The 50,514-nt window shown below is 43.8% G+C and overlaps 3 protein-coding genes across 6 annotated transcripts in view; 1 reads left to right on the top strand and 2 right to left on the bottom strand.

Annotated features, from left to right (window-relative positions):
* Positions 1 to 3,302: 3,302 nt before the first annotated feature.
* On the bottom strand, positions 3,303 to 7,376 carry LOC136460145 (uncharacterized). Its single transcript, XM_066459965.1, has 3 exons — positions 7,227 to 7,376; positions 5,977 to 6,533; positions 3,303 to 3,402 (listed from the first exon to the last, which is right to left on the bottom strand). The coding sequence occupies exons 1-3, from the start codon at positions 7,374 to 7,376 to the stop codon at positions 3,303 to 3,305; spliced, it is 807 nt and encodes a 268-aa protein (XP_066316062.1).
* Positions 7,377 to 12,316: 4,940 nt separating this feature from the next.
* Positions 12,317 to 19,234, bottom strand: LOC136457499 (secretory carrier-associated membrane protein 4-like). Of its 2 annotated transcripts, XM_066457532.1 has the most exons (12): positions 19,025 to 19,234; positions 15,225 to 15,314; positions 14,643 to 14,705; positions 14,481 to 14,514; positions 14,273 to 14,395; positions 14,105 to 14,167; positions 13,905 to 13,998; positions 13,755 to 13,800; positions 13,592 to 13,659; positions 13,278 to 13,326; positions 12,757 to 12,822; positions 12,317 to 12,652 (listed from the first exon to the last, which is right to left on the bottom strand). In XM_066457532.1, exons 1-12 carry the CDS (start codon positions 19,094 to 19,096, stop codon positions 12,572 to 12,574), a joined length of 849 nt encoding a protein of 282 aa, XP_066313629.1. In that variant the 5' UTR covers positions 19,097 to 19,234; the 3' UTR covers positions 12,317 to 12,571. The 2 variants fall into 2 exon arrangements, with proteins under 2 accessions (XP_066313629.1, XP_066313630.1); XM_066457533.1 differs by lacking the exon at positions 15,225 to 15,314.
* A 20,394-nt stretch (positions 19,235 to 39,628) lies between these two features.
* LOC136461568 (uncharacterized) overlaps positions 39,629 to 50,514 on the top strand; it is a 14,912-nt gene continuing 4,026 nt past the window's right edge. For 2 of the 3 annotated variants that reach the window (XM_066460852.1, XM_066460850.1), the window contains exons 1-7: positions 39,629 to 39,855; positions 44,390 to 44,450; positions 45,018 to 45,182; positions 45,271 to 45,376; positions 45,850 to 46,032; positions 46,724 to 46,886; positions 47,578 to 47,873. In XM_066460852.1, the coding sequence (XP_066316949.1) occupies positions 44,436 to 44,450; positions 45,018 to 45,182; positions 45,271 to 45,376; positions 45,850 to 46,032; positions 46,724 to 46,886; positions 47,578 to 47,873 (928 nt within the window). In that variant the 5' untranslated portion in view covers positions 39,629 to 39,855; positions 44,390 to 44,435. Of the gene's footprint in view, positions 39,856 to 39,898; positions 40,255 to 44,389; positions 44,451 to 45,017; positions 45,183 to 45,270; positions 45,377 to 45,849; positions 46,033 to 46,723; positions 46,887 to 47,577; positions 47,874 to 50,514 lie in introns of those variants that run through there. The other variant, XM_066460851.1, reaches the window with a different exon arrangement.

Below are 50,514 nucleotides of genomic sequence, written 5' to 3'. Positions count from 1 at the left end.
GCTGTGATAAACCTTGAGAATATGTTGGAGTTTGTATGTCCAAACAAGCATGAAGTAAGTGCAAAGTGTATGTGTTAAAATCTTGAGCTATATGTGTTTATGTACTAATGTCTCATTATTTAGGTGTATTCAATAGCGAAGTGTCGTTTTAAGGAGTGGTTGTATGGTCCTAAGAACCAATGGACGGAAGAACCACGGAGGGTTAAGGAAAAGAAGAAAGAACGTGTAATCTACAAAGCACCTCCTGTCATGTGCGAATGTGGTGTAAAATCCAACTATGGCCTAGTCCCTTCGGAGCTTAGAATAGGTCATTATTGCGGCCATATGATTGAGTATGATGAGGTTTGTTATAATTCTGGTAAACATGAAATCGTATTTTGTTTGTTTTCCTAATACATATATGATATAATATTTGTTTTGAACAGAGTACTAGGAAATACAGTTGGGAATGTTATGATGGTCAAGCTAAGTTCTTGGATGAACTGAAGAAGAGGCAAGTAATTGCACGGAAGAGGGGATATGGACCTGACTACGTCAACCTATTCGTTAAACATCACGAAGAAAAGATGTGTGAGTTTGCTAGACAGCGTGGTATTTGTAACCCAATCGATGTTGGGCTTAACAAATGGGGATTGGAGAGGCGAACAACGTTAGAGGAGGAGAGGGCAAGGAATGAGGCAAGGAAGGAGACAAGAGTACAGATGCAGGTCTTGGACGAGCATGTTGCTACATTATGTGCCAGTGAGTGCTTGAAAACCTTTTTTCGTTGCCTGGTTTTAAATGTAATATTATCGAGTTGCTAACTGATTGCATTTTATACATCAAGAGATTGGTTGCAGCGGAGAACATGCTACAGAGGTGGCTCATGCAAGATATGAGGAGAAGAAGTTAGATGCCCATAGATCACGAGCTGGTCGCACCGTTCAATCATCGATTGTGCTGTGTGATGATGGAGACGAGGATGAGGACGACACTGGCAGACTGAGTGAGCTCATTGCTTTAGCAGAGGCGGGCATATAGGCGCAGGAGGCTGACGACGACACAGGCAGACTGAGCGAGCTCATCTCTCTAGCAGAGGCGGGTATTCAGGCGCAGGAGGCTGACGACGACACTGGCAGACTGAGCGAGATCATCGCCCTAGCAGAGGCAGGCTTACAGGCAGAGGAGGATGACGACGCGTTCTTCACTCAGGCCGTAGCGACCGCAGACGAAGAGGAGGCCGCTTACTACAAGCGACAGGCAGGTGAGAGCAACGTAGTTGAGCCTAGCCGCAGCAACAGGGTTGTAGTAGAGGACTGGTACTCGGATGATAAGTTGCTTACTCAGTACGTTTCAGATTGAGGATTTGGAAATGCATTTGCCCCTTTGTCTACTGTCGGCACTTAGTTATACTATTAATATATTGTGTAATATGATATAGTATCTAACTTTTCATTATGTGGTTGTTTTCATTATCAATGGTCTTAATATTCCGCTTAATGATACAGACTTATTTCTATTTGAACACGTGCTGCAAAAAACAGTTAACGACATACGATATTATAGAAATCAACACACGAAACACATTAAATGGCATGTGACTACAGGTACTGAACCTGGGTACATAGTTTTCTTTGACTAAACCTAACATACCTTAAGTAATTAAACCATGCCTTCGGTAATTAAACCTAACATGCCTTAGATAATTAAACCTGGAATTCTCCATAAGAAAAACATAAACTCATCCTAGTAGTGTGGCCACATAGCAAATTGTGTTGCACCTTCTCTATAGTAGCCTCCCGTTGTTGGTGGTGGTGGTGGCGGGGGTGATGGGAGAGACCCCTTTTTCTTGTGGTTAGGGTAGGTGCAATATGGATCATTGCAGAGTGCCTCCTGTGAATCGGCACCATTGTTGTTGTCGTCCTGTTCGTCGTTCTTGTAACCGCTGCTAACTTCCCTTTCTAGATCGAAGATACGGTCTTGTAGGTAGTAGATGTACTCCGCATGCGGATAAATAGGTCGAAGATCGACCCACCTACTGAACCCACAGTTTTCTTCTGTCAAGGAAGACTACAAAAAGTATGTCGTGTAAGTGATATATAAGACAAACATATTGAAGAAACAAATAGTAAAAGAAATTACCCATGCTCGCGGGCATTTGAAGAAACGACGACCTCCATCTATTCCCTCGGTGAACATCTGCACTAGGCAGTCCTCACCATGCATGCATTTTGGCCACTCTTCTTTCCTTTCATCGTATCCTGTCAGTGGTGCCTCTTTGGTGAAATCACTTTTGCTCTCAACTGGGAACCTCTCATAAAGAGCTTCCTCAAAGAAATCAGGACCAAGAGGACCCTCCCACCCCCAGGTAGTTTTCTTCCCCTTTTCTCTCCCTCTGGACGACCCTCCAGACATTGGTACTACAACGAACGCAAATGCTGAGGAGTGTTCTTCTTCCTTATTATTTGTGTGAATGAGAAGGAGTGAGTGGTTATTTATAGGTCAAGAGGAGGAATGGAGGCCTGTCAATGTGCTATGTCAGCGATCCGTGTGTCGCTTTACCTCAGCCCTTGGATCAAACAGTCATAAGATGGATGGTGGAGATAGAGTTTAGTTGTGCTTCCTTGTATGTTGTCCTTGCAGCTGAGAGGTCTATATCAGTGATGTGATAATTCGATGATGTCCGTGTATCTAAAAAGTCTATATTTATTCTCTGAAAAGCATAGATTCTCTGAAATGCATAGATTCTTGTACACAGCGTATGTACAAAACATTCCTGGATTATAAACGTAATAAATTTATAGTTAATCTGTGTACTACATTTGTGTCTTTGTACAAGTATAGTATGATTAAAGATTCACGCAAAAAATTCGCAAGATACGGTCTTGTATTAGAAGCATCCACAGTTACAAACAGAGACATCAATATATATTCTAAACATTTACTCATCCAACAAGCATAATGCAACCACAACGAATATCACAACTAACATAATATGTCATGCAAAGTACAAATAGTCCACAATATTCATACGGTCCCGAATAATTAAAGATAAGTAAATACAATAGTTCATAGTAACATCTATCACGTCCCTCACTGTCTCCTACTCTTGCCCCTACCCTTGTGACCCAGAGCGCTGGTGCCTGGAGTGTAAGGGTCACGGGGACAGCATCGCCTAGTGCCTAGAGGCGGTGTAGGATAAGTCGATGGAGCGTCATGGAGCTGAGAGGGCCCAAGCTCATCGTGCCTCTTGTCCATGTCATCGTCGGCGGCGGCCTCCTCCTCCTCCTCCTCGTCCCCTGTAGCTGCTTGACTAGAGGAACCTAAGGCTCCTCTTCCTGTGGAAGGATCATACACGTCATGCGTCGTGTTTGTCCTGCAACCACAACGACCAGCCGCACGGCGTAGACGACGTGACAGCCTCTGTTGTACAAAACAATGTTAAGTGAAAGAATATAACGTATCTCTCCATCACTACTCAACTGCAATGCATGGGCGTGTCTATCGTTGAACCAGGCAACAAGCTTATAGAAGGTGAATTGAACAATTGCATTCACGGGCATACCACGTATCCCTAATAGTAATTTATTGAATGACTTTGCCATGTTGCTGCATTGAAACTCGTACCTCCAGCCACCATCGTCATGAGCTCTCGTCCATTTCTCCAAATCCCTCATCAAACCCGTGAGCCATTGTCTACCTTCTGCATTTGATGCGGTTCTGACCTGCTTCAACTTTTCCCTAAAGTACTTGTCCTCAAGCTGTCGAGCAGCCTCCTACAACAGATCAAAGTTTTTCTTGACACTGTCCTTCCGTAGGAGATTCTCGGCAAGGTGTCGAGTACACCAACGATGGTGCAAAGGTGCATACCCCTCTAACTGCTCTCGCACAACATTAAGTATGCCCTGATGCCTATCAGATATGACGCCAACCTACCTACCAGGGCCAACCACATGTATCTGGACTAGCCTCAAGAACCATCCCCAACTGTCATTGTTCTCCTTCTCAACCAAAGCAAATGCCAAAGGAACCAACTTGTTGTTCGCGTCACAGGATATGGCTATAAGAAGTGTGTCCTGGTATTTGCCAATCAAGAACGTACCATCAATGGAGAAGACGGGACGACAATGCCTAAAGGCCTTGACACACTGAGGAAAGCACCAGAAGGCACAGAAAAATATCTGCCTCCCATCCTTCCATGCATTAGGTTTTGGGATGTACTCATAATGCATGCCTGGATTCACCACTTTGATTACATTGAAAAGAACTGGCAGCTGCTCATACCCATCCTCCCAGTCCCCATATATCATGTTCCACGCTCGTTGCTTAGCCCTCCATGCTTTACCATAAGTTATCACATATCCTCCATACAACGCCTCAACGATCCTGATAATTGTTCTCACCTTCATATTGGGTTCTCCCTGCAAAATTCCCATCAACCGCTTGGCAATTAGGGTAGATGTCAACTGCCGATGCCTCAGTGTCAGCTCATGGTCAGCACAATTGTGTGGCCTAACTACTTTTGTGATCTTCCATTTTTCGGTCACCTGTTGTTTCCTTGCACAAACCCTCCATGGGCAGCGTTCTTTGTCACACACAACTGTGTAACGGCGCTCCACATATGAATGCAATACCCTGTAAGGCCTCTTTTGTATCACTGTAAAAGCCTGCAACCACCTCTTTAAAGCAGGGAGGTCATTGAACACCCTCCCCTCCTCAATTACCATGTTAGGACCGGCCTCAGGAGCTTCTAGGAGCTCATCATCACATCCTTCTGCAAACGCCAGATCAGAATAAGCAAGATCACTAAACTCATGAACTCTAGGATCACGGCGGTCGGGAAAGATACGTCTCATCATCTCAACATCACTCTCCGTCAGCTCTCCAACAGGACGATCATCATCAGAATCAAGAGCCCTAGCCATCTCATATGGCTCCGAATCATTCATAATTTCAATATTATTGGAGCCACGAAATCCATCTGAAAAGTGCACTTGCGCAGCAACATGGGGCACATTGATATTCTCAGGAATGTCTCCTGCAACGTCATTACAGAAATGAGGAAAGAATAAAAAAAAATACCATGATTCTGATGAGCTCCCAAAAACCATGCGGTTAAGACACTTACTCGGATGATTCTGTGTCAAAGGGATCTCATAAGGAGAATCTGCCACGAAAACATGAGTATGACAACCATCTCCAAATAACGCATTGGGGGCAGATTGAGCATCAGGAACCGTAGGCGCAATCTGCACATGCAGGTAAGGTTCCGGAACGGGAGGGTCGATGTGTGCCGGATGATCCATTGCTGGGGTAAACCCATGAGGGATTGGATCAACTAACACCCGATGAACAACCACGTCCAAACATTGCAGCTGGCTCTTCATAGCCGATCTCACATAATTGTCCCACTGATCCGCACAACCAATTGAGATCATTCGCCTAAAGATGTTCGGAGGACAACCTAGGTGCAGTACACCATCAACTGCAATGTCATCATCTCCAAAGCAATGCAGCTCCTCCCGAGCCCTTGCAACCATATCACTAAATGAAGGTCTATCATTGAATAGCACAGGCACGCTTTGCATATCAAGAAACTCAACATATCCATAACGATCGCTTTCAACCGTGCCTCCATAATATATGGTCACTAGGTTGTCCATCTATTTAAAAAACGTAACGAAACACATGTCCTTTAGTCCAAATTATACGATAGATAGTACCTAACAAGTACTTTCTAACTACAAACTAAGTAATCATGATAATAACTACGTATATATTTATAGTGTACTCACTAAATAGCAAGATCATATGTAGGTAACTACAAATATAACTACATATCTAAGTAGCTATCTAACTATATCTATTTATCAATGTATCTATGTTTCTATCTATCTACATATATATATAACCATATCACTAACAAAGTTATCACAATATAACTAGTCAATAACATACACCAACTAAATAAGTACATTGCATATTCATATTTTATACCTTTCCGGATCGACGGACGATGGGCGTAGGTCAAGGCGAATATCCAGGACTGTGGTGGCGCGGCCAACGACAGAGGTGGCACGCGGCGGTCGCGGGGTGGCCGGCGCTCCGCGCTGCGAGACCGGCTCGACGGCCGCAGGAGGCGGGGGCGAGGCGAGGACAGCGGTGGACGTCGGCAAGGCAGGGGCGAGGCCGAGGCCGGCGGTGGAGACAAAGGCTACGACGATGGTGGAGGGCGTGGCGGCTCGGCGCTTCAGCCAACCAATGGCCAACAGCGCGAGGGCACGGCGGCACGGTGCGGGCTCGGGCGAGGGGGCGGAGGCAGCGGCGCGGGCTCGGCCGCTGGAGCAGCAGCGGCTCGGACGGGCTCGGCGCGGCGCGGGCTCGGCGTAGGCGGGCGCGGGCAGGCGCGCGGCGCGGTGGGCGCGGCACGCGGCGTGGGCAGGCGCGCGCGGCGCGGGGGGCGCGGGCCGCGGCGGGCGCGCGGCGCGGCGCGGCGGGCGCGCGGCGCGGCTGGCGCGGGCGGGCGTGGGTGCGGCGGCGGTGGCGGGGGCTGGCTAGGGCAACGAGATGGGGAAGAAGGCCGGGTAGATATTTAGGCCGAGCTCGGCGCCAAGATCTACGGCGCCGAGCTCGGCGCCATCCGCTCTGGCGCCGAGCCCCTTGCAGGCCGTTTGCCCGTGGCCAGGAGCTCGGCGCCAGTCACCGTGGCGCCGAGCTCGGCGCCACTCACTCTGGCGCCGAGCCAAGGGTCCATTTCTGGAATTCTTTCCGCTAGGGGTCTATTTGAGAGAAACTTTCGAAAAAAGGGAAAAAAATAAAAAATTCGGCTTGCTAGTACGTGAACAAACAAATGTCAGGGCCGGCGGGCATATCGTGTCGCCGCACGGACATCACCGGCCGGCCAGGGAGTGTGAACGGACGGTGCGGCGGCTTGCCGGTCGGCGGCCGCAGGGATAGATATGATATCGATGCCATGCATGCCCATGCCGATCGAGCATGCTGCATGCGTCAGAGCAGGGCCCAGGACCTCTGCGTGCCGGGGCCACCACATGCCTGCCCACGGCCTGGCACGCGCGCACGCATGGCCCGGCCGGTATCCATCCTGCTGCCGCTTCTCCCTCTCTGGCTCTCTCTCTCTCTCTCTAGTGGGCAGTGGCAGTCGCCACGGCACGCCCGACCGAGCGCGCGGCAACGAGAATATCTGGAGCCGCCGCCGGGGGATCGGATCGGAGGGAACGAAAACGAACGAGCCCTGTCCGCGTCACCGTCGCTCTAGCCACGATGGCCCCTGGAGGAGGCGTAAGGGCCAGTTGGCCCCACCGTCCCTGTCCCACCCCCACGGGTAGATCGCCTGGCCTCTCCGGGCGGCCTCGTTGCTCCCGGGCGGCGCGGGCCATGCCGGAATCGGAAATCATGCATGGCATGGCATGCCGTGCCATGCCGTGCTACCGCATGCTACCCTTGCCGGTGACGCCGGTTGACTTTAGAGGGCGCCCTGCCTCTGCGTCCGTCATCCCATTCCCATCCGTGCTGGAGAGATCGAGCTAGCCCTGCTGATGAAAACGCATTGGATACAGACATATCACCGATATTACATTTGTTTTCATATTTCTGTTCGGATTCGGATTCGAATACGGATAGTATCAACTATGTCGGATAGGATACGATTGGATATCGACATCATAAATATACGATTTGAGTATTCGGATATGGTATCGAATGTTGGATATCCGGACTCGGATACGGACAGATCTCAACCCCTCTAAACGGATTCGGTTTTGAATACGGTCGAAAAATATCCATACCGTTTTCATCTGATCCGGCAATGTCCATTGCCGTGCCGCCCAAATGGCAGCATATCCGATCCTGACCTGCGTTGGCCGTTGCTAATTTCTTGGTGCACCTTCTCGGTTGTCTCGTGGTTATGCGGATCGTCAACAAGGGGTCATGGTAAACTTCGCAGAACACGTCGTGCTAATTAATGACGCGGCGACCGGCCTCTAGGAGTAAGGCACTCGAAGGGGGAAAAAAGATGCAATCACAAAACAGGGAACGGGGATGGAGTTTCAAATTACCTCTTATAACCAAGGGTTCTCAGATTCAAATGACAACATTTCTAACCTAACCGAAGCAGGTGAATCTCATAAATTTTGATACGTTTGAACCGAGATTCACTTGTTTTGACCTGTCAAAGTGTTCAAGTTCAGCTAATATATATATTTGGCTGAATTTTAGCCAAAATTTGATCATGAGCCGTCCATCCTGAAAGCATCTAGACCCCTAATTCATTTTTGACGATTAATGACAACACAATCATTATGACTAATGTGTGTTTTGCAGAGGCATTATATGTTAGGTCACAATGATGATTGATTAATGGGTAATCAATGATTTCCATAACCCCATCGATGGATTTCGTTTTGGTTTTCAATGGATAAGCGACAAGGTTAAGGACAAACTAGTTCTAAGTGTCATTTGACGTTGAGAGACATTTAGAGTAGTTTAGAACTTTTTTTTTGCCTTTGGTCATACTATAAAGGAGTGTATGAATAAGTAGCTTGACCTAGGTGAGTTGAGTCGAATTGGTATAGTGTACACTTATCAAACTTAGCACTAGCTAGCTTAGAGGAAGCCCCAAGATCAATAGGAAGTTAGCCTATTCTTAAAGTTGTTTGAATTGGATGAGAATGAGGTGTTTTGCATGCACCAAATTTATCCGGTGCTCGGGTCAGAGGGGTACCAAAGAAAGAGGTATATATATGTAGTTGATTTTTTGTTCAGTGAACAGTGCCACATATTCTTCCAGCGTCGCTGGAGAAGATAGCACCGGAGCAAAGGCGACAACGTAACACCATTGCGCAGAAAGGTTACAGACTCACTGGATTAATTTGGTGGAGGGTCACCGGTGTATCGGGTGCTCTCTAGAGGCTAAACGGTAGGTGACCAACTGTTTACCATTTAGCGTTTAGGAAAACACTGTCTCTAGTAAGGTTCTAGAGAGGGGTTTTGCTCACTGGATTAGTCCGGTGGCTACCACCAGAGGATATGCTACTGATGTCGTACAATAACGACTAGCTTGGAAATAGCCATTGGAATGGCACCAGATTACTCTGGTGCTCAGTTGAAACGATCACCGGTCTTTTTTGGTGTCATTTTTGCTGAGTGGAGTTCAAAAAGCTAGTTTTACGAGTAAAGGCTACATAAACCCCTATATCTCATGCAAGAGAGTCATCTTGGCATTCAGAACAGTTGCATACACTCTTTGGTGTCCAAGGAAGAGCTCAAGGCTAGTGGAGTGATTTGGATTTAATAATTCAAAGATTAATGACTCCATTAGTGCTTAGGGAGTAGCAAGCTAGTGTATATCCACTCTTCTCATTAATTAGGCTTTGGTTAGGTCAATGAGAGTTTGTGCTTATTACTCTTAGTGATTGCCATCACCTAGATGGCTTGGTGGTGATTCGGAGCTTGGTGATCTCTCAATGGAGATTGTGAGAGGCCTAACTCATGGTGTAAATGGTTGTGGGTGACTCACTGCGTCGGAGGCGAAGTATCAACCCATAGAGATGAGCACTTGGTCCTTGAGCAGATCAAGGGGGAGCAATACTTTACGAGGTACTCCAATGAGGACTAGTGGAGAGTGCCGACTCTCATATACCTCAGAAAAAACATCGTCATGTTCCTAACTCTTCTCCTTTACATTTGAGTATTTCCTTTGCATGTATTTACATTACTAGAATTGTCATGCTTGACTAGGATTGGAACTAGGGTGCAAATTTTTGTGCGGTAAAAAATTTGTCATAGCTCTCCTCCCACCGCTCCCCTCCCACCACACCCTGCCTCCCACCTCACTCCTCACCGGCAATGGAACCTTCTGATCCTCGTCGTTCTCCATGGCTAGGCTTTTGGATCTATGCTTTGATCTAGGGGCTGACTTTTGTAGGCTGATCTCCTAGCGTTTCAACCTGTCCAATGAGTCCAGCCCCCTCCTCAACTGCGCCGGCGTTTCTCTTGGTTGTGAGTTTTGGGCGCTCTACCATCCGCCTCAATGAGGACTCCGTTGGACTTCTCTTGCAAGCATCCATTGGTGGGTATGCCAAAGATTTCAATGTTGTTCATCTTTCTGGGTGGATGTTTTGTTTCTCTAGTTTATTGCAATGAAGTTGGTTTCATGATCTACAAACTTAAAAGTTTTGTTTGCAAGCAATTTGCCATACATTTCTTCCTTTGGGGAGGGGGTGGCCCCAATTGGCACCGAGATCATGCTCTGTGGTGCTTAGAACAGGAGGCTGAATGGACTACATTTGGCTCCAAATCCAAATTCAAAAAGAGTTTTATGGATGTTTTTCATTCTCCTCGGTTTGTTAAGAGTAATACTCAATCTTTAGCCAATCGGAAACCAGTTTTCCTTCGGCTCAAATATCCAAATGAATATAAAAAAATTGCTGAGACTACTCGCTTATCTTTCAATCGATCTCGATCTCCATTTGGATCAGGCATTAGCGACATTCCAAAATCCAATTTTGAGCCACCTCCCGAGCGAGTTCTTCATTGGATCTGCAAAAACTCCGGCTTTAAAACCAGCTGTAATTCAAGCGAAGTTAGCGCCTAATCCTTCTTCTCTGTCCAATTCAAATCTTGGGACTAGGCCATCCAATGTGCAAACTCATCAGAGCCTGGCTCAAGACCCTTTAGTGGAAGTCAAGAAGTGCTCCAAGTGTTTGGGCCCAGGCCACTCCAGGAAGGATTACACCAATTTGGTAAAGTGTAGAACATGCTTCAATTATGGGCACGTATCCTCCGTCCTGCCTATCCAAGGCCTGCCATCAGCGCCGCTATCGGCCTGCCATCAAGCGAAGTTAAAACGACTGCACGTGTAGAAGCAACGAGCCGCTGTGTCCGGATGTCTCGATTGAAACACGTCGGCCAGGACGACCACAGTCACAATTAGGGACAGGGAGTTTAGGAGGGACGGGGAGCATCTTTGCTAGACTCGTCGGGGGTACATTTCTCTAGGACGACCCCGTTTTCGCCATAACTGTTCCCGAAACATGTCTTCCATCTAATAAAACGGTTCAAATTAAACACCAATCAAAACAACGCAAATTAATGTAAAATGTAATCATTTGCAATGCAACTAAAATATTATAAACAACAATTATAGCAACAGAAATATACATGGCAAACATACTTCTAACTAAATAATTAACCTTAACATTGATAAAATCATACTAATATATTCACCATAGTTCCCAAACATAATTTTCCTACTAACCTTAACTCCCATTCATAATATCCTATCCACCATTCAAACGAAAATAAAATATGCGTTGTTACCTTAAACTAGGACGAGGAGGGAGGGAGGCGGCCGGGGAATGGAAGGGAAGGGAGGGAGGCGGCAATGGAGGGCCGGGCTACCGCCGTTCGTGGCGCGGCGGCCGACGTGCTTGGCGACGGGTGGGAGCAGGGAGCGACGCCTAGGCCGCGGAGGAGGTTATACCCGGCTCTGCCACGCCATGGATCAGGGACGCGGACACTGCCGTGCGCTAAGATCGGTGGCGCGACAGAGCCCTGCCATGTCAGCGGCCAGCGCTTCTGGTCGCCGCCACGTCAGCCCTCTGTCCACGCCACCATGCATGGCGCGGCACAGGCATTTGGCCGCGCCAGAGCAATAGGACGCGGCCAAAAGTGTTAGTTAAAAAAAACGAGTGTTAGATTTAAAATTAAGTTCGAAAAAATGTTAAAATTAAAAAAAAATCCCTCCCGCAGGCCTTCGGTGTAACCGTCTCGACGTACAGGAGTAGGCGGTGTCCCGACTGTACGGAGTAGGCGGTGTTAAACTTTAGTCGGTAGTTTGATTCTCCTCCTAAACTTTAGTCGCTATCTCATCAGATATTTAACACATATATGGAGTATTAAATATAAACTAATTACATAGCTTACGACTAATTTGCGAGACGGATCTTTTAAGCCTAATTAATTCATAATTTGACAACATAGTGCTACAGTACATATACTAATGATGGATTAATTAAGCTTAATAAATTCGTAGGAATATTGACGGATTCTATAATTTATTTTTTTATTAGTATCCAAACACCCTATACTGACACCCCCACCGGATCCGAACACCGACACCCCTGAACCTTTCGGCTCACACATGAGACATGACACATTTGCAATGTGTAAAAGTAAAACTCGCCAGATGACAGAGAAAAATGCTATGTGAGTTCATATAATCACAAAAGAATATATAAAAATGAGCACAAGCAAGCAGTATGCTATCGTGCTTTGCCGAAAGGGCAAAAGTCCAGCATCCGGGGGCCACATGCAGGGCTGTCTTTCCATTTTCTCTGTTTCTCCTTTCGGGGGATTTCAGTTTCGTTTCAGATAAGAAAGGAACCCCACAAGGCAAAAACGGCAGCTACAGCTGCGCGCCTGGCGCTGCTGCAATTGACAAGTAGCGCGTGCACCCCGAAACTTGCTTCCTCCAACAACTGAAAATCAGCGTTCACTCGGTCACACCAAACTTAATTCACATATATGTTCATTCCTCTTCTCTCCCTCGTTCGGAACTACAGGGGAGAAGGCATCAGAACGGTGGCGCACGAGACCTGGCGTCAGGCCTCATCTGCGCCTCACTACCTTTCCCGCGGAAGAACCAGTACACTTTCTGCAAACCACAAAAACAAACATTTGCAGAACAGAACACATCAATTTCACTTGTCGGAGGAATGTTTTCAAGTAGGAGTATACATGTATGCTGTATATCCCTACCTGGAAAACCCAGATGCTCAGCAGTGCCTCCAGCACAAACATCGCGAAGCCCATGAAGTACATTATCTGAAAGCAAAAGTACTTGTGAGCAACGAAAGGTATCAGTGGTATTTAAGACTCGATGGAAATGGTTGCCGCAAAAGTTATTGCCTAATCGCTCCCTGCACCTATAGCCCCAGTCTGAAGAACAAGTCACATGAAAAGCATTCACAAAATCATGCCAATGGTTCAGGTTCCAGCAGTAACTTGAAGGAGTAGGTAACTAGTTCTGCTCAAGCCATTTTATGGGATGGACAACAGTGGTAAAGCAAGCTTGATATTTTGTTACACTAGCTAAGCATAGAACTATTGACAGAGGGAACTGGAGTGGCAACGATTTGTTTCTGATTTATGTCTAGATTAACTGGAGTGGTAACGATTTGATTCTGATTTATGTCTAGATTTGATAGAAGGTAAGACAACTGATCATTTCTAATTCCTCGTATTTCCATGGTACATATATTGACATAGTATCAACTCACCCCAACACCAGCATTCTCGCCTATCTCGCTGATCGATTGAAAAATTCCGCTGCAAATAATAAGATAAGACAAATGAAGCAAATTATAGTTCAAATAGCAAGATAATGCACACGAGAAAGCTAATAAATTAGCAAGCTTATCACACTGAGTTATAAAACTGGATACAACAAAGCAACCTTTACTTATATTCAACATATTCTAAGAAAAGCCCCAATTTTACAACAATTACTTCATAGACACATGTAGTTGTAAAATAAGAAACATGTAAAATTGAGTGTCTATGTGAAAAGAGCTTATGCTATCAAAAGACTTACGCCAATGATCTTCCCACATAAAAGAATGGCGGAGAAACAGCAGCGTATATGCAGAAGGCAATGTGAAACTGCAGAGACAATACCAAGTTATGAGCAGATTTTCTACTCCATGGAACAACAAGGAGACCATACAAGGAATCTTGTTTTATAACAGAAACCTTACAAAGTAGAATAGGAAGAACCATCCATAGCTGAACGCACTATCCTTCCTGGTGAAAGCATTATAATATCAGGTGAATCATATGGTTTAAATGCTGTACTTCATACAGAAACTTTGTACAATAGTTTTGGAAGCTCAGTTGGAATATAGTACCTCATGGCACGATAAAGAGGTCGGTACCATAAAAAATAGGCACCTGGGCATCCAGTAATGAAGTATATGACTGCCAGAAACCAGATCCTAGGATCTGCATGGAAGAACATTCATACTAACTAAATAACAGAAATAACAAATTTAAATATTATGATTATTAGGAGCACATAAAATAAAAAAATAATTTTTTATGAACATACCATGCTCTGTAATACAAGCAGCAGTTGCACATAAAATGTTCCAGAAGAGGCATATGACCAATCCTGCATGAGAATTTTGCAAAAAGTATTAGTTACAATACTTTTGAAAGCCAGTAATCCTTAAAAAGGGCAGTTTTTAATTAATCAGCGCATTTCCTAGCTTCATACCTAGGAGTGATGCAAAAGAGACATACTGTACTCGCTGCAAGTGCATGGGTATATCATTTGAAATGTCAACATGAATAATGGGGAAGAAAGGTGGCCAGTTTTTGGGTTCTATTAAAACTCCAGCTGCATGTAAAAGAGGGATGATAATATAAATCATGGGTCATTTCCGAAGAAAAATGGTACACGCAAAAAATAAAATTAAGGTTACCTCTTGCAAGAGCTTCTTCCCTTCTTTTTATTTCCTAGAGAAAGGAACAAAAAGTTACACAATACAATAAATGCTAAAGTTCAAAACTGTGTAAAGTTAGTTGCATACTTTATAAAACAATAACAGTAAATGGCAGATCATATACTCGTCTTAACTATATACCTGTTCCCTCCTGTTTAGCTCAGCCTCTTTAGCCATAAGTTCCCTCTCCTTTTTCTTGAGGTCCTGGATTGTGTAGACAAACTCACAAAAGGATCTGATATACCGATATTGAAAGAAAGAAACATAGAGAAAAACTGCTAAGGGAAAAGGAAAACTAGTCTCTAATCCCTCCTCTTTAGCCTGAACCTAACTCCTAGCCTTTTTATCAGCCTTCCAAATAGTTGTCTGTTTTACAACTGCTTCCCAAATAGAATTATTTAGAATATTATGAAGTTTTCTATCACATTCCTACAGAGTACAGACACTTGCATGGTAGTTTTTCTTTTCTGCAATACCACGACATAGCAGTGACTTCGTAGGACACATATAAGAACCAACCATGGGTCCAATCAAAAGAAAGATAGCAAACTTATTTGTTAGCTTACAGTGGAAACATGGAATGATGGGAACCGAACATCAGGTGGACATACATGTGTAATTTTGATGCTTTGCATAATGATTGAAAGATAGTACCAAATCAATGAAAAAGGCTAAAATAATAGTAAATGATAGGTAACCAAGCAATTCAAGCAGTCAAACTACCTTTTTGTTATCAAGTGGGATATCTACAGATGCACCAATATCATTGTAGAAACCAGCTGGTTCAGGAGGGAGCGGAGTTGGGTGTGGATGCTACATGAGCAAAAAGATATGATCCTTAGACAGTAATGATGAGCCAAAGCAAAGATAATGAAACACACATAAATAATTTTGGTTCCATAATAAATTTTTAAATTTTGATTCAGAGCTTGGCAAGTGTGTCCGCAATCCGCAAGCCTATGTGCTATTCACAACATATTTTCGTCTTCTGTTTTGCCAAGGCATAACACAGATGAGTAAGATTTGTAGAAGTACAGTTTTATGGTGTCAGTCTGTCCCGTGTTTCATTGATTGCTATGATACGTTTTGTATTGCAAGTCTGTAATAAGTTGATACATCAACGAAATAAATGGGCTAAAGAATCATACGATAGAACAAACCACAGCATGGAAAACATATGGGTACACTGTATATAGATTCCCTAGTATCCAAAGCAACATCAGACCAAGTTTAAGAAATTTTATTTCTTATACAATAGTAGATAAGTGAGTTAAGCGGAAACTAAGCTGGGTTCAAAGATGTAGAGGATCGTGAGAAATCAGGCAATCTCCGGAAGAAACGCCCAATCATGTGAAGAGCAGGAAGAACATAACAGGTAACAGCTAAGATAATCGCGCAATTTGTTAATGGGCATTTTGTTACTCCGTGCAATGTTCAGGTATATTACAGCCAAGCCAAAAGACCCAACCCGACCTGGAAGTGGAGAAAGCATAGTGGATACATCATACGTGACGAGGTTCTTCTAATCAATACCGAATCCCGCAAACGAAGTACCTCCGGCGCGGCGAGAGGCCACCGCTGTGCGCTGTTGCGGCGGCGCGCGCCGTAGACATAGCCGACCACCCTCAAGAGCGCGCGCCGCTCGCACCATCGTGCGGAGAGAGAACCCCGAAGCCAGCGTCTGAGATGGGTGGGCTAATAACTACCCAGTGACTATGCACCGCAGTTTGGGTGTCGCCGCCGTGCACGCGGTGCGCCGGAGACCGGAGCATCCGCCGCCCGCCGGACGGGGATGCGAGACGAGCAGGCTGCTGGGCCGGCGACCGGCTTGACTCGAGCCTAGTAGAACTCAAGCCCGTTTGTTCGCTTGGGCCTAAAATGTAATGAGCCCATGCTCCCTGTCGTCTATCTAAAAGAAATTATATTTCCTCTACAAAAATTGAAATGGAAATGATATTGCCTTCTCTGAAAACAGAATCATATGGATTATTATAGAAACAAAGATAATAAATTATATTATCCTTTTTCTCATAAAATATGGAATGGGTTTTTTAGACAAAGGCATCCGGTTGAGGACTAGTTATTATTTTATTAAAAAGCAAAAATAAACACAAACTCGTAATAACTAAATACAAAGAGCAATATGACCTTATAAAAAACTAAAGACCATATCCACGGGCGAGGCAAAAACAATTCATATTTTAGTTTTAACTGGCACACAATTAGAAATGTTGTCTTTCTTTGAATATAAATTAACCAACATTTGGACCTATATATTTAGATGAAAATTCTAGTACTCCATCCATTCTAAATTATAGGTCACTTAAGTTTATTCCAAGTCAAATTTCTCCAAATATAAGTAAGTTTATAAAAAATGTAGTAATGCGCAATATTTACACCATGAAGTTAGTTTTATTGAATTTCCTATTTTTTTAAAAAAATAAATCAGTCAGAGAGTTGTCGATTATATTAGAAAAAGAGAAGACTCAGAATGAACAAAGACAACACAGCAACAAAGACCTATAAAGCTTAAGCAACCAAAAACTTGATTAAAGTTAGATAAAGATGTAAATGTTAATATATTTTTCTATGGAATGTGTCTTGATAGTGTGTATCTATTTGACTAAAAACTTGATAAAGTTAGATAAAGTTTAAATTAGAATAAAGCGATATATAATTTGGATTTGAGAGAGAGTAGGTGTCAACTTGATCTTTCCAATCAAACCCATAAAATTACAATAATCTATATATATAGTAAACACTCACTTACACCTGAGGTTTGCATGCATAAACAACTCTACTGCATAGGTGTATATAAACTCAAGTTAGTCATGACCTGCCCTTTTTTCTAATTCCATATGTTACTGACACAATAAGTTGCGGCAAGATTTCTTTGGACAACCTCAGTTGTGGTTGGCACCGTTGCATTTTTCTCACCAAGTTTTGGCAAGTTTAGAAGAATGCTAGGCAAACTTGAGCCAAATAGTTCCCAGAGTTTCCACAACTGAAAAAAAGAGGACTTTGCAATAATCTGCCATCGTTTCACTTTCAAGGTTTATATTAGTACTAGCAAATATGCCCGTGCGTTGCCACGGGTGAAAAAAACATCAAATGGTCATAAAAAACAACGATAGAATGTTACATATCTATTTATGCGTTACTCTTTTTTATAAAATTTGAAAGCTATAATTTATTTTATTGATAATCATGACATCCATGGTATTAGTTAATATTTGCAATAATATGTAGCTTGGACGCATACATATTTTGTTTATATTAATTGGATAACAAATTGTTTAATTCAGTTCATGTTTTGATTAGCTGAACCATTCAGCTAATCTAGGTTCTAATAAGAATAAATTTCATTCATAATCAGAACTACATACTTAGTGGTAAAAATGTTTGTCTCTTAGTGATTAGTGAAAGATCAAGGGTTGAAAGACCTACAATATTTCATTTATTATTTGTACATTTGGTTTTTAAGTTGATAAGAAAAAGGAAAAAAAAAGAGAGACGGAAAAGAAAAGAGCGGTGGGATACTGGAATGGCAAAATTGGCACAGATGGACTGACGGATGAAATACGGATTGGGAAACGAAAAACACGCACAGGAAAAAAATAAAAATTGACCGAAATAAAAAACCTCACTACAACACTAAACCTTCGTCTAGCATCCGAATCACATAGCTCGCAACGAAATCAGTTGCACATCCTCGTCATGCACGTGTTTAAGAGAAACGGAATCTGTTGAAAGAGATCAAGAGGGAACGAAAACAGCTGTAACTCTTCCCTGCTCTCGTGAAAAATAAATAAAAACTGGGCGGAGGACAAAAGGAAAATAAAATAGAAACGAAACCAACAAACTTCTCGTGGTATAAGAGGTAAGATTAGAGTAAGATAAGATTTGCCTAATTTCTATTTTTATTATTTTTCTATTTAGATTAGGATTCCTATTTAGCTAGCTTAGGATTCCTAATCTATGTCCAAGCCATGCATATTATGCTATATAAAAAAACATGAGGCCGTCACGAGACCACCAGAATTGCACATTCACAAAGTTAGTTAGAGGAGGGCCGGACCGAAAAAAAATAGGAGATAAATTTTGCCTCTTTGATATTAGTAATAGATATAAAACAATCCGATCAAACATGGAAATACGAAAGCACAAGAGTTTCAAGTACCAAAACGTTGTACTCTAGCTTTCTTGTTCTATGTCTTTGTAAACTAGCGAAATCAACGTTAAACTCTTCCAAACTAAACCCACCCATCAAAGCTCGATTTATCCAATTCTAGATTTACATGTAATTAATTGCATTTTGAGCGATATAGGGGACGATAATCTTCAAACTTGGGGACTCTAAACCAACGCCTTATACTGCAGGAAGGAAATAAAGCAGCAATGATCGCCTGCTGATCACGAGAGACAGGCAGACAGACGAGCTAGTTAAAATTAGAGAGAAACCCAGGGGTAGGGGAGGACGATCGATCGAGTGGATCCACGTTGCTTGAGCGTGAGTTACGTACCGAGAAGGGGTTGACGACGTCTCCGTCGCCCTCCTCGAACGGGTTGTCGTCGTGCCTCCACCTTCCCGCCATGCCTCGACGACCTCGACCCTATAGCTTCCTCGCTCTCTGTGCTCCGCTGACCTAGCGTTTGCCCTCCGGTCGGCCGGCCGCCGGCAATTCACGCTACGCTGCAAATGATACCACACAGCTGCTTCAGATTTACCGCCCTGCTGCGGTGGGACTACTTCGTTCATCACAGTTATAGTACTACCCGCATACGGTCCAGCTAGGGATGAAAAACGGATCGGGTACGGACTGGATATCACCGATATTACATTTGTTTTCATATTTCTGTCCGGATTCGAATACGGATAGTGTCAACTATATCGGATATGATACGATTGGATATCGACATCATAAATATGTGATTTGAGTATTCGGATACGGATACGGTATCGGATGTTGAATATGCGGACTCGGATACGGACAGATCTCTAACCCATCTAAACGGATTCGGTTTCGAATACGGTCGGAAAATATCCATACCTATTTTCATCCCTAGTTACCATGCATGATTGCTCGCCTTTTCTGCTTCCAAAGAAAGTTTGTGCGTATTCAGCGATACCCATGATGAACACAGCTTTTGGCTGCTTTTGTTTCTAAAAAGTATGACTACTTTTGTGTACGTATGTGTGTGTGATTACACGAATTTGTTACCACAAAAATAGAATTCTGAACTCACGAAGGGAATAATGGGGTCATGCATAGACTGAATCTCTAGTCCCGTAAAACTTGATGATTTAGGATTTAGAATTTGTCCTAAAAAAACTTGATGTTTTAGCTCTCGGATATGCATGAATATCTCCATGCATTACTTTTAATTAGTTGTTTATTCCTCAATCCGTGTGGAAACTATCCATGTACCCTATCTATTTAAGGGCTTGTTCGCTTCATCACGAATAGGGCCCATGAAAAATTTCTAGCCGGAATGAATTCAATAATTTATACTAATCTTGAGGAGCTGGAATTATTCCGGGTGCATTTCGAGAAACCGAACAACCCCTAAATAGATGGGGTACATGGATAATTTTCATTAAAAATCTAATTAATTCTAAAAATCCTAAAACATAAGGGTGTGTCAACACAGAATTTTATCTCGTGTCGAGGACACACGTAGCAAGCCGGAAGGGTCCGTTCGATGGAGCTGTAGATCCGCCTAGCTTCAGCGCAAGGGTGGTCGATCCTGCGCACTCCTCCCGAGACGTGACAGTCAATTTGACCCTGTAATTGATAAGGAAGAGAAAGCTTATCAGTAATTAAGGGCGGAACATATCGATATTGCCAGACAGTCCCGAATATGCGGCTCTGAGAGGCGATATGAAAAGAGATCGACTAAATAGCCGATTCCAGCATATTCATAAGAATAAATCGGTTAAAGCTCATGAGGTTGTGTAAGAAGAATCGGTTATCATTATGAATGTCGTTGTTTAAACAAATACTGGTCACTAACAAAAAGATATCAACGGTAATTAGTTCATGCTAAGCCAATGACTACAAGTAACCGAACTCTTTATAAAAGAAACAATTCATCATCACTCAACCATTTAATAGAAATAAATCTAATGAACATATTAGATCTCATCTATCGCTATGACCAGTAGGGCATGAAGACAGAATCATACAGGCCGTAGAAACAATAATAGACTCGACGACCCTAACTTGTTACTAATATCAGTGGGGCATGAGGCAGAATCATTCAAGCCATAATACAATAATAAGATCATGGGGCTAACACATCTTTCAACCTATCGCTACTTTAACGATCTCGTGATGCGAACTGTTCATGAAAGCGCTCGATATCGGCTAAAACAGCCGATTCAGGCATAGCGCACAGTTAATATCATGCCCTCTTAAGAACAGATCTATCAAATAACAATCCCTACTCCACGGTGCTAACAGCGGGGTGTGAGGCAGAATCACACAGGCCATGATAACGGGTCATGGAACAGTTTTCGCTAACCAATAGATCTACTCAAGATCAAACACGCCTTAACCGCATGCTATACACAATCAAGATTGATGTAAAAAAGCCGATAAAACATAACTCATCGTTTAAAGTATAGATTAGATCGATTTTAGATTAGCAAACGATGGGTTAAAAAAGGATATAAGGCCGATCTAGATTAATCCCAATCGGACGAAGTGATATTGTTGTAATTAAATAAATAATGTAAGCAATAAGCAATATCGGTAATTTAATGAATCTATCCGAAGAAACGTCACCCTTAGATAGAGCCGATAACTTGACCTTGATCTAGTTCATGCAATGGGGGTCGACTAGGTCGATGCAGCCATACTTGAGCTAGGCAGGAATCGATAACTAACTTATACCAGAGTCACAGTGGAGGTCGACCGAATCGATGCAGCCGTACGAACAGAGGTATAAGTCATGATGGTACTTACAACAAGCAGTGGAGGTCGACCAGATCGATGTAGCCGTACTTGCTGAGGAACTCGTCGAGATCTACTCTACTCCTACTCCTAAGGGGTGGCCGAAGCCAAAAAAGTAAATGACTTGTATATTAGGATTGATTGTGTGTTTTACAATAGCCAGGGTTTGATATTTATACCCGGGGACCTACGCATGACTCTTGTCTAAGCATGACTCATCACAATTTTTGACTCTAGAGAAAATATTCCTAATTTAAGATAACTTGGACTCTTTTTCTCCTTTTTGTAGAGTCCAACATGCCTCGTCCTAGCGCCGATCATAGCCTTTGTCATTATCCGCTGGCGCTATCTGAAGAAAGTCGATTCCTAGTTTTGCATCTGAATCAGCTGGTTCCGATCTACACTGCAATTGATTCCTTGATGACATGATTTTGGGAACCTTCGAGTCCCTATGACTCTTCTTCTAAATTTTGTTGTAAACGCATGCCCTCTAATTTTGGGATAAAAGTAATTTTATTTTAAAATTATCACGTCTAGTGCCCCCGATAGGTCCTGCAGTCTCGGATAAAGAATCTTGATCTAGGGTCTACTGTTTGTCGCCACCTATGCCAGCTCATGAGCCCATGCTTTAAAAACTTTTACGAGAGCATCATTACTTCACGGGCACTTGAATTCATCCTTCCAGGTCGGCTATAAAATGTCTATCTGACCCTGGCGAGAGCAACTCAATAATTCAGCCATGTTTCTCTTCTACCTGTCTCCTCGAATGCTCCCAACTCTACTGGACCCTCCATGGTCTATCCTTTTGCTATGAAGATCTTGAGCGGCTAGAAGAATTCTTATGTATAGGGTGATTGTGTCTCCCATCTTAGCACCTTGTCGAGCAAGAGAATCAGCTACTACGGCTAGAAGAATCCTTGTGATATCGCCTGAGTCTTCTCTCCATGCTCGCAGAGCTGTTCTAGTGTTTACAAGGGACTAAAATGCGTGGACACTTTCCCCTTGTTTGCTTAATCAAATGCCCATCAGGAAAGCCACAAGCTTCTTTCCAGCGGCTCCGAGAAATCAGCTAGGGTATTTGTTAGACAGGCGGCCTTTTCCTTTCTTGTCGTAATTTTATTAACGGAACGATGTGACTTGGTTTATGATGGTTTTTGGCCCTGTGGGGATTCGAAACTTCCTTCAATCCAAAGAGGCCTTGGTGGGTTGATTGCTGGTCAATGTAAATCTTTTGCATCTATCCCATGGTATTCTGTAACTTGGGAGAGCAATAAGTCTGAATCTGTTATTTCTTCATTATCTGTTCCCTAAATTCTTGGAGCGTCGATCCTTTTCCGTATCTGATTTTAATTTCCACACCGCTGGTGAAATCTATCTCTCTGCCTTCCCGGGCTATATATACAGGCCAAGGCTAGGGATCGAAAAACAACTCGCTTCACTTCAAACCTTCTGTGTCCTTAGTATATTTCCTACTTCTTCGTAGGCTTGAGATCATGAAGAATAGCAAGAAGTTTGCTGAGGAGGCCCTCAACGGACCTGCATCATCGCGTTAGCGCCTTCATCGTCAGGAGGTACAACTCGTGGTGCCCCTTCTGCCTCAGGGAATAGGACCGACTCCATTCGTCCTTTAGGGTCCTCTTTGTTAACAGCTTGTCGCTAGCTCCCTTGTTATCAAAGGAGGCGGACTGACAATGATGATCTGCTTGCCTCTATTGATCAGGCATGGACAGAGTCTCGCTGAATGTCACTCCCTCGTAGAATTAGCTCTGGCCATGGTTCGATGTTGATCACCTACCGAGGCCGATTCAGTGGAGGATAGGTTGGCTAAGACCGAGGCCCGAATCACAGGGTGAGATATCTGTCATGACCTTTGCTCCCTTTCACTTTCATCCTCAAGATTCTGATCACATTCCCTTTGAATCTTCTTAGATTTGCCTGCCCAATTGGAGAGCCTCCGATTGGCCGCGGAGCACGCGACGGAATTCGTCAACTGCCAGAGGCGTCGCCCTCGTTGGTTCACCTGCATGATATCCCGAATCGCGTTAGGGAGATCACTTTGTATGGCGTTCGCCATGGTGACGCCATGGCACTGGCTTCTACGCAAGCTCATTCTGGTCATGAACCTTGGTTTCTCCCCCATAGGTTTTCTAGTAGCGGCGCACCCTGGGGATCATGAACGCCTGATTGAAGATTTCTTCAGTGCTACTAACTCTGTAGCCTTTATCTCCCAGGCCGATGATATAATAGTCAAAGTGTTTTATGGCCCGTAGTTTGTAATAGGTGATATTAGCAAACAATTCCTCTATCTTGAGTGATTTTTTTCTTTTGTTTCGTACTTCATACTATATGCATCACTTTGTCCATATTTGCTTTGCTCTTGCGGGCGATACACATTGTACCGGCTTTTATCCTTCTGGGTTTATTTTCGCACCAGAAGCGATATCCCTTCTGGTATCGGCTATTAGAGCTATCAACCGAGCAAATTGGTTGTCAAGTATTAATCCAAATGTTAGGGTAATATTCCTTTAATTATTCCCCATTTGATTCCTCTACCGAATCCTTCTTCCCCTTTCAGTGTTTCCAAAATATAAATATTACCTGGCGCACAACGCTTGATCCGATAAGGTCCTTCCCTAATTAGTTGACCACTTTGCTAGATTTGTTGTCCTTTGACCTGATCGGCAATTTTACTCTCCAAACCAAATCTTTCTCAGAGAATTGCTCAGTCTTGACCTTTTAATCATAACATTGCAATTCTCGGTTTATGGGCTTCAATGCTTTTCAAGAGCATGTAGCCGAAGGCAACACAAATCCTTTAAGTTATTCATCATAAAATTCTTGTAGACTTTGGCATAACGCACCTCGATCCGGTTTGAACTTTCCAAGGAGGAACTGTATTATGGCTATACACGGGTTCATAAGGCGACTCTACCAGTCCTTTTGCCCTTAAGTCATCAAGGGTAATTCATCCCTAACCTTCTCAAAAGTCTCACCTCCCTTCTTCATTTTTGAAGATCATGTCCTTTGTTCTGGCTGAAGAACCGATTTTTAAAGTAGCCGATTCTAGACTCTCGGTTTTAATTCTATCTAGGTCTGAAAACACGACCTTTATTGAGAGAGCCCTTTGATCTTCCATCGTTAGTCATCTAGCGCTGTATTCTCTTCGGTATTGGTGAAGTGGTGTTTCGTCTTCTATTAATTGCAGTTGCCTTTTACGTGTCTCGAGGCATCCGCCTCTTCACTTTATGCCTTCAAATACCAGCCGAGGGCTTTGGCCTCAAACACATCTCCATTCGCAACTGTTCTTTCGCTCTCTTCCACCTGCCAAAACTCTATAGCAATTTTCTTCCTTTCTTCCATAGATCCAATCATCTCTCATCGCCGACAAAGATAACCGAGGTAAGCGCGCGGCGGAGGAGATCCTAGCAGAAGACATGCCGATGAACCAGCATCTCTAACGCATGAGGTGAGATTGGCAATCTCTGTTCATGATGATGACATGTTCTGACTTGCCTATAGGCCCGTTGTGAATGACAACCTTCATCCTTTTCCTAGGACCGACAAACCCGCTGATGTTGCATCCTCCGCGCCGGCTTCATCAGTTGGGTTCTTCCAACTCATATGACGGCGATGATGCCCGTCGCTTCTTCTGAGAATGGAGGGTGACCGAGGACCGCTATTCTGAGGCTATTCGGAACAACGGCTAGCTTGAGATTCGTCTAGGGGTCTTCCAAGTGGCCCTTAATGCGGCTGAGGAGGAGGCCAGTGCCGTTCGAGCATGGTTGGCTGAGTCTAACACCGCGGATAGCAGGTAAGATGAGTTCCATGAACATTTCTATTCTAGTTTCCATTGCCTTTGTTGTGATATTCTTCTGTAATCGTTGGGTCAAACGGTGCAATTGGAGTCTCTCTAATTGGCGGCAAATGAGGCCACGGACACCGTCAATGCTAGGGGTTCCCTCATTGACGCTCGTCTCCAAGACATCTTGGCCCGCGTCTAGGAAATTGCCCTTCACGGCGTTCGTCATGACGTGTCGGTGGCACTAACTGCGGTGCAGGTCCAAATCGGGCATGATCTCAACACCATGAAGGTTGGCTTCCCGATTGGCGATGGCCCTAAGGGACATGAAGATTTGATAGAAGATTTCACCTGTAGAGGCGGAGGCCATCGTGAACATCACATTCCGCTCAGGATGTGGTGAACAAAGTCTTCGACTAGATTGTACTTAGGGGAACCAATGAATAAAGACTTCTCTTTCATGAATGCGCCTCAGTACAATGCCCTTGTGTATGATTGTTTTTGCTTTATAGACTGATACATATCGTATCAGCTTTTATTGTCTTTAAAGATTTTTATTTTTTGAACTAGAGGTGATACCCTTCCTGGTACCGGCTATTAGAGCTGAGAACGAATCGACTATCAAATGTGACAAGATGTTAGGATAATGTTCCGCGGAAACTTTTCATATCAAAGGTTAAATGGTTAATCAACCCTAGGTCAAGCATTCTATTAAGCAAAACAGAACTTCTTTAAGAAATCCATTAGCTCTGAATTGCACTTACAATTTGACTCAGCATCCACGTATGTCGGCCTAAACTCATCTCTAGGACTCAATGCTCTCTTTTTTTAATCCAATGGCCGATGTGAAGCCATGATTTTTCTACTAAAACAAACTCTCAGAGCCGATCACTTGCATCGGCTGCTAGGCTTTCATTGCTAATCTTAATGAAGCCTCCTTCCTATGACTTACCAGAAAAACATTCAAAGTCTCCTAGTTCCTAAAAGATTGAATTAGCTGTTACAATCCTCATGGACTCATCAGTGTGAACCAGTTCGACATCACCTCCATGCCATTGAATCAAACACTGAGGCATGGTTGAGGCATACATCAGTTCGCATGAATCTAATCATGATCGAGGAGTAAACTATACTGACCCTTTTTCATCGATGATGAAGAATGTGGTGAGCAGAGTCTTGCTTCCGATTGTTAGTTTGATGTTTATTGCCCCTCATGTCTTAGACGTATTACCTCTGAAATCCTTAGCATCATGTCAGTCTCCATTAGATCTTCTGGTCTTTTGCCAAGTTTACAAAAAGCGGTGTAAGGCATAAGATTAACGGAAGTGCCTCCGTCCACCAACATCTTATTCATCGGCTTCCCATCAACAAGACCTTTCATATATAAAGCTTTTAAGTGTCGATGTTTGGCTGGTTTGTCAAATATTGCTTGTTGTACAACCGTTAACTTAGCAACTATTTCCTCATACTCCGATTCATCAAAATCTAAATAAACTTCTTGATCTAACGGACCTCTGAATTCTGATGGCAACAAAATAACCATTTAGATATTAGCCGATGGTTGCTTTCTATCGGTTGTTTGCTTGGTACGCCATACTTGAGGTTTATCAGATGTTTGAGCCTGTTCCATCTCTTTATTCCTTAGGCAGTTGCACCCTTCTCTTCTAGCTTCTTGTTAAACCTTCTGGACACCATTGGCCCTCCTGTCAAACATATTTTCTTTCATTACTTTCCCCTTCATAATCAGCCCAGTGCCGGTCAACAACTCTTTTTCCCAGTCGATTATGAACACTTTTATTTTTTAAGTACCGATCCTTGTTATCATGATGATATTCATCTTGAGTACGGATAGACCGACGGTTGATTTGAGATTGCCTAAACTCCCAATACTGATTGCTGTATTCTGAACAGTCATGTCTGGTAGGCAACTTTAAACCTTTGTTCCAGCAATGTCTGAAGAAAAGGACAATTCCAATGTAATTCGGCTCGTTTCCTTTCAGTACCTCTCTTCTTTCAGTTGATGCTGGTATGCTTGATCCTTTAACCAATATTGATAATCCTTTTTCTTCTACCGCTGCCACTTATTCAACAGAATCCGAGATGTAACATGCGGCTTTAGTCATCTCTGCTTTTGACGTCTCCCCCCTGCTCATATCGACTCTTTTGCTCGACACTGATGTCTTCTAATCTCTCTGTATTCGTCAGCCGATATCTGCTATCTTGGGATCGACTGTTCCAGCTTCTTTTGATTTGGTTGATGTTAGGACCTTAGTTTTTCCTTTGAATAGCCCTAGCATCAACCATGTTTTGATCTCCTAGGAAAGGATTATCATCAACTTTCACTTCCTGAGGCATATCAAATTTGAGCCTCCCCTATTGAATAGCCCTTTGTATATGCTGACAGAAAGTTCTGCATTCGTTGGTGGAATGAGAAGTAGCATTATGGAATTTATAGAACTTCTTATTCTTTAATTGATCAGGAGGCAACATGACATGACCATCGGGCAACTTAATCTGCTCATTTTCAAGCAAGAAATCGAATAGCTTATCTAATTTGGTGACATCAAAGTTATAGCTCTCCTCGACTCCTTTTTTCCTAAGGATTTGGCACCATTATTGTCTTCTTGCCCTAATTTCATTCAGCCACAGTAACCTATTCTTCTTCATCTTCATAGCCAGTCATCGACTGAGTATGGATCATAAGCTTCGGCTACTGTGGTACTCTTCTAGAACCGGGTATCTCTACGCATACTCTAGAATTGGCTATTAAGCGTTGCCACTCATTGAGCCAATTGTCTCAAGTTGTCAAATTCTTGTCCTAGCAGCTTTTCTTTCTATATTGACAGCATTCCTTGAACAGCTAAAGCAGCCAGTTGATCATCAGTCAAATTTAAGGAGAAGCACAAGTTCCTGGTTTCTCGGAACCTCTGAAGAAATTCAGTGCCTGATTCATTAGTCTTCTAGTCTTATAGTTGTTAGATCAGGTAATCTTCTTTTCTCCAGTCCCAGTGTAAAAATATGTATGAAATTTCTTCTCTAGGCCTAGCCCAATTAGCAATGGAATTGACTGGTAGTGATGAAAACCAAGTGAAGGCTGACCCTGATAAGGACAAGGAGAAGAAACGAACTTGATAGGCATCCTCAACTGATGCTTTGCCTGGCTGTGTAAGATACCGACTGACATGTTCTATCATGCTTGTACTGTCTTGGCCAGTGAACTTAGCAAACTCTAAGAGCCTGTAATTTATGGGAAGAGCGACCAAATCATACCATTCTGGTTATGGGCGTTTGTATGAAAAGGTCAGCCCTTTTGGCTTCATACTGAACTAATTCTTTATCATCTCGGTTACCCTCAGCAATAATTCATCAGCTTGCAGATTTGGATTTCCTCCACACCTGCTGACCTATCTATGGATTGAAATCCCGTATGTCTTGATATCCTTGGATTTGGCATCATATGAAGGGTGTTATAATCTGTGCCAAAGTGATACCCTTGTGGAATCTCGATCTACTGGGTCCTTTGCTGACTCACTACTTGAAGTCTCTAATTGTAGACATAAGGATCCATATCTCTACTGGATCCTTTGAATTGATGGTGCTATTTTTTGAGCCGACAATGGTATGTGGCCTGATATGCTAAAATTGATCGCCTGGTTCTGACTTTGCCCCATCGGCCAGTTGCATATGTTGTATTGATGGTTTAGGATTGTACTGTGTCTGATTTGCAGTAGTTTCCTTGAGTTTGTTCAGATGAACCCTGAACTGTCTAGACATCACCACTACCAGCTAGTGCTGCTTCTTGATGGCTGGTACCGACTTGATTAGTCCCTTGGGTCGATGAATCTGGAATGTTGTAATAAGCCGGCCCACCTTGACCAACTGGAAACCCATGAATCGCCTCTCTCATGGCGTTGTGGAATATGTCCATGAAAACTTCGTTATGGCTTGATATGGCATTATGAACAGATTTATCTACAACTTCCTTAAAGAAATGCCTGTCTTCATCTTCAGTTGTATCTATCTGTCCGTGTAGTAGAACTCTTGGTAGTGGAAATTTCTGAACAATTGTGTTGTCACGTGTTTTGGTGTAGGATAATAAACATTTGTTCTAAAACTCTTCTGTAGCTTTGCTGATGATACCCATATCCCCATCAGGTAGATCTTCATAATGCAGCATAAGAATGTCATTGTTGTTGTGAACCGCCATGACGATTGTAGGGTCCCACCGGGCGTGCCAGAAATGTGTGTCAACACAGAATTTTGTCCTGCGCTGAGGACACACGTAGCAAGCCGGAAGGGTCTACTTGATGGAGCTAGAGATCCGCCTAGCTTCAGCGCAAGGGTGGTTGATCCTGCGCACTCCTCCCGAGATGTGCTAGTCAATTTGATCCTGCAATTGACAAGGAGAGAAAGCTTATCAGTAATTAAGGGTGGAACATGCCGGTGTTGCCAGACAGTCCCGAATATGTGGCTCTAAGAGCCGATATGAAAAGGAGATCGACTAAATAGCCGATTCTAAGCATATTCATAAGAATAAATCGGTTAAAGCTCATGAGGTTGTGTAAGAAGAATCGGTTATCATTATGAATGTCGTTGTTTAAACAAATACTGGTCACTGGCAAAAAGATATCAACTGGTAATTAGTTCATGCTAAGCCAATGACTATAAGTAACCGAACTCCTTTATAAAAGAAACAATTCATCATCACTCAACCATTTAATAGAAATAAATCTAATGAATATATTAGATCTCATCTATCGCTATGACTAGTGGGGCATAGAGCAGAATCATGCAGGCCGTAGAAACAACAATAGACTCGACGACCCTAACTTGTTACTAATATTAGTGGGGCATGAGGCAGAATCATTCAAGCCGTAATACAATAATAAGATCATGGGGCTAACACATCTTTCAACCTATCGCTACTTCGATGATCTCGTGATGCGAACTGTTCGTGAAAGTGCTCGATATCGGCTAAAACAACCTATTTAGGCATAGCGCACAGTTAAGGTTATGCCCTCTTAAGAACAGATCTATCCAAATAACAATCCCTACTCCACGGTGCTAACAGTGGGGTGTGAGGTAGAATCACACAGGCCATAATAACGGGCCATGGAACAGTTTTTGCTAACTAATAGATCTATTCAAGATCAAACACGTCTTAATCCGCACGCTATGCATGATCAAGATTGATGTAAAAAAGTCTATAAAACATAACTCATCGTTTAAAGTACATATTAGATCAGTTTTAGATTAGCAAACGATGGGTTAAAAAGGATATAAGGCCGATCTAGATCAATCCTAATTGGGCGAAAGTGATATTACTGTAATTAAATAAATAACGGAAGCAATAAGCAATATCGGTAACTTAATGAATCTATTCGAAGGAACGCCACCCTTAGAGCCGATAACTTGACCTTGATCTAGTTCATGCAATGGGGTCGACCAGATCGATGCAACCATACTTCAACTAGGTAAGAATCGATAACTAACTTATATTAGAGTCGCAGTGGAGATCGACCGGATCGATGCAGCTGTACGAACAGAGGTATAAGCCATGATGGTACTTACAACAAGCAGTGGAGGTCGACCGGATCGATGCAGCCATACTTGCTGAAGAACTCGCCGTAATCTACTCTACTCCTACTCCTAAGAGGTGGCCGGAACCGAAAAAGTAAATGACTTGTATATTGGATTGATTGTGTGTTTTACAATAGCCGGGGTTTGATATTTATACCCGGGACCTACGCGTGACTCCTGTCTAAGCACGACTCATCACAATTTTTGACCCTAGAGAAAATGTTCCTAATTTAAGATAACTTGGACTCTTTTTTTCCTTTTTGTAGAGTCCAACATGCCTCGTCCTGGCGCTGATCATAGCCTTTGTCGTTATCCGCTGGCGCTATCTGAAGAAAGCGGATTCCAGTTTTGCATCTGAATCAGCTGGTTCCGATCTACATGCAATTGATTCCTTGATGACATGATCTTGGGAACTTTCGAGTCCCTGTGACTCTTCTTCCAAATTTTTATGTAAACTAGGTCTTTTTTAGACTAGAGAGTATTCAATCAGTTAGCCGTATTACCTCAGTCAAAAAAAATACAATTATAGGTGCATTCTTAGTTTTTTTGGGGAATGGTGCATTCTTAGCTAACATGTCTACCGTTTGACCAATTATATAGGTAATAATATCAAAGTTTACGGCACCAAATAAGTATAGTATGAAAATATATGACAAATCCAATAATACTCATCGATACTATAAATATTAATATTCTTATATATAATTAGTTAAACTCAAAATACTTTAACTTCATGCTATACTAGAATTGCATTCTTTTATGCGGCAAGTGAGTACTAGTTACTAGGGGAACAAAAAAAGGGTCAGGAACATGACATATTCTATCCAATCCTGTACTACAGTGATATGTCTCGCCTCTTTTCCCCTCTCTTTGTCTCTTAAATACTACTGTAGTAACAAATACCGTCTCCAGTTACAAGAGAATACAATTTCAGCTCTATTTTTAATTAAAATTTCTAATTTTAACTAAATTTATATAAAAAGTATCAATATTTATAACTTAAAATAGATATGCTATAAAAAATATATATCTCATGACGAATTAAATGGCACTTATTTATATCACAGATATTGATATTTTTATAACGTTGATCAAACCCAAAATGATTTGGCAGAGTACCATGCTAGAAATGCATCCTTCTTTTCATGAAGGAGGAAATAGTAAGATTTTTTTTTTGTCTCAGTTCACAACTTGTGCAATGGAGTGGCTCGTACTTGTCCAATAATTGACATCATGTTCGCTTGATCATTTCTATGGCTTATAAGCCAGCTGATGTTGTTTTGTTGTGAGAGAAAAACAATATATCATGACTGATAAGTATGGCCGATACGATCAAACGGATGGCCATAGAGGAAGGTCATGTGATTGTGTAGCAGGACCACTAGCTCACTCAGCTCGCGCTCACGCTCACGCTCACGCCTCACCGGCGGACCGGAACCGGATGGTGCTGCCAGGCCAGGCAATCAGGTACATCTCCCAGTCGGTACTAGGATTGTTGCGGAATTATTGCTAGTTGTGATTGGGAATATAATTTCAAGGAGGCATAACTTTAGCGCTCTCACTGATTTTTTTGTTTTAGCCTCTCATTTTTTCCTTAGGGCCTTGTTTAGATCACTTCCAAATTCCAAGTTTTTTCACTCTCTCTCTATCACATCAATTTTTGGACGCATGCTTGGAGCATTAAATATAGATAAAAAAAATAACTAATTGCACAGTTTGGTTGTAAATCACTGAGACGAATCTTTTAAGCCTAAGTTAGTCCATGATCGGACAAAGTTTGTCAAATACAAATGAAACAGTGCTACAGTGTTCAGATTGCAAAAATTTGCAATCTAAACAAGGCCTAGAATTCTTTGTTTTAGCCTTGAGGAAGGCTAGCAATAAAGCTTGCTTGCTGGGTGTATAGATCTTTGCAACCCTATTTCTCGATCCACTCATATAGTAGTTAGCTCTTCACTACTAATATATGGTTCACTTGTCACTCTCACAAAGTTTTTTTTTCTTATGCCGAAGCCGGCTGAAAGCTTACAGTGTGCTTCTCCTCTGTCCTCCTCCTCAACATACAGCCTACTTACAGCCCTTTATTATACTTGCTCTTAGGATCTTTTGATTCACTAGTTAACTATTAGCTATGTTAGCTGAAAAAGCCCAACTAATATAGTGAGTGGTAAGTGAAGACATTAGTTGGTTTATTATTAGCTGAGGATATAAGGCTAATTGTTAGCTACGTGAGATCAAGCATGCCCTTAAGCCAACAAATATATAGCCTAGAATGATGATTAATTGCTCAACCGTCTCCTCACCATGCTAAAAATGGCAGCTCTTTATCTTTTTCCCTAAAATAGTAGGTACCAAACACAAATGCTAGTGTACATGCTGCTGCTAACGATTATTCAGGCTAAACCCCATATTTAGATGGATTAAACTGCCAATCCAACAGAATAAAGAATCAACTCAACAAAAACAGCATACCACCGTATAGCGTTTACATGACCTTATTTAAACGGACTAAACAACCATCCGGACAAACTAATACAGTGCCGAGTTTCAGTGTCAACTTCTTCCATCAGGCCTGCATGCATCCGTGCTACACTGCTACTGGAAAACAAAATCGGGACTAGGTGTTATTATGTTTCATAATACGTATAGAAATAAATAAACTCGTGCTGTTGCTGTCCAAGTGATGGATGGATTCCACCATCTCTTCGTCGTTCTCAGTCTCTCGTCAGCTGTCACGAAATATCATCTAGCGCAGAGGACTTTGTGCGTCTTCTCTCTGTCAGCTGGCCGGGGCGAGAGCAACCCATGAGGCGACTGACCTCGACGTCTAGCGAGCCCATCACAGATTCCAATCCCGTAGTTATCAGGCCACGTCCAGGGGGCAGACACAGCGGTGGTGCCCGTCGCCGAGAACGACTGGACGGGCCGGCGTGCGTACGTGTTCCAGGCAAGCACGCAAAGCGCTCGCGCGCTGGATGTCGTGGCCCTCTGTGCAGCCACTCGATCGCGCAAGCATCGCTGAGATTTCAGGTGGGCGCCGCCGAGGCCGCAGCTGCTGTTTAGCGAGGCGCCCGGCCGGCAGATTCTTCATTCGTCGGTAGCTTGTCACGGCCACGTTCGCTGAGACGTGTACTAGAGTGGGCTGTTTGTTGGGCACGGGCGGACACTGCTCGCCGACCGGATGGAGCAGTGTCACAAACGGGAACGGCCGGTGGTCACAGAGCCACCCGAGCCGGAGCAGCTGTGTCAGTGTACGTCTCTGTGTGCTCTGCTCTGTGCTGTGGAGGAGCAGTGTTCTTGCATTGGACGTGCCTGTAGCCAGCTGATGGAGATCTGATCAGACATCGATCAGAGAGGTGCTTGGTGCTGCAGAACAGCATCTCTTCTCCAGTGACCAATGGCGGCGAGTGGACGGAGTGGCGAGGTTTCCTGAACCCGGCTGTGACCACTGCGCAGGCGGCTGATCCGGCCGGGTCTGTCCACGTACAACTGCAAGCTCATCACTCGTCAGGGGTTTGTCACGCTCACAATCACAGGGCTGTTTCTCTATGATGACTGTTGGTGGAACTGAGCTGTTGCCAAATTAATTCCAGCCGACCTGAGCTGAGCTGCGGGCTTAATCTCTTTCAAGGGCTGTGCACACTTCTTTGGTTGGCGTCCAGGAAAAAAAAAGTCGCTGAAAGGGGGAAAACTACGTGACGTGCCTTAATTATTTTTCGACGGGCTGTTTTTTTTTTTGCCCTTTTCGCTTGGACTGATAAGCTATGACTGAAAGTACTGTTGACTGATTTATTATGAGAGAGAAATCATATTCATTGACTGAAAAAATCCAAGCGAACATGGCGTTTAGCTTCCTATCCTAGGTTGATGACCGAGGAAAGCGAGGTCAGTTAGACGACGACTCCCCACGGTGTACTGTACTGTACTACGTGAAGCAGCCAAGCAGGACTGCGGACGAAGGCTCTTCAGCTCGACTGCTCAAACATGGAAGCATTAGCCGCTGTAGATGCCATGCCGAATTGCCGATGCGGGGGAGAGGCATGCACACCCTGCGTGTGAACTGTGGAGCACATGTTCATGCCTCCATGCTTGCTCAATGCTCAACAAATAAAAAGGCAAAGTTGTCAGCATTGTTACGTTGTTGGTAGCTAGCTTTACGTCGATCCACAGCAAAGTTGTCATGGCCACGGGTGGACCCAAAAGTTTTTAGGACCTCGGGCATTTAGTTGGCTAAGTAGGAGAGTAGATCTAATCTTCTCCATATATATGGACTACACAATAATAAGATCTAGGGAAGTTGAATGCTAAAGAGCCAGGGCGAAGGCCCAAGGTCGCTAGGACCTAGATCAAAGGCGAGAATAGAACATGTTACAGCATGGAGTTGAGCTTGAGCGTCTCCTAGTTTCCCTTGCTGAATTCCATGCTAGCTAGCCACAACATTCATCTGTTTTTAACTCTCACAAAAGTTGCTACTACAAGGTTACTGACCACGATTTTCAAAATCTAGTTTCGTTCAACTTGCTCCGGGGCAGGGCTTGAAGAATGGCAGAGCTCCAAGAAAAGGACCTAGTTGTATCCTTTATATGTCAAGGACCCCCGCGTCATATGGCCATTTGTTTTCTTTCAAGTTTGAATTGATATATGTCATGTTCGCTTGGCTGATAAGCCATGACGGAAAAGTACTATTGGCTGATTTGTCGTGAGAGAAAAATATTGTTCATTGGCTGAAAAAATACGGCTTATAAGCCAAGCAAACAAGGCGATAATTACTACCTACTAAATAGTGTATACAACCCATCGTCTAAACTCAATTCATTCATTGCCTCTTACTTACCCCCTCTGTCACGTTAATTCCAATCAAGATAGTAAAACAAGATCGCGTTGTAGGCTGAACCAGTGGAAGAATCATGAAAAAAGGAAGGAGATGAGTTATGTAATGTAACACATGATAAAAAGGTCACTTGCTCCATAGACTAAGCTAGATGATAACATGACCGTGCCGAAGGGATAGAACAAACATTATTATTACTATTATATGAAGTAAAGTGTAAAACTGATACCCTGAAAATACTACCAAGGTAGTGGAGCTATCTTAACTCTTCATTGCCTTTTTAGACTTTCTACAATAGTTATGGGATATCTTTGTCCATAGTCCTGACAGTATTATTATTTTATTAAAAAAGGGTTAAACATGTTTTCCCCTTTGAGTTAAGGGTCTTCATGTCCTCTCCCGGGTTGAATGATGCCAAAGGCGTTCCATATAATGCAACACAACTTGATTAAACTAGGGCCAGAGACAAGGGTATGATATGCCAAATGCTAAACATCCAAAAGGGGAGTCCATGGGCGCCAAGGTAGAGTATGGGTTACATGTTGTAACGGACCAGAGGCTGCATGATCTAACTTTTGCAAAAAAGTTTTTAGCCACATGTGTTGATAGCTAAAGAAAAATAAGTCCACTAAACAGTGGACATCTTTTTCCTAAATATTTTCTCATTGATTGCATCACCTTTTGTCTAACCCTTTTGTTCCTCGTCATCTCTCATCTTCTCCGTAACCTTTTCCGCTTCCTACCTCCCTCTACTATCCTGGTTCCCTCTTATCCTTAGTTGCACTCTAACTAAGTTATTATAACCAAATTTCTCCTGTGAACTTGTTGACGGTCACTAACACCAATTATAAACCGTCAACATAACCTATATTTATACTTAATTCCATCACCAAACATAGGTATATGGGTTTAAACTAATAAATTCCATGAGTTTTGGTGAATCTGTGTTTTTAGCAGGATTTATCCAGAAAACCATCTAGGGGGACCTATTCGTCAAAGGAAATTACGTAATTTCACCGTGTAAGCAGTGTGGGAAGATTCTAGAAGACTCCAGGAGGCTCTCCACTAAAGCAAACCCTGAGGGGCTGCCATGTGGGGACGACCGGCCCCACCTCCAGCCCGGCCAGCCTATGGGTCCCACCAGTCAGCCTCCGCTTCGAAAGTCGGTTTCCCGCCGCCATTGAGATCCAATCTTTGCCGTTTATTTAAGTCGGTTTGATCCGAGGGCTCAGGATTGACGCTTCAGCCTATATATATCAGCCCCTACCCCCTCCCTCAGCAGATTCTTGAAACCCTAATTCATATCTTCAGGATTAGAGCTAGCTATCAAGAGAAGATTAGTCCTCCATAGGATCTAGTCTTATAAATAATAGTGAGATGGAGAGTGAGGAAAGAGTTTGGAGGAGAAGCCAGCCTATCGGTGCTCTCTCTACGGCTTGTACCTTGGCGGATCCAAGTTTTATCTAAGCTTGCCTCTGAGATTTATCTGACAATCAACTTCTGATTCAAGTAAGCTTTTTGTTTATATTATTAATCAGGTTCCCAACTCGTTATAGTGCTTTATTCTTTATCCAGGAAGAGTAAAGTAGTAATTGTAGTGTAAGTGTGGTGCTTAGACTCTGGTTACTTGTGGATGCATCCTACATTCCGGATCGGTGGTAGCTCGAAGGGTGACTCTTATAGCCTCATCGAATCCTCTATAGTCCACCTCCCCATTTATAGGGCAAGTAGGATGCGGTTACTTTGGGAAGCATCCTCTACTGGTGTCTTTCCTTAAGTAATATCCCTAGTTGAATAGTAGAAGAACCTTAGTTTTCCTCTCTACGCTCCTATTTATCTTAACCTTGTTGTTACCCCCAGTTGAGTTAGACCGTAGTTAGTCTTACATGTTTTCCTGTGGATACGATACTTGGAATACTTTCGGGTGAAAGCTACAACGGTATCCGTGCGCTTGCGGATTTATCTGTATGCGTTAAATATACCAACAGAACTCTAACCATTACCTCGGGCAAGAATGCTTTAGACCCAAAATAAACAAAAGCATAGGAGGAGCATACCTTTTCTTGACCAAGTTTGTTTTCTACTCCTTGGTCAATCTGACTAGATCCCATGGTGGTTAGATCGACCCTAGGATGGAAACCACGCCAACATCCACTAAGACAAGCCAATTTTGATCTTATCAACTAAGTCATGTAGGCGCAGAATTACTGGTGGTTGGAACATATCTAGCAGTGATTAGGTCACTTCTTAAGACCGGCACAAGAATCGGCATGTTAGGCACTCGCCCCTAGCCCTTAGCCCCACATGTTAGCCCGAATTTGCCACCACACAATTATCACTCCCCTAGCCCTCTTCTCACTCTCCCATTCTTTATCCCATCTCTTTCCATCTCCAGCCAAGGAGTCAGGAGTAAAGTGATAAGAAACCAAACTAAGAAATCCCCTAATTAGGCCTTCTTCCACCTCAATAAATAAAAAGTTGTCGGAGGTCCTCAAAGAGTTTCACCGGAGCTTCACTCTACTAATCTTCACCATGGCTTGTGGGAACTCTCCTACATTCTTCTTCTTATGCACAAGTAGGGCTTGGATGGACCACTACATCAATATCCCATTATGCTCCAACTAGGGGCCCCTTGCTTGTGATCTTCATTCTAGCGAGTCATGTTCACTCACCAACCTCTCTCTTTCAACCCATATCAACTCATGCATCAAATGCGCATGTATAGGGATTAATGCACCAATAAGTGCAAATACCAAGGCATGCCTAAAAGACATCGAGACGTTCCTCGAGTACCAAGCAAGCACAAATACATGATGAAGCCCTACTTTTGATCAAATTTGTTGAATCTAATAATTTCTTGTGCATGATATTACCTTTGCCTAAATTCATATGCTTGAGTAGAACTATTTGTCATGATCCTCCCCTTGATAGGCTTTACCTTGTTATGAAACATGTTTGTCTAGGTGTCTCACATCATATGCTTAATGCGAGTGGAAGTAGAGAAGTGGCAAGGTCACCACTACTCATGAGCTCGTAGGAATTGCCATGTATAAATTACAACTTCCCGTTGAGAACGAGCTAAAACACGAGCAATGATGAATGATGACTTGAGGCTTTAGTAGGCAGTAAGGCTATGTTGGGAGTTGAATCCAATTGGCATATGCATGTTTGAGGGGATCAAGAAGCACGTTTTTGTTGTCATAATTCTTGAGCACCTTTCATGTACTTGATGGATTCAACGTGGTTTAGGATGACTTGATGAGGTGTACCTAATGGCAATACACCTATCTACTCCTGTCTATAGGTGGCTTGTCAAAAAATCACGAAAGGTCAATTTCATTTCATGAATCAACACTTACATGTGGTGGAGTGTGCGGCTTGGTCTTGTAATCACGTGAGAAAAGTTGTACACCTTTACATGGGTTTCAATCAATTCGAATTGCTACACTCTCAATATGAGCATGCTCTTGATTGTCTGTCCACGATGTAGGATTTCATACTCGAGCTTACAAAAAATGAAGCACATGAACTCGATCACTTTCATCTATACAATTCCTGGTGTTTGATTTAGAGATCACAGAGACTATGTCTTGATTATCGTAACTTGATGAAATGCTACTGATGGCTTTATGTGTGTATTAGCCTATAACATGTCCATTGTCGTTTTGTATCTTGAGAGTTGGTGAATTTATACATGAGAACGGCGAGATAGTGTTTTGTTGTGGTTGTAATTATGCATACTTGCAACACTTGATTCTTGTTTTTAAAAAATATATTAGTGGGTGCACTGTGGTGTGCCGTGATTAATTTTACCAAACTATCCCATAATTCAATTTAGATTCCATTTAAAGTATGAGTTTATAAAATTGAACTGATTTCTATAAAATTATATGGCTCCCTTAAAATTCATAGGTTCCAAATCCAACCCATAAAGGTCCCTTCGCCACCCAACCATTCCAATTTCCATCTAACAAATCACAACCAAAAGACACACGGATGCCAGCTCTCTAGCTACCTTGTGCCCAAAGTGCCAAACGGCCCCTTAACCACCTGCTTTATCTTCTCCCGTTCACCCCGCGTGCGCGCCCTCCCTCCCTCCCTCTCGCTCGTGGCGACGACTGGGCGACTGCCTCCGCCGCATTTCGCTAGGCGCCCCACGGCCCTTCGCCGGCGACGAGCACCCACCAGGTATGCCCACCCCTTCTCTTCTCTTCTCTTCCCTTCCCTTCCCGCTACGCGAAACCGAGCACCCAATCCCTAAGGTTATTTGTAACTCTTTTTACGGCTCCTGCTCTCCCTCCTGGCGGCCGCCGCGTACGGCCGCCTCATCTCCGACGGCGCCCCGTCCGCGCCGCTCCTCTCGGCGATCCACCTCTCGGGCTCCACGCCGGCCGCGGGGGTCGGCGGCCGAGGAGAAGTGCGAGCAGTCCTACGGCTTCCTCGGTTCCTCCCCTGCATCAGCACCGTGCTCGGGAACCTCTCCCTGGTGCTGTGGCGTACGGGTTCCTCATGTACAAGGCGGCCACGTACCTGTCGGCCCCTGCCGCAAAGTCGAAATCTTTATTAGGGCTTAGATTCTGCGACCCTGTTAGTGTGATGCTTATTCCTCTCTTTTTGAATCCTCCTAAAGAATCTTACTTTGCAAATCTGTACTTTTTTCTAAGACTGGTTCTTACTTTACTGTAACCTTGCAGGAGGATTTTTTTTTCCTTCATCATTTTTTGGGGGCTGAGTCACATGGGGCCCTTTGTGTTTTCTAAACAAAGCTTGTTGTTTCTTTCCTTACCTTTCCAAAGTTCTTGCAATTCCTATGAGGGGTGTTGTTATAATCTGAATTTCCTTATTGAGCGCTAGTGCTAGACTGCTAGTTTTTCACAAATAAATTAACTTTCACAATCAACGATGCATTGTTACCCATTAGTATAAGGTTTGCTATTTTTTTTTTGCTACATCTTTGTGATGCCACCAATATTATGATGGTGTGAGGTGAACATGATTATATATTATAAAGCTCATGAGTCTTAAGTTTTAACCCTGTAAACTTCAAAAGGCCATTCTAGTTTCTTATACGAAACCCCCAAACCTACTAGATTTCATGTAACCTTAAAGAATCCGTAGAACTCCGCCTATGGTGGGACGCCTTTGGTGTCCCAGCATAGCAGGTCCCAAGTCCTGGTAAAGGAGGAGGGTTGTGTTAGGCTCGGCGAGCCAATGTAAAAACTTAGCCACTTTAATGGAGATGAAACTCAAAAGAATCCTGATGGGGCGTAACCCTCTTAGCGACGCTGCCATGTCGGAACCCGGGTATGGTGTTAAATGAGCAAGGGCCGGGTCATCATCCCCGTGACGCGCCAGTGTCGTGATTTGGACACGGTGTCAGGTGAGCAAGGATCGGGTCGTCGCATCCTTAGTGGCGCGCTACATCGGCGCCCGGATGTGGTGCAAAATGAGCAAGGGTCTTCACACCTACCTCGGCGGGTGCGAAGGGTAAGGAAGCTAGTCGAGCCAACCTAGGATCCGTTTAGGTAGCTGGAATGTAGGGTCCCTTACAGGTAAGTTAAGAGAGTTAGTGAACACAGCGATTAGGAGGCGTGTAAATATCTTATGCGTCCAAGAGACTAAATGGAAGGAGCAGAAGGCGAAGGAGGTGGATAATACCGGCTTCAAGCTCTGGTACACAGGGACAACTTCAAATAAAAATGGAGTAAGAGTTTTAATTGATAAGAGCCTCAAGGATGGTGTGGTGGAGGTGAGAAGGCAAGGGGATAGGATCATCTTAGTTAAACTTGTCATTAGTGATATGGTCTTAAACGTAATTAGTGCGTATTCCCCAAGTAGGCCATGATGAGAGTGCTTAGTGGTTTTTCTGGGAAGACTTAGATCGCTTGGTTAGAGCTGTCCCTAGTAGCGAGAAGCTCTTTATAGGAGGTGATCTTAATGGCCATGTAGGTACATCAAGTGTAGGTTTCGATGCGGTTCATGGGGGTTTCAGATATGGTAGTAGGAACCAGGAGGGAGAGGAAGTCTTAGGCTTCGCCATAGCTTTTGATCTGATGATAGCTAATACTTTCTTCATAAGAGACTAGTCTCATTTATTGACCTTTAGTAGCGGCCAGTACTCTAGTCAAATCGACTTTTTCCTTACAAGAAGGATGGATAAAAGAACATGCGTGGATTGTAAGGTGATACCTGGAGAATGTGTGGTTGCTCAACACAAGCTGGTGGTGGCTCACTTCCGCTTTCTAGGTGCAAGCTCGTGGGAACAAACAAGCTAGGGTTGTTAGAACGAAGTGGTGGAAATTAGAAGGGAAGGCTTCAAAGGTCTTTAAGGAAAAGGTCATTGAAGAGGGCCCTTGGAATGATGAAGGCGATGCAAACAACATGTGGGAGAAGATGGCAACATGCGTTCGGAAGGTTGCTTCAGAGGTGCTTGGAGTGACCAAAGGGAGCAGGATGCGACTCGAAAGACACTTGGTGGTGGAATGAAGATGTGCAAAAGGCTATTAAGAAAAAAGAGTGCTATAAGCGCTTGTATCATAACAGGTGTGCAACCAACATAGAGAAGTACAAGGTGGCAAAGAAAACTGCAAAACGAGCGGTGAGTGAGGTAAAGGGGCGGGCCTATGAGGACCTTTACCGACGTTTGAGTACGAAGAAAGGAGAGAAGGACATTTATAGGATGGCTAAGACTCGCAATAGGAAGACAAGGGACTTCAACCAAGTCAAGTGCATAAAGGATGAGAGGGAGCAACTCTTGGTGAAGGAGGATGAGATCAGACATAGATGGCAAGAGTATTTTGATAAGTTGTTCAATGGTGAGAACAAGAACACCACCGTTCAGCTAGATGACTCGTTTGATGACACTAACAGACGCTTTGTGCGGAGGATTCAAGAATCGGAGGTCAGAGAAGCCAAAAAGAATGAAAGAGGGCAAAGCGATGGGCCCTGATGGTATCCCAATCAAGGTGTGGAGATGTCTCGGGGATATAGCTATAGTATGGCTAACCAATATGTTCAACAATATCTTTCGATCGAACAAGATGCCTGAGGAGTGGAGAAGAAACATATTGTTACCAATCTACAAGAACAAGGGAGATATCCAAAGTTGTACTAATTATCGGGGAATTAAGTTGATGAGCCACACTACGAAGTTATGGGAGAGTCATCGAGCAGCGCCTGCGAGGAACGACACAGATATCAACAAACCAATTTGGTTTCATGCCCGGAAGGTCAACCACATAAGCGATCTTCTTAATATACAGGTTATGTAGCGGTTTAGAGAGTAGAAGAATGACCTCCACTTGATTTTCATTGACTTGGAGAAGGCTTATGACAAGATACCAAGAAATGTTATGTGGTGGTTTTTGGACAAACATAAAGTTCCATTAAAGTACGTGACCCTCATCAAGGATATGTACAACAATATTGTGACTAGTGATTCGAATAAACGATGGTAACACAGATTACTTCCCTGATTAAAATTGGACTTCATCAAGGGTCAGCATTAAGCCCGTATTTCTTTGCCTTGGTAATAGATGAGGTTACCAGGAACATACAAGGGGATATCCCTTGATGTATGTTGTTCGCTTGATGATGTAGTGTTAGTGGACGAAAGCCAGACGGGAGTAAATAGGAAACTAGAGTTATGACGGCAGACCCTTGAGTCTAAAGGTTTTAGATTGAGCAGAACTAAAACTGAATACATGAGATGCGGCTTTGGCGGAGTTGTACAGGAGGAGAGAGATGTGAGTTTGGAAGGTCAAGTAGTGCCTAAGAAGGATACCTTTTGGTACCTGGGATCGATACTACAGAGGGATGGAGATATTGATACGGACGTTAGCCATAGAATCAAAGCAGAGTGGATCAAGTGGCGACAAGCTTCTGGCATTCTCTGTGACAAGAGGGTACCATAAAAGCTAAAAGGCAAGTTCTATAGAACGACGATTAGACCGGCTATGTTGTATGGAGCAGAATGTAGGCCTATAAAGATTCGACATGTTCAACAACTGAGTGTTGCTAGAAATGCGTATGTTGCGATAGATTTGCGGTCACACAAGAATGGACCGAGTTCGGAACGATGATATACGTGATTGCCTAGAGGTAACACCAATTGAAGAAAAGCTTGTCCAACATCGGTTGAGGTGGTTTGGCCATGTCCAGAGGAGACCTCCAGAGGCACCAGTGGATTGTGGAGTCCTAAGCCTAAGCTAATAATACGAGGAGAGGTAGAGGGAGACCGAAATTGACATAGGGGAGGCAATAAAAAGATATTTGAAAGCTTGAGATATACCTAGAGATCTATGTTTGAATAAGAGTACTTGAAAAACAGCTATTGAAGTGCCTAAACCGTGACTTGGGGCTCTTGGTGGGTTTCAACTCTAGCCTACCCCAACTTACTTGGGACTGAAAGGCTATGTTGTTGTCGTTGTTAAAGGACCCGTAGGCCATAGTGCATTCTCTCTATTAAGTTATTATATACTGATTCTGTTTGATTAGAATTATGAAATTCGTTGCTATACTAACATAAAATGGGATAGCTGATATAGTGATATGACTTTCGCATTATAGTGTCAGAAAGTTTTTTTTTTTTTTTGGGTTGGGGGGGGGGGGGGAGGGAGGGGCAATAAAATACAGGGATTTTTATGGTTATATTTCTCCCTGCTGAAATTTTACACCATTTTACGTGAACTCAAGAATAACCACTGTTATATTTTTCTTGCAGAAAAAGCGTTGCTCCTACGACTAGTTCTTTTTATGTATAACCTCCAATGAAGGATTCTCAGGTGAGTTTGCTTGCTTTTGCCTTCAGCCCTTCATTCATTACTGAGTTGTGTTACTTTTTTGTTTTTTCTTTGTCATCTACAATAAACATGATGGCTGGTTGATTTATACAGTGCAAGCGTGGACAGTTTTTCCTTCAGCAGACTGCTAGTGATATGCTATATGCAATGTGTATTGCATGCTAAACAGTTACTTTTTTTCTATAGTTTTTTAATGGGATATTCTGTAGCTAATACTCAAATTTTGCACTTAAATATAAAGAAAATTTGGCTTATGCTGATGCTTATGCTGATTTGTTGTGAGAGGAAAACACTGTTCGTTCGTTGAAAAGTACTGCTGAAGTAATGTAGCAGAACAGGGTGAAGTCATCTTGCTTAAACGATTCATCCTTTCTTGCCAAGATATCTGTTGTCCCCTTTCTAATGGTTCCCTCTTCAATGCTAGGGTCCAGTTTTTATTTCTGGCTGATATGCTCACAATGAACTGATGTTGCTTTCGATACCAGTTTTGCCCCCCTTTTTGCCTTCATCAGGCAGTTGAATTATGTTACTTAAGGATTTGTTCTACAGGATATTCAGAGCACGACAGAGTTGCAGTCATCAGCACAAGGTACTAATGAAGTGCAAAGTCAGCAACCAAACCCAATGGCCACTGATGCTCCTGCAGGAAATTCGGGTTCCTTATCTGTAGCTAGTAATGACAATAAGAAGGTGTCTCGCGAAGATATTGAACTTGTAAGCTTTCTAGCTATCTAGTGGCATCCCCTCTACATTGACAGTTTTATGCTTTGGCCAACTAAATGAACTTTACATCCTGTTGCAGGTTCAGAATTTGATAGAGCGTTGTCTACAGCTATACATGAACAAAGGAGAAGTTGTTAGAACTCTTTCTACTCGTGCTAGAATAGAACCTGGCTTCACTACTTTAGGTGACGTGCTCATGTTTATATGTTTTCTATATTCACTACTTTAGGTGACGATGTTCATGTTTATATGTTTTCTATATTCACTACTTTAGGTGATGATGTTCATGTTTATATGTTTTCTATATTCACTGGGCTTTTGGTCGAAGATTTATGTCACCCTTTGCTTTATTTTCACATGTTTAAGCTTAGGATAGGGAAAATATTGCAGTACTGCACTACTGCTTGAAGTATCGACTTTTTGTCTTAGTCTTAAATAACCATGCCCAATCACATTAGCGACCAAAATTTTTCTCAACATTAACGTGCAGTTTCCTTGGGTTGTACATGCATTTACCCTGTTGATCAATGATGATCGATATATACTGGAATGCTCAGAACAAACAAACATTTTTATATGCTTTCTGAGCTCAGCCTCTGCGATACCGATCTGAGCTCTTAATTCTACTCATTTTGTTTAATGTTCTCTTTGTGTTCAGTATGGCAGAAACTTGAAGAAGAGAACTCTGAGTTCTTTAGGGATTACTATATACGGCTGAAATTGAAAAGGCAGATCATCTTGTTCAATCATTTATTGCAACACCAGTACAATTTAATGAAATATCCAGCACCTCCAAATATTCCATTGGCTCCAATACAAAATGGAATTCATCATATGCCAGGTAATGTCCCTGTTTATAAGTCTGCTTGGAAAGATGGCTAAGTTAATAGGCTTTTTTTTCTCGAAAAATAAGTTAATAGGCTTCTATTTCGGATTTTTGCATTTTTCATGTTTTCCTTAGATTTAATGTACTGCCCCTGCCCTTGCCTACGACTTGGAAGTCTTCACATTTTCTGTTAGACAATTTCTTTCTCTTTCTTGGTTTCACTCATTGGTGCAGTGTTGGCTCAACGTGGGCACTTGTCATGCTATATCTGGGAATGCATTTGGCTTGCACTGTTGATAGACAAGCATTTACTGTCTAGTCACTGTTTTATGTATGTTAGTTAAATTTATATTCATTACAGATTCATACTATTATCCCTGTTTAGCAGAATAATACTTTTACCCCTGTTACATTTTGTAAGCTGTGTTGTTAATGTAGAATTCACCACATTAATACTTTCATCACTGCTTAGCAAAATAATACTTTTTATCCCTGATTCATTTTGTAAGCTGTGTTATTACGATATAATTTTATGTACCAAAAATCCTTGTTTAACACTTTGTTATGGTTTAGTAACAGAACAAGGGTTTAGGGTGCTGTTAATCCTTGACAGTAAATAGAACCTGGCTTTAATCCTTGACAAATTTACACGTGTAGAAAGGTGCTGTTACCATTCTTATTTAATGAAAACCTGGTTCCATTGCAGTTAGCAATTTACCAATGGGGTATCCAGTACTTCAGCAGCCTATCATGCCTGCTCCTGGCCAGCCTCACATGGATCCAATGGCCTGTGGTCTGTCCAGTGGTCATGTGGTTAATGGAATACCTGCAGGTGGTTATCATCCAATGCGCATGAACTCCGGAAACGAGTAAGTATTATCATCTCTGTTTTTGTTTCCTAATCATATCTGTTTAGTCATGTTCCTGAGTATAATTTGTTGTACTTTACGAGTGGCTTTTCTGCCAATCGAAAAAGCATATCCTGCATTTACCATTTTTCTTTCTTTTTTGAACGAACCGACACTGATAGTGCCTGTTTCTATTCTAGAATACAATATGCAGTTTCTAAGCCTACTTTTACAAGTGATATACTCCCTCCATTCCAATATATAGGTTGTTTTGGCTTTTCTAGATACACAACTTTTATTATGTATCTAGACATATCGTTTATCTTGGTGCATAGCAAAAGCTATGTACCTAGAAAAGCTGAAACAACGTATAATTTGAAACAGAGGGCGGTAGTTGTTAACTTGATATGATAGTACTGCACAATCAGGCTGCTACAGATTACAGAACAAATATTTCCTTGTACTTTGAATGACACATGTTGCTATCCACTGGTTTCCTGACATGGACACCATTTCCTTGTCAGTTTTCCCCTTGCCATCTAGTTTCATGTCAAGCTGATTGTCCTAATTGCACTTGTTGAATCGTCTAAAGTTGCCCCCCTCTTTTTTTTTTTTTTTTTTTTTTTTGGGGGGGGGGGGGGGGGGGGGGTGGCCATACTTTCTACTCTGTTCACACTATTGATCCTTATGGTGTGCTCTTATGTTGCTGCAGCATGGTTGTGGACAGTGGAGCACCTGAAGCACCACATGCTGGTGCTATGTCATCTGAGATGGCTGTGAGTCCCTCATCAGCGGCTTCAAGCAACCATGCTCCATTTACGCCATCAGAGATACCAGGCATGACCATGGATGTATCAGCCCTAGACTCGGCATTTGGATCTGATGTGGGGAATCCTGGATCTCTGCAATTAGGACCAGATGGCTCATCAAGAGACTCTATTAGATCCTTAGGGCAGCTCTGGAATTTCAGCCTCTCTGATCTAACAGCAGATTTGACGAGTTTGGGAGGTAAACCTTCTGGGTTGAGAAATTTACCTTTTGTTTTTTTGGTTAATCAGCACTGAAATCATTGAATTTATGAAGTTAGCATTACTGATATTAGATTCAAAACTAAAAGGAAGAAGTACATTTTACTCTAATTTGTTGACCTTATTTTGGTTTACCTCTTTTTTCCCTGGAAGGTCGCGGGGGGGGGGGGGGGGGGGGGGGGGCAGGGATCCCCACCTGATTAGTTCATTGATATTGGCCCAAAATGACCTGGTTAGATATAAGAAGAGGTTTTTAAGGCATTACATTGAAGGAAATTATGTAGAACACCAAGTACCTGTTTTCTGTACTAGGTCGTTGTACCATCCACGAAGTTGTGTCTGTTGACCTTGCAGCACAACTTCAAGCCAAGGAACAGTGAGTAGAAGCCGTTAGAACGATATAAGAGTATAGTCATTGATACAGGTTGATTTTGTTGGGACAACCATGCAGACTTACATCCATGTTAGCAAAGGTGGGAAACGGTTAGGAGCAAAATGTCAAAAATGGCCCAGTTTAATATAACATGGGGGTTATGTAAACCAAAACATATATTAGGGGTTATGCGGACTCGAGCCATGCTTCAAGGGACTAAAATTAACTTATTGCATAACCTAAAAGATATATATACTCTACTTTGATTGGATAATGTAGTGCTGCTTGTTAGAATATAATAAGCCCATATTGGGCGTATGGCCCATTGGCCTGTGTACATTGTAACCCTAGCCTATTAGGCTATATAATGAAGGCCACCCCCCCTGATTAGGGTGTGCGGTGTTATTCTACATGGTATCACGAGTTCTGGGGGCCTGATCCCGGGTCTTCCCTTTCCTTTTCCGCTGCCCCGTGTTCCTTCTCGAGGGGACGCGCAACCGCACCACAGGGCTGCCGCCGCCTCTGCCCCGCGCGCCCCTCCAGTCGCTGCCGGGCTGCCGCCGCCTCTGCCCCGCGCGCCCCTCCAGCCGCTGCCGCGCTAGCCCGCTCCAGCCGCTGCCGCCTCCGCGCGCGATTCACCGCGTCGCTCAGGCCGTGCCGCTCGCTGCTGCCTTCAGCCGCGCGACGCACCTGCTGGCCGCCGCCTCTGCCGCCCGACGCGAGTCACGCCGCACAGGCCGCTGCCACCCGCGCCCCTGCTTCTAGCGAACAGGCCGCGCGCGTCGCCTTCGTCATGACGTCCTCGACGCTCTCCTCTGCTACCTCCGGTGTTCTCGGCTCCGGAACCTCCGGCGCCATGGGGGACGGCATCGCCCCTGCCTTCTACGCCGCCTATGCCGCCGTCAACGTCAAGCAGCACGTCCCGATCGCCCTTAGCCTCGAGCGCCCCAATTACTCCAAGTGGAAGGCGTTCTTCACCGCCCTCTGCGCCAAGTACGGGCTGCTCGGCCACATCGATGGCACGGAGGCTGCCCGCCCGGCTGATCCCACGTGGTCTCAGCCCGACGCTTGCATCCGTGGCTGGATGTATGGCTCCTGCGACGACACCGTCCTCGACCTTGCCATGGAGCCTGATCAAGACGCGCGTGCCCTGTACGTCTCCATCGAGGCCCTGTTCCAAGCGAACAAGGAGCCTCGCGCTGTCATCCTTGGGCAGGAGTTCCACAGCATGCTACAGGGTGATCTCTCGGTCGATGCCTACGCCCAGCAGATGAAGCATACTGCTGACGCCCTGCGGGAGGTTGGTCACACCATCTCTCCCGCGTAGCTTGTGCTCAACCTCCTGCGCGGCATCAATCCTCGCTTCGCCACCACCGCCGACATCATCGCCAACACGTCGCCGCTCCCGGACTTCAAGGCTGCCACCAACATGCTCCGCGTCAAGGAGCTTCGCCTCGGCTCCGAGGGCAAGGAGGCTTCGGCATCAGCACTCGTCGCCTCCACCACCTCCTCCTGCACTTCGCCATCCTGCCGGCCCACTCCCGCGTCATCCAACCGTGGGGGTGGTGGCAAGGGCAAGGGGGGCAAGGGCAAAGGAGGATGTGGCGGCAACGGCAACAACGGAGGCGGCGGGCGCAACCAGCAGCATGGCGCCAACCAGGGCGCTCCAGGCGGACGTCAGGCTCCTCAGCCGGCCGGTCCTTGGGTCTGCTATAACCCTTGGCCCGTCCAGCAGTGGCCTCCTCAGCAGCAGCAGCAGTGGGGCGCGCCATCCGCGCCTCCTCCACCGCCGCCCCCCCCCCTCCGCAGGCGCACACTGCCTTCGCGCCGGCCCAGTACTCCACCGCGTCGCCAGGGTACGGGTACGGCTCCTGGGACGCGACCAGCCTGATTGCCGCCCTCAATCAGATGGCGGTTCAGGGGTCTTCTCCCTGGGTCATGGACAGCGGAGCGACATCCCACATGTCCTCCAACGACGGTATACTCCTTTCCCGTCTCCCGTCACCACCGTCCTCCATTACGGTTGGTAACGGGCAATCTATTCCTGTCTTTAGTCGTGGCACATCTTCCTTACAAATAGCTGATCGTTCTTTTCATCTTGATAATGTTCTTGTCGCTCCGCACCTCACCCGTAACCTGTTATCTGTTCGACAGCTTACTCGCGACAATAATTGTTCAATTGAGTTTGACGCCTCTGGTTTTTCTGTTAAGGATCTCAAGACCAAGACAGTCCTCCTTCGGTGCAATA

This window comes from Miscanthus floridulus, chromosome 6, assembly GCF_019320115.1.
Source record: "Miscanthus floridulus cultivar M001 chromosome 6, ASM1932011v1, whole genome shotgun sequence".
NCBI lineage: Eukaryota > Viridiplantae > Streptophyta > Magnoliopsida > Poales > Poaceae > Miscanthus > Miscanthus floridulus.
Note: the sequence above shows the minus strand (reverse complement) of the source record. Positions and strands in the feature narration are given on the sequence as shown.

Coding starts and splice junctions, on each gene's coding strand:
- LOC136460145 (XM_066459965.1), bottom strand. CDS start 7,376: ATGGCCCGCGCCGCCCGGGAGCAACGAGGCCGCCCGGAGAGGCCAGGC. Junction 6,534..7,226: donor CGGTGACGCGGACAGGGCTC/GTTCGTTTTCGT, acceptor TCGTTGCCCTAG/CCAGCCCCCGCCACCGCCGC. Junction 3,403..5,976: donor TCGTCCGTCGATCCGGAAAG/GTATAAAATATG, acceptor TTTGTACAACAG/AGGCTGTCACGTCGTCTACG.
- LOC136457499 (XM_066457532.1), bottom strand. CDS start 19,096: ATGGCGGGAAGGTGGAGGCACGACGACAACCCGTTCGAGGAGGGCGAC. Junction 13,999..14,104: donor TGCTTGTATTACAGAGCATG/GTATGTTCATAA, acceptor TCTTCCATGCAG/ATCCTAGGATCTGGTTTCTG. Junction 13,801..13,904: donor CCTCTTTATCGTGCCATGAG/GTACTATATTCC, acceptor TGCTTTCACCAG/GAAGGATAGTGCGTTCAGCT.